This window comes from Ctenocephalides felis, unplaced genomic scaffold (assembly GCF_003426905.1).
Source record: "Ctenocephalides felis isolate EL2017-DRISC unplaced genomic scaffold, ASM342690v1 CF-g0.4_SCAFFOLD_01604, whole genome shotgun sequence".
Taxonomy (NCBI): domain Eukaryota; kingdom Metazoa; phylum Arthropoda; class Insecta; order Siphonaptera; family Pulicidae; genus Ctenocephalides; species Ctenocephalides felis.
The window spans coordinates 58,906,231-58,962,428 of record NW_020537758.1 but is presented as its reverse complement, the minus strand read 5'-3'; the positions used below and the strand labels follow the sequence as shown (position 1 = coordinate 58,962,428).

General features: G+C 31.0%; 1 protein-coding gene across 1 annotated transcript; it reads left to right on the top strand.

Annotated features, from left to right (window-relative positions):
- The first annotated feature begins 45,020 nt into the window (after window positions 1–45,020).
- Window positions 45,021–48,347, top strand: LOC113373994 (protein FAM102A-like). Its single transcript, XM_026614253.1, has 3 exons — window positions 45,021–45,277; window positions 48,062–48,219; window positions 48,310–48,347. Exons 1-3 carry the CDS (start codon window positions 45,021–45,023, stop codon window positions 48,345–48,347), a joined length of 453 nt encoding a protein of 150 aa, XP_026470038.1.
- Window positions 48,348–56,198: the final 7,851 nt, after the last annotated feature.

The following is a 56,198-nucleotide window of genomic DNA, read 5'->3' as shown; positions in this document are numbered from 1 at the left end:
TATTGTTTCTGTTTTACCAGAAACTATTTTATTGATTTTGCTTCATTGTCGAGCATACAACATTAATGTCTTGACCGAAATAGTCTTATCATAGGGATATTGTTAATAATTCAATAGTATTAGTGAATGTTTTTATTATTCTTTACCTTGAATGTCAAGTGCTTTGTTGGAATAATTGTTAAAAATGTTGTAATTGAAAATTTTGAGATACTAGTCTGAATATTAGATGTCATTTAATTGCCATATATAATATAATTTAGTAAAATCAATTGTAACAGTTAACGCGTCCCGTAACATTTCGGTAAAATTATTTTCATAAGTTTTAAATTATAATTATTATTTTTAATATTTTTCGAGTTTTCGTGATATTTAATCAAAATGGCAGAATTAAAAAGGTTAATATCTAAACGCCAAAATATTAAAATTAAATTTGAAAAAACCTTGAGTAGGGATCTTCAAGGAGAGCCTACAAATTTATTAAACGTTTTAAAAACGCGGCATGAAAAAGATTATTTTAATTTTGAAAATATACAAGATTTAATTAATGAATTATCTGATGAGCACACTTCAGAAGCGCAAGTGATCGATGATTTATATATAGAGGTAATCTTTAAATTAGAACGTTTGTTAAGCACAATTTCAGTGCCCGTTAATAAGAAAAATGTAGATAGCGAACCGCAAATAAAGTTGCCCGACATTTCGATACCAAAATTTGACGGATCGTACAAAAATTGGGTAGGGTTTAAAGAATTATTATGCAACTATTCACAATAATAATAGTTTGTCTAACGTACAGAAATTTTATTATTTAAAAGGACATTTGATCGGAGAAGCCGCAGAAGCAATTAATAATTTGCAGTTGAGTGACAGTAATTACCAGATAGCGTTAGATTTATTATGCGCGAAATTTGAGAATGTTTGCCTAATTACTTATTCTTATTTACAAGCATTAACTGATTTACCTTCATTGTCTAAACTAAATTCATCAAACATAAAATCTTTTTCTAATAACGCTCAGCAAATTATTAATTCGCTTAAGGCTATTAACACTAATGTAGATAATTGGAATCAGTTATTAGCCTTTTTATTATTGAATAAATTTGACATAAATAAGGGTTAAATTTAATAGTTGCAGATGCCAAAAACAGTTACCGACGGTGTTGGAAATTTTCACGTTTTTAGACCAACAAAGAACGGCATTGGAAATATCACAAGGAATAAATTTAAATACCTTAAATAATACAACTCTACAGAGAGGAAATCCTTATTGTCCCGATCAATAATGTTGACAATGCATGCGTTTTATGCAATAATAATCATTATTTAGTAAATTGCTCCAAATTTCTTTCTATGGCATTATCTGATCGAGAGAATTTTATTAGCGGCAACGGATTATGTTCTAATTGTTTGCAAAGAGGACATTTACGATATAAATGCTTTAAAAGGTATAGATGTGGGATATGTTCTCAGAAACATCATAGTTTGCTCCATAAAGATAAGCAAATAATATTAATCGGCCAGGTATAGACGAACCCGACAATGCTAGCAATACGTCTAATATTGTTATGAATACAAATCTCGCGACGGGGGGTGCGCTTTTACCTACAGTAAATTTGTTTGCGAAAAGTAATGAAGGAAGCCGTGTTAAAATTCGAGCAATATTGGATTCAGGTTCGGAAATTAATATAATATCAAAATCGCTATTTAAAAATTGGGCGTAAAATCTCAATCAACGAGCCTTAAACTGCACGGTGTTGATGGGATTTCAACGCAATCAAATAATTTTATAAACTTAGAAATATTGAATGAAGATAACACATTTGTAAAAAAAATAAATGCATTTGTGCTCGAGAAAATATCGAGTCCACTACCTGCGCAGCAAATTCAAATTTCTAAACTAAATCTGCCAATTGGATTAATTCTTTCGGATCCAAAACTTCGATATACCTCGCGAAATAGATATGCTGATAGGTGTTGATACGTTTTTCGAAATTCTCGGTAACGAAAGAATTATTCTAGGTCCCGCTAAGCCTATTTTACAAAACACGGTATTCGGTTGGACACTAACGGGTAGATATGAGTCAAATATAATCAATAGCAAGGCAAATAATAATCATATATCCGTCACAGAATCTCTCACTAAACATGGTAAAGTTACACGCGTTGAAAAGTTACATAAATTATCGACACACAAAGAAACGTGTGAACCATTCTTTTCAAAAAAACTTTCGCGAAACAAGAATTGGCGGTGCAGGAGCCCCGATAAAAAATTAAAATATTTTGAATCCTGTAATTATGGAACTGTTTGTGCACCATTTCTTGCACATACACGTATAAACATTTAACTTTTGACAAGGATCTTAACTTTCGTTTGGCGGCAGATGCATTGCGCAATTGGGCTATGCCAATTTAGTTTTAAAGAAGTAAGTTGTAGTCTCAGTAGAGTAATTACATTGTACGTAATATTTATTAATGATTGCAACATTGTTCGCGACATGAGACAAACGGATAGAAGTCGGAATATTAAATTCGGTTTTACTAGCTTTTATACAACAAACCGATCACTGGCGTTTACGATGATGCATCAGAACCATCCTTTTTATCACCAGGTCATTTCTTAATTGGCGACGCGTTAACTGCTTTTCCTGAGCCAAGCCTCAAAGAAATAAATATTAATAGAATGTCAATATGGCAAAACTTAACTTACATAAGAAATTTATTTTGGCAAAGATGGTCAGTAGATTATTTAAATCAATTGCAAAGACGTTATAAATGGCTAATAGAAACACCTAATTTAAAAACTAATGATGTAGTTTTATTAAGAGAGGACAATTTGCCTCCATTAAGTTGGGCCTTAGGGCGTATTATTAAAATTATTTATGGAAGTGATAACAAAGTACGTGTCGTACATGTAAAAACAAAAACGGGTGAATATGTACGCCCTGCATCAAAAATATGTCCTTTACCAAAAGGAGATTTTTAATATTGTTTATTAATATATCATGTAATGGTTATACAACTGATGTATTTACTGATATTCCTATGCATATGTTTGGATAATTTAGGTAAAATATTACCTTTTTATAATTCAGAGTTAATGTTAATCGTATTCTTTGATATACTTACACATGTATGTTTAGATGATCTGACTAAAATGTATTATTTGTAATTTTTATTGTTCAATTTTAATGTTAATTTTACTTTTGATATATGTTCTACTAATTACTAATTTGGAAATATATAATAAAATGATAGATAATAAGTTACAGGGTAAAAGATATTAGATAATAAGAATTCATATTTTTGTAATATTTAATCAATTGTTCAGCATTAATTATAATGCAGGGCCGGCAGTATGGTCAAGATTTGACCAGGGCTTTTATTTAACCGGGACCCTTCGGGGTAGGGGGTACAATTATATGAGTATAAATACCTGTAACATATAATAATAAGCGAGTCTAGCAAATGTAGTAAGAGAAGAAGGTTGTAGAGTATCAATATATGTCATAAATTAAATAGTGGTTTTATTCACATTTTCTTATGGTGATGAAATATTTATAATTTACAGTCCACTCAATATCAAATTAATCGAAGTGATCCTCACCACCGGTTTTAAAATGAAAAATTACCGAAATACCGGTATTGAAATTTTCCATCGGTATTGCATTCCCTAGTGGGTTGTGACCCAAAAAAACTAACAACGAAAGAAAATACTTTTGTTATGGATTTTCAAACAGTTCCGTTTACCTCCCAATAGTCACGTCGTAAGAATCAAGGTGACGGCTGGTAATACATCTTTTTCCCTCTACTTTCAAATATTGTTGTTAAAAAATTATTAATATCACTTGTTTTTTAGATATCGGTGATGGACCTTTATAGTCGCGGACCTTTAAGCTCTGCTCTACTCTATATACATATAATTAATATTATTCTTATAGAATTTGACCATAATACGTGAAATTATAGAAATTTGCTAAGGCGCAATGACGTACTCACTAGTTCTTTTACTTTTATGAGAAATTGATCATTTGATTCAAATCCATTGATTCTGTAATTTACCTGTATGAATATATAAACATCACTATATAAGAGTTTGGAAATGTATTCGATGAAAATTCACCAAATTTCCTGCACGGATGAAGGTTAATACCGGCATAAAATTCGACCGTTAAACTTTATCGTTATTATTATAATAATAAAGGATAACAGAGATAACAGAGTCGACTCATAACAAAGGCGTGTATGATATTTTCCGTGTCTTTGACATTTCTGAAATTCGAGACCAGTTGCACCTGCCAAACATAGAGATAAAATTACAATATGAATACAATGAAATGTGGCGCTTTTGTTCGTGCGCGAGTAAAGTTACACGTATGCTATTAGCAATGTGAGTTATGAGCACGCATAAAATTCTTAAACAAGATAAATGCTATATGTTAAAAATGTTGATTTATTATTTAGTAGAGGAATATTTTAAAAGCTTGTTTTGGGGTTATTCCTACGTTTTGTGTTTTTGTTTAAATAGGTAAATACTTTTGGATTGATCTCTCAGACTTTCTCACAAATTTCGTGATTGATATGATTCACACTCAAATATATACTCATATACTCATTATAAAACAATTACGTATACTTAAAAATTATATTAAGATCTCGTAAACTAAGCAACAGTGCACACAACCCAAAAAAAAACTAGCAACGAAAGAAAATACTTCTGTTATGGATTTTCAAACAGTTCCGTTTACCTCCCAATAGCAACGTCGTAAGATTCAAGGTGATGGCTGGTTATACATTTTTTCCCTTTACTTTCAAATATTGTTGTTAAAAAATTCCTAACATAACTAGTTTTTGAGATATCGGTGATGGACCTTTTTAGTCGCGGACCTTTAAGCCCTGCTCTACTTTATATATATATATATATATATATATATATATATATATAATAATTAATATTATTCTTATAGAATTTGACCATAATGCTGGTGTATCTCAAGGTGTATCTCTGTACAAACTATAGGTGGTTGCTCTATATATTATTTTATATCGACGATTAAAACACTGCTTAATGTGTATAAGTATTTAATTTTACAATATATATTTGTTAACTTTGGGTAAGGTAAGTTATAGCAATTGCAAAAAAATCGAAAATGATTTTTTTGCATAATGTAAAGGTTTATAAACTTTTTTGCTTGCATTGAAAAAAATGGATGTATATGTATGTGCCTAAAGATTTATGTAATTACAAGAACACGGATCAACCGATTTGAATGATTCGAAAAACATTCGATTCCTATTGATGCAGAGACGCTCTGATTAGTTTTTTGCCAGAACAGGCCTAGCCGTTTTGAAGATACGGAGCAAAAAGTGTCGAAAGTGGTTATTTAGTTTTTGAGAGAACGCAATATCCGATTTCAATGTTTTAAAAAACATTTTACTTGTATTGACGAAATTAAGAACTGATTGAATTATTAAAGGCGGATTTCGAAGTTCCAATGAAAAGAAACAAAAAATTATGGCATTTGGCGGTCAAAAATGATCTCTAGACATATATGCGAATCAAATTATTAACATTTTATAGATTTTAATAATAAATACAAATTTTGTTTACATTTCTATGGTTTCCGTATCGAGATTAATAATGCTTTTTAACCGTTAGACTCCAACTCGGCGCTTACGCGCTTCGATATCTCGCCTCTAAAACAGCTACGCAGTGCGACTATTTCAATAAAAATTTACAATTTTCCAAAACTTTTGAAATACTAAAAAATCTAATATTCCCCAAAAAACAATTTTTTTAGTTTTCAGAAAATTTAACAAATTTTAAAAGTTTGAATTATTGTACGGAATTTGTCTCGAGACACGATGCCATGCACCACTAGTTTGGAAACAAGTACTTATGTGACATATGACATATTATGCTAAATTTATTTTAAGAAGAAGTAAGAAGAGGTTAGAAGGTGAAATGAGTAGATAGTAATAAAGAAAAAAAAGAATGAAGATAAGTTTAGAAGTATATTCGATAAGAAGAATATGATTTAAATGAAGAAGATGTTGATGTTGTAAGTGGCTAATTTTTTTTTTAAATGACAGGTAAAAAAATTATCAATTTCACTTTTTGCTTAAAACCGATTGGATTCAAAGCGAGCTCGTGTCTGAAGAAACTACATGCTACCGAACTTTGTTAAAAAATTAATTCACTCGATCGTTGTTTATGTTGCTGTAGAATGATCAGATGTAAAAGCTGTTTTATTAGACCGTAAAAAAGAATTGTGTTTGATTAATTTATTGATACTAATATATAGGCTAGATAATATATTGATACATTAGTTCACTATGATTATCTCGAGCTATTGAAAATTGAATCTGTATAGATCTATATAAATATTATTTAAATTAATATTTAATGCTCTGACTGAAACATAGATATATAAGTCCGCGGGTAAAAAGGTCCACCAACATTATCTCAAAAACAAGTAAAGCATGATATTTTAAAAATAATATTTTAAATAGACGGCACAAAGGTAATCAGCCATCGTCTTATCAAATAGACCTATATCGCTATCAATAGCCATTAATAAATATTTATAACATTTTCCGTTGTTAGTTTATAGTTCTTTTACTCACTTAGTTCTAGCATATACCATAGCGACATCAATAATGATCTTTCTTTTATTTCGGATCACTAGGATGGTTGCAATCGTGGGCATGGTCATCTGTCAACTTTTTGAGACCCCTCACATCAACCACTTCTGATATTATTAACTTTTTTGTTTTAATTAACTTCCCGAAGAAGAAGTTTATGTTTTCATCAAAAAATCCGATTCGCTAATTTTATGTTTTCTCGACGTTTCAAGCCATTCTGAATCGAACGAGACCAAATTAGGGAAAAGTATGTGTGTGTATGTATGTGTATGTGTTTGTGTGTGTGTGTGAACAGATTTTTTGTCGTAAATCGACGTTTTTTCAAAAACGTCTGGATCGATTTAAAAAATTTAAAAGCCGTTCGATGTATCTTGATGAAGACTATCATTTCTCAGTTTTGTGCGACTACCAGCCGAGCGGTTTCTTTATAAATAGCAGAAAAGTGAAAAATTTTTCGTCCACGTTTTAGCTCGCAATTCTAAATCGATTTTCAAAATTCAAAAACCGTTCGAACGATATTGGTTGGGAATCACGCTGATTAGTTTTTGGTAAGGATCGGCCGGGTCGTTTTCTTGTAATAAAGTGTTAAAAAAAATTGTTTCGACGATTTTGATTATTTTTTTTTTGACGGTAGATAGTCTTATAGATCATACTAAAATATTGCAGCCCTACGACAACTCGTTTAACTTTAAAAATTCGTCAAAGTTTGCAAAAATTGGTATCGGTTTTTTGACATTTGTCAAAATTAGACGTTTGAACGACGTTTTCTCAAAAAAGCCTGAACCGATTTCAGAAATTTAAAAGCCATTTGTTGTATCTCAATGAGGACTATCATTTGTCAGTTTTGTGCGACGATCTGCCAAACCATTTCGTTGTAATTTGAAATAAAGTGTTAAACTTTTCGTCCACATTTAAGCTCATACTATCGAACCGATTTTGAAAAATCATAAACTGTTCGAAAGATATTAGCTGGGAATGAGATATTAGTTGGGAAAGTCTTACGGCAACTGGTTCAATTATAAAAATCATTGATTTTTGAAAATTTGCCCTTAGAAAATACTCCGAGCTAAGGTGTTTGTTCGTTTTCAATTATGCGTGATATTGTAAATCCACTCGAAATACTTTAATTACTCAGAAATGAATTTATTTTTTGAAGTAAAACTTCTTTAGGCGCGATATGGGTGTAAAAATTTCTTTAGGTTACACGGGTGTAAATCCGTACAAATGCAACGAAAACGCCAACGCGAAGTTGAACACTACGACGCCGTAAGCGCTGATGTCGCGAGTATCCACTCCCGTCATGTCATGCGTAAGTCGAGCGCTAAACCCTATATGAACTTGCATTAATTGAATCACGTTTTTTTACAAAAGAAGAGGTTGCTGTATTATGTCCTCATGGAATAAGACTTTTCTTAGAGAATAAATGTATCATGGAATATAATAAATTTATACTGAATCTCGTTGAAGACAAAATAATATCTACTGCCACGGATATTTATGTAGGTTGCCATGCGACAGATCAACAATCATACATTCGTCAGCAGTTTCACAAAAATCGGTTATTGGTACCGGGGGTTTGCCGTATGAAATAATTTTAGTTCTGAATAAATTTTACATAATAACAACTAATATTGATGTAAGTGATGGCTTAGCTAATGGTTGTGTAGGAAAATTAGTGTACATAGAACGTGGCGATAATGATGAACTTCTACGTTTATGGTTTGAATTTCCTGGTAAGATAGGTAACAAAATAAGAAGAAAGTTGCACATCATATTCAAACTCTTAATATCAGTAGCACAGCTGTGCCGATTCTCAGGAGATCTTCATCTATTCCAATGAATAGAAATAAAATCATATTTGTCAAAAGAAATCATTTTCCTTTAGTGTCTGCTTGTGCACTCACAATACACAAATCACAAGGTGGTACTTTTGATAAAATTGTATATGAATACAATAAAACACACAATCAGCAGCTTCTATATGTTGCATTATCACGAGTTACCAGCATTAATGGATTGTTCATCATTTCTAAAACAACGACAAAAAATTTTATAATGGAAGAAAACGGCCAGCAGGATTAATGGACTTAAAAACTGAATTCCAAAGACTTTCAACTTGTAGATTAATAACACAAGAAGAAAAATTGAGTGAGATAATAAGTTTGAACGACATTTCATTGTTTTCCTTTAACTGCCAAAGTTTACGAGCTCATTTGCCTGATCTGCAAGATAAAGTGCTACAACGTTGTACGTTTTTGTTATTTTCGGAAACTTGGATTAATAATGAAGAACGAATTAATATTCAGAACTATTACTGCGTTACTCAATACAAACGATCAAACTCAAGAGCAGGTGGTGTAGCTGTCTAATGTCTATCATTCATGTTCAGATACTGTTCATAATGCCACTCCTATGCAGTTTCTTGCGCCAACGATATTACTGGATATTCCTAATGAAATTACACAAGTAGGTGATATTACACACACAGAATCAAACATTAATTATAGTCGTCCTTTAAATTTCTCCCAATAAAAACATATCAAATATTATTGAATTTCTTCATCAGCAGTTACTTCATTTTTCTAATGAGGGTGCAAAACTTTTAAACACTAATCACAACGAGATACCATTAATTCTTGCTGGAGATTTCAATGTCAATTTTCGTTCAGAAGAATCTCAACCATTAATTGATTTTTTAAATAATAAATTCAATTTAACAATGAATAATTCTCCATTTGATTCAACCACAAGATATGGCTCGACTATTGATGCAGTTTTCTCCAGAAATGTACATAGTTTACAAAGCAAAATTTATGTCTCTCATTTTAGTTATCACAAACCTATTATATCATATATGAAATATGATAGCAATTAATCTATCGTTGTTGTTTTAACCTGTGTTATTGATGTTATGTGATTATTAATAAATGATTTTTAAAATTCAAATATGATGTTTTTTTATTTTTATCTTAATTGCCTACTCATACAATATTAAAAGTTTTACTTCAATCGCGTGTGATCCTTACGCGCACTCTTTTTTTTATTGATTACGTCGATTATTTACACATATCGGGAAGTTCCTGTAACTTGCCTCAAGGCAAAATACCAATACCAACTAGTTTTTTTCGTACGTATCTCTTGTAGCGTTGATAAAGAAAATATAAAATTGATGATAGTATAAAACTTGATTGCATTTTTTTACGATGATTTAACCCTTTCCACTCGGATGCTGAAAATTTATATAAATCTATTTATTTATGCCTCTGCACTAGAACGCCTCCTTAATACACATTAAAACGCTATTTGAAATTCAACTAAATTATTTAAGTTCAATATACCAATATCAATAAGTTTATCAGATTAAACAAACGCATCTTGTAGATTTCACAATTCCAAGATACTCAACCATGTCCAATTGACAGTAATTAATCTGATCTCATTGACAAACAGTTTCACTTTGTTGCTCCGCACTCAATTGCGTTTTAATTGAAATTACATTTTTTGTGGTACTTCTCTTTGTTCATCGATGCATCTTAAAGATGTCGACTAAAAATTTCAACAGGCCCCCGTCAATTAATTTTAAAAGCAACTTGATTAATCTCTCGTGAGCGCACATGCTGCTTACAGCTCCGCGGATCGCAAAGTATTCAGGTCACAGACATGATCAAACGAAAATGAAAAAATAATGAAGAGTAACAAAATATGCATTGCCATTCACTGAACTGGATACAATTTTAATAACAAATGAAAAAAAATCAGATCGACATCATAGCAATTTAGTTGTTTGCTTTCTAGATTATTGTAATATGTGACATGTGATAATTTACGTAAGTAAGATGCGAGTTTTAACTGCGATTTGCATTATTAACCTACTTCAGGAATGTTTGTTCAGCTTTTGTATGATCACTAGATGGCACTTATAAATTTGTTTCTTTGTTTTTAACTTCCCGTAGGGTAAGTTATAGTAATCGCAAAAAAATCGAAAATGAAATTTTTTATATATCTTTACGTTTCAGAGGTTTCTGAACATTTTGGCATACCTTAGAAAAAATGGATGTATGTGTGTGTGTGTGTGTGTATGTATGTATGTATGTATGTATGTGCGTGTGTGTATGTATGTGCGGATACAAATTTTCGTCGACGATTTCGGGAACACGGATCAACCGATTTGAATAATTCAAAAAACATTCGATTCGTATTGATGAGGAGACGTGCTGATTAGTTTTTGGCGAAGGCAGGTCTAGCCGTTCCAAGGATACGGGGCAAAAAGTGCCGAAAACGGTAACTCAGTTTTTAAGAGAACGGAGCGTCCGATTTGAATAATTCAAAAAACATTTCACTTGTATTAACAAGATGAATAACTGATAACATTTTTATGAAGGCAGGTCTAGCGGTTTTGGAGATATGGAGGAAAAAGTAAAAAAATGAGCCATTTGGCGGTCAAAAATGATCATTAGATATATGCACATCAAATTATCAGATATTTTATAGAGATTTTAACAATAAGTATACATTTTGTTAATATTCCTATGGGTTCCGTACCAATGCTTATGCGTTAGACAGCGACGTGACGCTTACGCGTTATATTTTCCCTATGCAGTTAAAGCAGTACGATTGCTTCAAAAAAAAAGTTCAGATCTTCCACAATATGTCAAAATAAAGAAAAAAAAAATTTTTTCAAAAAAAAAATTAAAAAAAAAAAAATTAATTTTTTTTTTTTTTTTAATTTTTTTTTTTCAAAAAAAAGTAATTTTTTGTCGAATTTATAGTTTCTCAAAAATATTATTTTTTCAAAGTAAATTTTTTTTCAAAAATGTTAATTGTTCTTAAAAAAATAATAATTTTTGGTACGGGAAGTTCCAGCAATTTGCCTTAAGGCACGATGCCTTAATTGCCTTAAGATAGAATTCCACTTACAGCTATTAATTTATTTTTGTTAATCAAGACCTAATGTCTTAGAAATTATAATGAAGTATGAGACATTAATTTGGCACAAAATGTGATTCATTAAAACTTTATATGTAATTTCACATTACAATCTATTTTCTAAAAGGTATTATTAACAGTACGAGTTGATAAATAACACATCACTTAATAAGTCAGTAGAAGAACTAAGGAAAACATATTTTTTGGCAAAATTTGATTTTATTAACTTCCCGTAGGGCAAGTTATAGTAATCGCATAAAAATCGAAAATGAAAATTTTTCAATTTCTCGACGTTTCAAAGGTTTCTGAATATTTTGGCATACCTTAGAAAAAATGGATGTATGTGTGTGTGTGTGTGTGTGTGTGTGCGTGTGCGTGTGTGTATGTATGTGCGGATACAAATTTTCGTCGACGATTTCGGGAACACCGATCAACCGATTTGAATAATTCAAAAAACATTCGATTCGTATTGATGAGGAGACGTGCTGATTAGTTTTTGGCGAAGTCAGGTCTAGCCGTTCAGAAGATACGGGGCAAAAAGTGCCGAAAACGGTAACTCAGTTTTTAAGAGAACGGAGCGTCCGATTTTAATAATTCAAAAAACATTTTACTTGTATTGACAGAATCGATCAAATTTTCATAAAGGCAGGTCTAGCGGTTTCGGAGATCTAATGAAAAAAGTAAAAAAAAATGCCATTTGGCGGTCAAAAATGATCATTAGACATATGCACATCAAATTATCAGATATTTTATAGAGATTTTAACAATAAGTACAATTTTGGTTTACATTCCTATGGGTTCCGTACCAATGTTTACGCGTTAGACGTCGACGCGGCGCTTACGCAGTTTGATATTTCGTCTTTATGCAGTTAAAGCAGTACGATCGCTTTGAAAAAAGGTTTAGATCTTTCAAAATATGTCAAAATAAAGAAAACATTTTTTTCAAAAAAAAAAAATATAAAAAATTTTTTTTTCAAAAAAAGTAATTTTTTGTCTAATTGTTTGTCAAAAATCTTATTTTTCCGAAGTAATTTTTTTTCAAATATGTTAATCGTTTTTAAAATAATAATAATTTTTGGTACGGGAAGTTCCAGCAATTTGCCTTAAGGCACGATGCCTTAATTGCCTTAAGACAGAATTCCACTTACAGCTAGTTCATACATACATTTCTTCAAGAGTGATACAATCAGTTCAACAACTCCCTAGCGTTTCGACGCCCTTTCTGTAAATGATTCATTTCAACATTTGGCCTGAAAATAACCTTCAGTTTTAGTGATCACGCCTTTATTCGAGCCAATTCTTTGTCCTGCGAGCATTTTTTTCAGGCCTGTTTTGCCCTCAGCAATTCGAAGTCCAATTCGAGCAATTTGGTCATAGTTGCTTCGGCTTGGTAAAGAAGAATTCTTTGCTCCTTTTTTTCTGGCCGTTTTTGGCGATTTCTTCCCTCAAACGCAGTAATAATGTCATGTAGTATTTGCTGTTGATTCTTGTTTCTAGATTATTATATGATATACATTTTAATCAATTTTTATCGATTGTTTAATATTTTCATTTCTCGAATACTTAAATGCGGTTCTGGAAGTTCTAGCAATTTGCTTCAAGGCACAATGCCCTAAACCACTACTCAATAATATATTTTATCTTATTTTATGTATTTCCAGAATATATTATGATAATATTCGTTTAGCTATTTTCAATAACTTATTTATCAGAGATTTTATTTCTTTTAGTATTTAGATTTATTTCCCAAGTATATGATCAAAATAAATTCAATTAATTGAAAGTTTTATATATTAGTCATGCTGGTTGAATTCGCATACGATATACATTTGCTATGTAGATCGCGTTGAAGAATTTCATTTCGTATGAGAGCAAATATGTTCAGAGATAAAAGTAAGAGAGGTAGCAAACATGTGAATTATTGTAACAAATTATTAACTTTATTAACTTCCCGAAGGAGAAGTTTATGTTTTCATCAAAAAATCCGATTCGCTAATTTTATGTTTTCTCGACGTTTCAAGCCATTCTGAATCGAATGAGACCAAATTTGGAAAAAGTATGTGTGTGTGTGTGTGTGTGTGTGTGTGTGTGTATGTGTGTGTGTGCGTGTGCACCAACAGATTTTTTGCCGTAAATCGCCGTTTTCTCAAAAACGGCTGGACCGATTTCAAAAATTTAAAAGCCATTCGATGTATCTCGATGAGGACTATTGTTTGTCAGTTTTGTGCGACGATCGACCACGCCGTTTCTTCATAAATGGCAGAAAAGTGAAAAATTTTTCGTCTACGTTTTAGCCCGCAGTTATGAATCGATTTTGAAAATTCAAAAACCGTTCGAAAGATATTGGTTGGGAATCGTGCTGATTAGTTTTTGGTAGAGATCGGCCGGGCCGTTTTCTTGTAATAAAGTTTTTAAAAAAAAATTTCGTTTTCTCATGATTATTTTTGACGGTAGATACCATAGTTTTCTAGGTATACTAAAATATTACGGCCCTACGACAACTCGTTAGCTTTTAAAATTCGTCAAAGTTTGCAAAAATTGGTATTGTTTTTTTGGCATTTGTCAAAGTTAAACCTTTGATCGACGTTTTCTCAAAATGCCTGAGCCGATTTTAAAAAATTTAAAAACTGTTCGATGTATTTTGGTGAGGACTATCTGTTTGTCATTTTTGTGTGACGATCTGCCAAGCCGTTTCTTTCTAATTGAAAAAAAGTGTTAAATTTTCGTCGACATTTAAGCTCATCCTACCGAACCGATTTTAAAAATCAAAAACTGTTCGAAAAATATTAGTTGGGAATGGTACTGATTAATTTTAGGTGAAAATCTACCGAGCCGTTTTTTGTAATTAACTGTTGAAAAAAAGTGTTAAATTTTCGTCGACATTTAAGCTCATCCTACCGAACCGATTTTAAAATATCAAAAACTGTTCGAAAGATATTAGTTGGGAATGATACTGATTAATTTTAGGTGAAAATCTACCGAGCCGTTTTTTTGTAATTAACTGTTGAAAAAAAGTGTTAAATTTTCGTCGACATTTAAGCTCATCCTACCGAACCGATTTTAAAATATCAAAAACTGTTCGAAAGATATTAGTTGGGAATGGTACTGATTAATTTTAGGTGAAAATCTACCGAGCCGTTTTCTTGTAATTAACTGTTGAAAAAAAGTGTTAAATTTTCGTCGACATTTAGCTCATCCTACCGAACCGATTTTAAAATATCAAAAACTGTTCGAAAGATATTAGTTGGGAATGGTACTGATTAATTTTAGGTGAAAATCTACCGAGCCGTTTTCTTGTAATTAACTGTTGAAAAAAAAATTTAAGCCGATTTTCATGGAATTTTTTTTGGCGATATACATCATGGTCTTATAGAACTTACTGTAATATTACGGCCTAACGACAAGTAGTTTAATTTTAAAAATTCGTCAAAGTTTGCTAAAATTATTATCGTTTTTTTTTAAAGTAGGATTAATGAAGTATATTATTTACACATTTTTTTTATTAAGTCGATTATTTACGCATTTCGGGAAGTTCATGTAACTTGCCTCAAGGCTAAATACCAAACCAACTAGTTTGTAATTAACTGTTGAGAAAAAGTGTTAAATTTTCGTCGACATTTAAGCTCATCCTACCGAACCGATTTTAAAATATCAAAAACTGTTCGAAAGATATCAGTTGGGAATGGTACTGATTAATTTTAGGTGAAAATCTACCGAGCCGTTTTCTTGTAATTAACTGTTGAAAAAAAGTGTTAAATTTTCGTCGACATTTAAGCTCATCTTACCGAACCGATTTTAAAATATCAAAAACTGTTCGAAAGATATTAGTTGGGAATGGTACTGATTAATTTTAGGTGAAAATCTACCGAGCCGTTTTCTTGTAATTAACTGTTGAAAAAAAAATTTAAGCCGATTTTCATGGAATTTTTTTTGGCGATATACATCATGGTCTTATAGAACTTACTGTAATATTACGGCCTAACGACAAGTAGTTTAATTTTAAAAATTCGTCAAAGTTTGCTAAAATTATTATCGTTTTTTTTTAAAGTAGGATTAATGAAGTATATTATTTACACATTTTTTTTATTAAGTCGATTATTTACGCATTTCGGGAAGTTCATGTAACTTGCCTCAAGGCTAAATACCAAACCAACTAGTTTTTATTTACTAACTTCCCGTAGGATAAGTTATTGTAATCGTCCAAAAAATCGAAATTGAAAATTTTTACATTTCTCGACGTTTTGAAGGTTTCTGAACATTTTGGCATACCTCAGAAAAAATGGATGTGTGTATGTATGTATGGATACAATTTTTCGTTTTCGGGCGCACGGATCAACCGATTTGAATGGTTCAAAAAAACATTCGATTCCTATTGATAGTGAGATGTGCTGATTAGTTTTTGACAAAGGCAAAGAGTGCAGAAAATAAAAATCGAGTTTTTGAGAGATCGGAGCATCCGATTTGAATGATCCAAAAAACATTCAATTCTAATGACGGGATGATTAGTTTTTGGCAAAGGCTGGTCTAGCGGTTTCGGAGATACAGAGCTAGATATGCAAAAATGGCAGTTTTTGAGAGAACTAAGCGTCCGATTTGAATGATTCAAAGAACTTTCTGCTTGTTTAACAAAATAATTGCTTTTGGAAAAAAAATTTTTTGTTTAATTTTTTTTTAAAAAGTTTTTTTTTCAAAAAATATTTTTTTTGTATATTGAAAATAATTCAGATTTTAATTGTAATTCTGATTAAAGTTCTAATATACTTTAAACAAATGATTTCAACTTTGCAATTCAGTTTATATAATTTTTATAAGTATTAGACAATGTTACAGTATTTATTTATAATAATCTATTTGAAAACATTCAATATTCTCGAACACTTCGTTACGGTACTGGAAGTTCCAGCAATTTGCCTTAAGGCACTATGCCATACACACCACTAGTTATACATTTGCGTTAACTTTGTGAAACATGTGCCCAAGAAATTTAAATTTTGCATTGGTTGAATAATGTAGCTATCCTTTGGTGAAATTCCTTTAAACTTCAAACTAAAACATTCGATCTATTTGCCACTTGACTGTCTCTTCATGATGTCAAGTTATAGAAAAACACAGCTCGATAGTTGCTTGTTTGATACACGTTATATTTTGTGAAAGAGTTCATTGACTGTCTATTGTTTAGGTTTAGACAGTATAATTACTTAAAGTCAAATTGGACCTTTGTGGTCACCTCTGCTATATATACACACCTATATGTGTAAATATGTATATATATATATATACATATTTGTATATATATATTTATATATTGTGTGTATACGATATGATTTATTTTAAGATTTTTGCAGAGCACTTCACGTTACGTGTTTTCTCGTAAAATCTCACTTGCTCTGCACTACATGCGGTAATGTAATTTACTTTCACCAGATGGTGCGATAATAGGAAATTACATATTTGATTTGTTTTTCTCTCTTGCCTCGTACACAATTTATTTATATTGAATTTGCACTCTTACGTTAATAAGTTGTTTTGCTGTTAGCGGAATTGTTCCTTGCTAATCGTTTATTACTGGAACAAAACTTGTACCGCTTTTCATCATTGTATCGGAAGTGGTTGTCTTTATTGAATGTACTTATGAGCTAATATGAATTGTCGATATAATTATTATGTGGCAAACATATACTTATAAACTTCGTTAAGGGGCACATCTAGTGTGACATCCTAAAAAAGGTCATTTATGGGAATTTAGAAATAATAAAAACTAGTGAATCGATCTATTTAAAATTTTGAGGGTATATTTATACATGTCTTGAGAATACAGAGTAAAATTTTTGAAATAAAATATTAAATATTTTTGAAATGACATGCAATCTCCGGCAGCGCAAAAAAGGTCGTCCACTGCTGCAGTGATTGCAGCCTTCTCCATTGATAGAACATAATAAAAAAAAAATTAGATAATATTGTCTGTACAATTACCTACGATAAAAATAAAAGAATAAAAAATTGACAATATGGCGGCGTTTTAAAAAAGATAGTCGATGTTTTCCCAAAATTTTGATAGTTTTTGGCCTGTCAAAATTCGATTTTTGATCAGATCAAAAAATCGATAAGTCATTGTACAGAGAACTATAAATAGAACATGTAAAAAAAATCGATAGTGATCGGATCATTTGTTTTTGAGTTATCGCTGCAGCAAATTCGGAAAATGCTGTTTCGAGAAAAACGCGTTTAAAGGTATAATGATTGTTATACTATATACTATATATATACTCTTTAAATGGCTGCGACTCAAAAACTATTTAAGATATCGATTTAAAATTTTGGTGTGTTATTTTTGAAGGTATAACATAACCTATTCAAATATGGAAACATTGAAAATTTGATTTTTTGAAAATTTCACACTAGGTGTGCCCCTTAAACCTAAAACCTTGTTTGTAACTCATGCTTGTTGCTGTACTGACTGGCATTTTATTTTGTTAATACTAATCGTTAAAATTGAAATCTTGACTATTTGTGGACAAAATTTCATGAAGTTTGTGACGAAAGTTCCTCTGTTGTGATTTATTCTTTGAATATAATAATTAAAGTTAATTGCGCGGTCGAATTGTTTTAATTTTTTATTGCATGTTTGATTTGGCAATAATATAATATATATTTTTGTGAGTTATTTATGTTTTTAGTAAATATTAAATTTTGTATATATTTAGTATTTTATTCAAAAATGTCAATTAAAATCATGCTTGGACTTTATTTTAATGCTTCAAATCATACTTGACAGATAGCACATTTTTTGTCGGTGTAACAGGCAACATATGCAGAAGTTACATGTATACTGACAACACACGAAGATCCTGAAATTCCATCGAACATGCCGCAAAACTTGATCTAAAATAATAAAAATGGACCGTGATAAGTCAAAACACATCACATTTACTTTCTGCAAAGGGACATGTTCTGCAGGCAGATTGGTTTGAAAATAATCTAAAAGGGTATGGGCGTGTTTCCATACAGAATTGGCCCCACCCTGGTATTTAAATAATTTTGATGTCATTTTATAGGTCTTTCCAAAAAAATACGATATGCCAAATTTCAAATCCGTAGCTCATCATTTGGCCGAGATATCATTGAAAACATGTGAAAGTGGCCCCTTTTTTCAAAGTCGTTTTTTGTCAAAAGTATAAAAGATATCGACAAACAAATAATGCGAATCTATTTACATCGGTGTTGACTATATTATCATCAACAAATAATGTTAAAAAATTATTTATAATTGCATAAAAAAGCTAAAATAAGTTTTTGTTTCGCATTTTCGGGTAGTGCGTTTGTTTGGACTAATTTTTAATTAGCATCATTCGAAAGCCCATACTTTTGTCTATTACTGACGTAAATTCTGTTAAATTCTATATGGTAGAACACATTCGAAAATTGAAAAAACCGAAGCTAGTACCAGCGCGCTTCGGGCATGGACACCTCGTATATCGCAACTAAATTGCAACTCGCATTCATTGCGCTGGACAATGAACACTCTGCTTTAACAAAACCTCTGCATAGAAATATACATTAAAGATCTAGATAATATCATTTGTATATTTACATACGTATAAAATGATTGAAACATTCTTAAAAATCAATAGAACTAAGAACACAATCTCTTTTCGAATAATAATTGAACATTCAGATAAAAATATGTCCCTTATTGTATCCTATTTTATAAATTCTACAATGCAGTAAAGATATAATATTTAGTAATCCAAAATTCTAGACTTTTTTATTTAACGAATACACATCATTTGATGTTGTGTATGCCTCAAATACAGTCACTTGGAATTCAAATAATAAAGTTAGAAAAGCAATTATCTAGTTTTCGAAAACGCATTCGTTTTTGGATTTGATCAACAATATTTCGTGCCGTTTTTATTTTGCTTTCTTGTGTTTTATGTGATGCTTTGTGAACGCTATTTTTGTGTCAGTTTTTCAATATTTTGATGACAATTATATTTGCTCAGTGTATATTTCAGTGTTAATTTGTTAAAATAATAACAATAATAATGTCGCAAAATTGCAAAAACTGCAATAAATGTTTGATCAAAATGAGTGGGCAAAAAAAGGTCGTTTTAACTGAGGCTGATGCGCAATTGTACAGTAGTTTTACAGAGAAATCTGTTATCATTAGTGATGTTTTGTGTGCTACGTGTAGACTAATACCTTATAGAAACTCTAGTAGCAAAACGAGCATATCCAATGTAAATAATTTAGTGCTTAGTAGTAGTGATAACAGCTCTGTTAGTGAATTTTGTAGTGAATACGACTGTAATATTTTTGAAAAAACTGAATTAGTTGTTGAACTTAGTCTTAATCGAATTGCATCGACCCATAGACATTGTTCTATTTGCAGCAATAGATCTAGTCTCGTTACTATTCCTTTTGAGGCCAGAATTCACGTATTTTCAAAGGTCAGAATATATATTCCGACAGGTAATCGTACCTGCAATAAGCATTTGTTCGGTAAAATTTTTTATGAAGAAGACATACATCAGTTGCGTATTTATTCAAATACAAGCTATGTTCCTCAGAAAGAAGTGCCCATTTTTTTAAACGCTTTAGCAAACTCAAACCAATCATTATTTAAGCAGATGAAAAATTTTGCAATGCCACCGGAGAAAATAAAAATATTAACTGGGTTTTATCCGGAAGTTAAGTAAATTGTTTAGATCAATGAAAGATAATAAAAAACGTAGCATTATGCAGGCACTAGTTATTTTTTTATTTAAATTAAGAACCGGAAACTCTAACGATGTCATCGCCGCTATTTTTAATATTTCTAAAAGGCAAGTCTCTCACTATTATTCTCAAATTTTAAATGGTTTTGAAAAGGATGTATTAGTTCAAAATTTTGGATTGGAGTCTTTCACTAGAGAGCAATTAATTTCGGAGACTTCATACAATGCGAAAAAAATCCTTAATTTGTCTGAAGATCGGTTAGTTTTGATTTGTGACGGAACATATATACGGCATGAAAAAAGCACAAATAATGAGTACCAAAGGAAGTCGTTCTCAGGTCAGAAACGGGTTCCACTGTGTAAGCCATTCACAATTTGCACAACGAATGGTTTCATTGTTGATTTTTTTGGACCCTTTCTGGCAACACAAAATGATGCAAACATTATGAAAATTGTATTAAAAGATTCGCATGGAATCAAGTCTTTTTTGAATCCTGATGATATTTTTTTAGTAGATCGTGGATTTCGTGATGCTATTTCTGATATGAAATCTGCAGGTTATGTTCCTCTTATGCCATGTTGCAAAGGCAAGAAAAAACAACTCACGACTGAAGAAACGAATGAATCTCGAAGAATAACTAAGCTCCGATGGGTTGTTGAAGCAGTGCATGGCAATATTGCACAAAAATATCGATTACTACACCATACATTGAACAACAAATTATTGCCTAAAGTACAAACATTATGTAGAATTGTAGGTTTTCTTCATAATAGATATGAAAAGCGTCTATCGTCGGATGGAGATTTGGCGGATGAAGTTATCGATTATATGAATAAACGTAATATACCAAATACTTTATCAAATGAAATCATTAAAAAAAGATGGAGCAGGCGGGCAACAACACTGGAACTTTTTCATCCGGATCGTCTATTAGACTTCCCACACTTAAATGAACGGGAACTTAAAATTTTATTCACTGGATCCTACCAGTTATCCCAAGCGGTATCATACCTGGCAGAAATGTTAAATAACGATAGTCAACCAAAGCTATATTTTGTAAAAGAAAATAGTAATATTATAAGAATGGATGTTCAGTCACGACATATAAACAGGAAAAAGTATAATGTCTATATAGAATATATACCACACGGGACCGATTATGAAAGTATTTTGAGGTACTGCTGCAGTTGTCCTAATGGATTAAGGACTGTTGGTTGCTGCTCTCACACTTCGGCTATTGTATATTACCTGTCATATATGCAAGATATTTAGCACGAATCATACGCCCGTCTGAAATATTATCTAAAATATTTATAACAGAAAAAACTACAGTTTCAATTAACAATGATAGCGATTATGATTAAATGTATTTTAATTCACTTCCATATTAGTATCGTAGGTATATCAACTTTATATTTATATATTGTGTAACATTTTTATCGTTCTGTTAATTATGTCAACTGTAAAAATGCTAATAATTTTTTAAACATTATATCGTAAACATATATAAATATACACTCATATAAAATTATAAACTTAAATATATAAATATAAAAGAATATGATATACATAGTTTTTTTTTAATAATTACTTCCATACAGAGAACTTATTAAGATATGCGACAAACGCAACGCGCACTACTTGCAATTTATATGCGATATACGAGGTGTTCATGCCCGAAGCGCGCTGGTACTAGCTTCGGTTTTTTCAATTTTCGAATGTGTTCTACCATATAGAATTTAACAGAATTTTCGTCAGTAATAGACAAAAGTATGGGCTTTCGAATGATGCTAATTAAAAATTAGTCCAAACAAACGCACTACCCAAAAAATGCGAAACAAAAACTTATTTTAGCTTTTTTATGCAATTATAAATAATTTTTTAACATTATTTGTTGATGATAATATAGTCAACACCGATGTAAATAGATTCGCATTATTTGTTTGTCGATATCTTTTATACTTTTGACAAAAAACGACTTTGAAAAAAGGGGCCACTTTCACATATTTTCAATGATATCTCGGCCAAATGATGAGCTACGGATTTGAAATTTGGCATATCGTATTTTTTTGGAAAGACCTATAAAATGACATCAAAATTATTTAAATACCAGGGTGGGGCCAATTCTGTATGGAAACACGCCCATACCCTTTCGGAAAATTTTAAAATACAAAAAAACTAGTGGCGCATGGCATCGTGCCTTAAGGCAAATTGCCGTAACTTCAGGTACCAAAAATTATTATTTCTTTAAAAACGATTAACATTTTTGAAAAATTTTACTTCGAAAAAATTAAATTTTTGAGAAACTATAAATTTGACAAAAAATAACTTTTTTTTGAAAAAAAAATATTGAAAAAATATTTTCTTTCTGATTTTCTGAAATTCTGAACTTTTTTCAAAGCAATCGTACTGCTTTAACTGCATGGAGACGAAATGTCAAAGCGCGTAAGCGCCGCGTCTCTGTCTAACGGATAAACATTGGTACGGAACCCATAGGAATGTAAACAAAATTTATATTTATTGTTAAAATCTCTATAAAATATCTGGTAATTTGATTTGCATAATATGTCTAATGACCATTTTTGACCGCCAAATGGCTTTTTTTTTTACTTTATTCATTAGATCTCCGAACCCGCTAAATCTGCCTTCATGAAAATTTGATCAGTTTTTCATCTTATCAATACAAGTAAAATGTTTTTTGACTTATTAACATCGGACGCTCCGTTCTCTTAAAAAATGAATTACCATTTTTGGCACTTTTTGCCCGTATCTTCGGAACTGCTAGACCTGCCTTCGCCAAAAAGTAATCAGCACGTCTTCTTATCAATACGAATCGAATATTTTTTGAATTAGCCAAATCGGTTGATCGATGTTCCCGAAATCGTCGACAAAAATTGGTATCCGCACACACACACAAACGCACACACATACACACACAAGCACACACATACACACACAAGCACACACATACAGACACACATACATCCATTATTTTAAGGTACGCCAAAATATTCAGAAACCTTTGAAAGAAGTAAAGATATATAAAAAAAATTATTTTCGATTTTTTTGCCATTACTATAACTTACCCTACGGGAAGTTAATAACTAGTGGTGTGTATGGCATCATGTCTTAAGGCAAATTGCTGGAATTTCCCGTACAGTAACGAAATGTTCGAGGAATATTAAATGTTTTCAAATAGTTTATTACAAAAAAATATTGTAACATTGTCTAATATATATATAAGAATTATATAAACTGAATTGCAAAGTTTGTTTAAAGTATATTAGAACTAAACTCCGACAATTAAAATCTGAATTATTTTCGATATCCAAAAAAATAATTGAAAATAATTGAAACAATTGAAAGTTCTTTGAATCATTCAAATCGTACGCTTAGTTCTCTCAAAAACTGTCATATTTTGCACATTTAGCCCTGTATCTCCGAAACCGCTGGACCCGCCTTTGCTAAAAACTATTCACTACTTCTCCCCGTCATTACGAATTCAATGTTTTTTTAGATCATTCAAATCAGATGCTCCGATATCTCAAAAACTCAATTTCTATTTTTTGCATTCTTTGATCCGTACCTCCGAAACGGCTGCACCTGCCTTTGTCACAAAATAATCAGCACATCTCCCTATCAATAGGAATCGAATGTTTTGTGAACCATTCAATTCGGTTCATCCGTGCGCCCGAAATCGTGAACGAAAAATTGTATCCATACGTATATACACACACACAAATCCATTTTTTCTGAGGTATGCCAAAATGTTCAGAAACCTTCAAAACGCGAAGAAATGAAAAAACGTCCAATTTCGATTTTTGGACGATTACAATAACTTATCCTACGGGAAGTTAAAAAGTCCATAAATTTTACAAATTTCAAAAATCTCAAAAATCAATTTTTTTCAAAGTTTTCAAAACAAATTAAAGCTTTTAAAAAAATTATATTACGGCACGGAAAGTTTGAGCATTTCTCCTTAAAACACGATGTCATGCACCACTAGTTACCTTCAAATATTGTCAAAAAATGGCAATAATCTTTTTCATATACTTCTATAGGAAGTGATTTTACCATTGTCCACATGAGACGTGGCGGTGTGCGTTGTCTGTGCGGGCGGAAGCGCGAACTGGCGCTAAAAGGAATCGTGATTTCCTCTTCCTGCTTCGTGCGGATATGAGCTTACGTTATTCGAAAGAAATATAAATATTAGTACATTTGTCTGTACGGGCGTGTCCGTCCGCGTTTTCAACATAGAATACAGAAGAAACGGTAGATAAATATATTGCTGGTCGTGCAATAAATGTCAAAAAAGTTTTTTAATAAACTTTAAGGGTTGAGCAACGGCAAAGGCACGCGTCAGACGTGTCGACAGAATTTTAAAATTTCATTTTCAATATTGTGAACGTTTTCGAGATACTACACGTACTTCGTACACCACTTATTGTGTTTTGAGTAAGACCATACCGATGCAGCGATTTCTATAGAGTATATGTTGATTGATATTTTTACAACAAAATATTTATAAGAGAATTTTGTATTAATTTATATTTTAGTGCGTTGTTAATGCTATTGTAATTAACCAACAGAAATCATAAAAATATTAGGTTGGCAACAATATAAAATATAACTTTATTCTGTAATGTATTTTCCATTCTGATCGATGATTTCTTATCATCTTTTATTTTTTACTAGCTGTTCCCGTTCACGCTTTGCCGTGATTTAGTTTAAATTAAAAATTTGAACAAATATGTGTATTTGTCACATTTAGTTACAATAAAATACTATCTGTTCAACAATTTACCTATTCAACAATTTGTCTATAAATCAACTAATCGGTTTGTCTACTAATCAATCTACCATTTTACCGGCTTACCAATTTAACTGTCAACTTATTTACCTTTCGACCTGTTTATCAATACACCATTTTACCTGTTAACCAATTTACCTTCTTCCCAATTGACCTGTCATCCCGTTCTAAATGTCTACCAAATATTTTCAATAATTTACCTGTTTAACAGTTTGTCTAAATTAACCTGTCAACCTGTTTATTTGTCTACATATTCGTCTATCTACCAGTTCTCTCTACCTTTTTACATATCCTCCAATTTACCTGTCCACCAGTTTATCTTTATAAATTCTCTAATTCTTTTTTTATATATATTTTTTTATTTAACAGCAATCAGAATTTACAAAATTCTATGAGCTATTGTGCTTATGTTTGAACTCACTCACAGAGCAAACATACTCACACTCAGTGATACACACACACAGCAACACACACACACATAAATAATTTGGCTGAATTTTAAAAATTACAATAGGTGCCACTCCATTGAATGGTCAACTAATCTGACTGAGGTAAATATCAAGGGTTGTGCCTGGTCTTTATTGATCAATCTTCAAATCAATTGGAACTTTTCTTTTGAGCCTCCTAGATCGGGGTTCTTGAAGAAGATGTTTAACTATTTCATTGGGATGGGATTCCAATTTCTCAAAATGGCGATGACTGGTACTGGTAATTACATCTTTCACAAATGGTATGTTCAAGTCGTCATAAATAATTTTGTTACTGACATACCATGGAGCGTTTACGATCTGCCTCAGAATTTTTGATTGAGCTCGTAGAATTGAATCAATGTGAGATTTTCTTGCACATCCCCATAATTCCACACCGTAGGTCCATATCGGCTTTATTATTGTTTTATATATTAGTAGCTTGCTTTCAATAGGTAATTTGGATTTGTTACCTATGAGCCAGTAGAGTTCCTTTGCTCTATTTTTTACTAGAGCTATTTTTGAAAGTATGTGTTGCTTCCAGGTTAGTTTGCTATCTAATCTCATCCCGAGATATTTTGTTGAGTGTTTAACTGGAATTGTCTTATCACGAAATTGAACTGCTGGGCAAGAAGATTTGTTGAGTGTGAATATTACATGAGTTGATTTATTATCATTAATTTTTATGCGCCATTTGCTAGTCCATTCTTCAATGACTGAATTCTCTAATTCACCTTATTCATTTACGCATTATAAAAAAAATAAAGCTCAAATTGTTACTATGTTTTAGTTAGAAAACGTTTGTATGTGAAGAAGAAAGGTCTGTTTATAGGGTTTTCCCGGCAATTATTCGATTTTTTCTCTCCGTAAGAACCATCCTTGAACTTCAACGAACATTTTAAAAAAAGAATTGGCGAAATTGATCCAGGCGTTGTTGAGTTATGCGCTTACCAACACATTTTGCAATTCATTTTTATATTATAGATTTAAATTTTTTATGTAAAAATTTTTTATGCCCTACTAGTCGGTAACTCAGCTAAAATGCAACGGAAGTGCGTTACGCCACAAATACCGATTTTCAATTGGCTATCGATGTGGTCATTCGAAAAAAGTTGATATGATTGGTCGAGAAGATGTTGTCGCTTGATATCTTTGACTCGCGATCCTCTCGATAAACATGTTCGTAGGTGGTTATAAAACTACATCGAAAATTATAAATTGTACTCATTAGCAATTACTCAATATTTCTAATGATAGTTTCATCTCTTTAAAATAATAATTGCAATGAGATTGTACTATATCTTGCTAGAGATTCCAATGTCAAGTTTTATTTGGAAAAATCTTGAACATTGATTGGTTTTTCAGATGATAAACTAAACCCAATAATTCTCCAATTACGACATATGGCACTTTCTTAAGGCAACTACGATTCAAGCAACTTTCTTAAGAAATTTGTACAATTTGCTGACTGAATTTCTCTTGTTTCAGTTTTCTCAAACCAATCATATCATATTTAAAGTATGATAATAATTAATTTATTGTTATAAAATATCAGTACAGTGACTGGCATTAATAAATATCGGTATTACTAGTGTTACCAATAAACGATATTTAAAATTCTTATGTGATGAATGAAAAACTTTGAAATATAATACTTAGCACAAATGTGTTCTCTAGTGTGTTGTTAACATATCCAAGGATTTATTAAGACTTTAGAAAAAGTTTACAAATCATTCAAACATTTTTGTTCATTTTATTATAATAATTACTATTTTATGTATTTCAATATGCATACAAATCTCAAATTGATAAAAAAACTAGGGAATCAAAATCAATTTTTTGATTAGTTTTGAAGAGAAAATATAGAATTCTTTTAATATGTTTATTTTTATATGAAAATAATGCAGTCAACCTTATATATGAAATATACATAGTCTTTATTACAAGATTTTGATAAATCACTTGTACCTCTGGGATGTATTTTAAGCACCATATTTATCTAAATTTGCACATGTTTCGAATAATTACTTTTATGTAATATTATAAAACATTATTATAAATTCACGTTTTTTAAAATAACGGCTAAAAAGGTATGAACCATAAAAGTTTCGTACGGCTGTGTACTAATTTTTAAAATCGACTATGATCAAAATACTACTTTTTTCTAGAGTATTTGATCAAAACTTACATTAGATAGTTTTTATATCAAAATTTGTATAAAATTAATGCAATATGTATTTGTTTCGAGAGAAAAAATAGCTTTGGATTTTTTGTTTTGAGCAACAATCGTGTTCTCTGTTATTATTTTTTTTTAATAAAAACTACTTTGTAGTGAGGAATGCCTTCATTATTTGAGCGTGTTCTGATATTTGATTTTACAAATTTAGTTCGTGTGAATGGAATTTATTGAGGCTAGTGATAATGCAATGAGTCAATAGTATGATAGATTATTGAGAAATTTACGGTGGTATAAGTCATTGTAATTTCATTCATTTCTTATATAATTATCATAAATGAGTACATATTTAGTTTTGAATAAAATTGAACTCTGATCATGAAATTATATTTTCCGTTGATTTTTCTGTTTCTACATAAGTTTTGAATATTCTGTATTCTTTCGAAAACGATTATTTTAATTGTAGTGTAGTTCGAGCGTTTTTGATCCATTATTTTACTTGTAACGTTTATAGTTTAAACTCAATTTCAAAAATGATTTGAACTGTGCGCCCACCCTGAGGAAGGTTGCCACGCATCCTTTGTATTAACTTCCCATAGGGCAAGTTATTATAATCGTTCCAAAATCGAAATTGAATATTTTTACATTTCTTCACGTTTTGAAGGTTTAGGAACATTTTGGAATACCTCAGAAAAAATGGACGTGTGTGTGTATGTATGGATACAATTTTTCGTCCACGTTTTCGGGCGCACGGATTAACCGACTTGAATGGTTCAAAAAACATTTGATTTCTATTGCTAGGGAGATTGATTCCTATTGCTAGGGGTACGGGTAGTCTCAGCAATTTGCATTAAGGCATTATGCCATACACACTACTAGTTTAATTGTATTTTTGAATCTTCTTGTATATATTTCAAAATTATACAAATGTCGATGTATAATAATCTTGTATCAGAAATTGTTTACAAACTACGTTTTATGTAGAGGTGCTCTCACTAGAGACACAATATATTTTAACTGCTTATAAATATAAATATGCTCTTTATAATAATATATGTGAATTTAAATAGCATCAATTTTTCAGGAAACTTTTTTTAAACAACTTCCGATTCTAGTTGTAAGTAAATGGGCTATATAACAATAAATTACAAACTCAAAAAATATATTGAATTCTCACCACGAAATAATGGAGGACTGCGCTCGACCATATCCCTGTGGTGAGACCAAAATCAAATAAATAATAGCCCAAACCGTTACCGAGTTTATCTTCCTACATGTGTTGTAACATTTAATTGGCTTGATGATATTAATGTCATTTATTATCGTGAAATATTACATGTAAGTAGAAGATGATTGCAAATGCCGTTGACATAGAAATTTCCACAAAGCTAGGTCGCACATCTTATCTACCCTTGTAATTAAAAGGGGTTGACCCTCATTAGGTGGGTTGCGTGTGTGCCTTCGTGCGCTATTCTGTACGTCCTTTTGGGATCGTAAAAAATATATTTTTGGGAGATAGCAGTAAATAATATATCTGCTCAGCATATTATATTATAGTTAGAAAATACGTGAACAGTTGACTGAAGGTAAGTCAATCAGGGGTTGTTTTTATCCGGCATCTTTTTGAATAAACGCTTTAATCCTATTAATTTACCTATCTGTGAATCACAAAAGTTTCGTTTCGGCAAGATTTTATGCAAAATTGATCTACATATTTTTTATTTCAAGTACCATTACTTTTTTAGTTTTGATTTATTGAGTTTGTAAACGAGTACATTAACCATTTATAAAGTACCATTTATAAAATTGTTTAAAATATATAGTAATATTCTACCATTTTAGGGATAACAGTCAAGTACTACTTTTATTTTTGAATGCCACTAAAATATAAATGCAAAAATACACTAGAATTTCTTCTATTGATATTTATTCGACGCTGTGTTTTTGCACCTAAAACAACAAAGGGTTGCTCTCGCCGTGGCCGTGTGCGTCACAGGTGAGTCTTGTCGCGTAATCCTGCACCCGTGTGCCCCCGCGCTCTTTTCACTTGTATTTTAAAATAAAAAGATTTATACTCGCTTAAATAATGCGTGTTAAATAGTGTGTCCGGCTTTAGGTGCCGTCCGGCGTCACGGGACTTCCCCCTACTTATTTTGCTATTATCTATTACTAAAATAATATTTTGATCAGAATCTAGCTGAAAGTACAATTATTCTATGGATCAATGTAAAATCACTATATGAAAATTTATCTTACAGTCGCTTAAAATTGTCATAACTTTATCAAAGCATGTTTAACCAAAAAAAAACAATGTCATTTCGTTTTATCCTTCCATATAGGAAAAGTTTTCCTTTGATGCCTTTATAGCTTTAGGCAATTTAATATATTTTCTTCAAACATAAGCATGAAGATTTAGCAAACAAGAAACTTTAACATCACTTAAAATTTATGAAGTATCACAAACAGGTAGGTTTTTATATTGCAATTATATTGTAGTCGGTTGCGCGTAATAGATTTATTTATTTTTGATGATTATAATAAATGATTGAAATCAATCGAAATTGTATAAATACATTTTATATTACAATTAGCTTTATTTTTCTCAATTATTTATTTATTATTCTTCATAGACTTAATAAAACTCCTCGACAGATCCTTTTCAATTTCGTTATAAGACGCAGGTGACTCAGTCCTTTAAGTTTTCCTATAGAATTGGTGTTATCTCGCTGAAATTGATCAGGGTCTTAAAACATTTTGATGCTTGAAAAATAAATTCATTACAGTTATACTTTATTTTTAACTTGAGTGAGATCAATATGATCACACGGTGAACTTTGATTTTTAATCAGCTTTCAATTGGCACTATGGTTTGAGATGCAATTAAATCAGCCTCGCACAAAACTTCTTTGGAATTATGTTAGAATTCGCATAAGTTAGTTATTATAATCGTAAAAATTGTTCTATTATGACATAACCCTTGATCATTTTGGCATAATTTACATTTAGTAAAAGCAGATTTATGTGTTTGTAGTATGGATGTACGTATGCTTGTACACAAATCTTCTATCACGTTTTGCTATTGGTAAAGTCAGTTACATATTTTTTGGAAGTACTAAGAAAATAGTCATTTGGTTGCAAAAAATGATCGCCAATTTTGTTTTTTTTTCATGTTTCAGAATTCATTTATATATATTATTTATATTTTCACTTAGAATTTTTTTTGAAATGTTGGAAATCCGCTTCAATTCGGTCTTATTAGAGCCTCGGTCTTATTAAACGGTACGATCGGGCGGAAAACTAGGGTAGGTAAGATCAAATGATGAAACCTTCATCAAAGGTTCGGCTCGTAATGGCGAAAGGTTACGGTCGGGTTGTACCCGGTACAAATTCTCTTCGCCTAAATGCAGAGATGCTGAAATTTATAAGCTCACTTGAAACAGATATAAAACTGGGCAGATGATTTACAGATAGATTGCTTCCACGTGAAAGGTATTTCGTATATTTTAATGATTAACTTTGTATAAGGGATAGATTGCGTTACTGGCATCTGATATTTACTTCTTAGGGGTTCTACAAATACATCAATTTGCTATCGAGTTTCTTTGAAATGTTATATTTAATGGTTTATTTTCCGTAACATATGTTTCTTAAAATAATATCTATATTATTCGTTTATCCACTCCCCATAGGGCAAGTTATAGTAATCGCAAAAAAAACGAAAATGAGAATTTTTATTCTATATCTTTACGTTTCAGAGGTTTCTGAACATTTTGGCATACCTTAGAAAAAATGGATGTGTGTGTGCGTGTGTGTGTGTGCGAATACAATTTTTTGTCGATGATTTTTTGTCGACGATTTAGCTGATTAGTTTCGAAGATACGGGGCAAAAAGTGCCGAAAACGGTAACTCAGTTTTTAAGAGAACGTAGCGTCCGATTTTAATAATTCAAAAAACATTCTACTTGTATTGACAAGATGAAGAATTGATCAAATTTTCATGAAGGCAGGTCTAGCGGTTTCGGATATCTAATGATAAAAGTAAAAAAAAATGCCATTTTGAGGTAAAAAATGATCATTAAACATACGCACATCAAATTATCAGATATTTTATGAAGATTTTAATATTGTGTATCAATTTTGTTTACATTTCTATGGGTTTCGTTACATCGTTTGCCCGTTAGACGGCGACGCGGCGTTCACGCGCTTCGATATTGCTTCTCTATGCAGCTAAGGCAGTGCGATTGCTTTGAAAAAAAGTTCATAATTTCCAAGATATTTCAAAATAAAAAAACACATTTTTTCCAAAAGTTTTTATCCAAAAAAGTCATTTGTTTGAAAAATTAAAAATTTCTAAAAAAAATAATTTTTAGAACGGGAAGTACCAGCAATTTGCCTTAAGGCTTCACTGGTTGAACTTTCAAATTAATAACTCATATTTTTTATATATTTATTTAATGCAAATCGGCCATATGCTTCGTTAGAAGGTAATGTACATTATTTGCTCATATGTAAACTCACAAACTATTGCAAAGGTATAAAGGTAAAAGTATAAAGGTATTTCAACCGATTTATATATTATTTTATTGCTAAATATATTCTATAAACATAGTTTTTTGCTAAGTATATTCTGTAAACATAATTGAGGTTAATTATGAATTAATTTTTAATTATTAATGATGTTTAAAGTTATTGATGAGGAAAGTTATTGCTTTTGAATGAATATTATTATTTTTAGAAACATAATTTTCTGTATGATTTCCAATACGAATCTATATTATTCTATGTCACCGAATACATTTATCTTTCTAGTACTTTATTTAGTTTCTAAAACAAAATATAAGTGGTAAACAAGTGACCGGCATTACATAGGATCAAGCTTGTTTGCGACGACCGCAAATCCGATTTGCAGCGCGCAAACTTTTCCCGAACTTCTATCGGTCGTCCTTCTTTATAAACATCATTAAAGCGGCAAGTTTTTCTTCTTTCTGAAAATCCTACAACAAGTAACAATTTTTATGCCTTAGTGGGAAGAGGAGGCAGAAAGATCTTTAGATGAATCATAAGAAACTCAACCAAAAGAATCAACATATACAGCTGATATCTTCAAGTAGGTGTACACGAACAAAGCCTAAAGCTTCGAAGAAGAATCAACGGCTAGATGTAGAAAATATTGGCTTATTTTTAACTGCAGTTAAAAATAAGCCAACATTTCGTTATATCGGTTATAAAAGTCATTTTTCTAATAAAACACACAGTCGCTGACGATGAGGAATTTGAAGAACCAATGTTTCAGACAACATCACCCTTGGCATAGCTTCTAGATCGAAATATGGATTAAAGCTTTATGAGTTACTTTTGAAAATTAAATTATCGGGTTTGGTATAAGAGAAGTAGTAACAGAATGTAATGGTGTTTTGTTTTTTAATGATATTTATTAACTTCCCGTAGGGTAAGTTATTGTAATGGGCCGAAAAATCGAAATTGAAAATTTTTACATTTCTCGACGTTTTGAAGGTTTCTGAACATTTTGGCATACCTCAGAAAAAATGGATGTGTGTGTGTGTGTATGTATGTATGGATACAAACTTCCAGTCACGTTTTCGGGCGCACGGATCAACCGATTTGAATGGTTCAAAAAACATTCGATTCCTATTGGTAGGGAGAAGAGCTGATTTGTTTTTGGCAAAGGCAAGTCCAGCCGTTTCGGAGATACGGAGCAAAGAGTGCAGAAAATAGAAATCGAGTTTTTGAGAGAACGGAGTATCCGATTTGAATGATCTGAAAAACATTCAATTAGTAATGATTGGGAGAAGTGTTTATGAGAGAACTAAGCGACCGATTTAAATGATTCAAAGAACTTTCTGCTTGTCTCAACAATATAATTGATTTTGGAAAAAAAATTGTTTCAACTTTTTTTTTCAAAAAAAAAATTTTTTGTATATCGAAAATAATTCAGATTTCATTTTTAATTCTGACTATAGTTCTAATATACGAGTACTTTAAATAAATAATTTCAACTTTGCAATTTAGTTTATATATTTCTTATAAATATTAGACAATGTTACAATATTAATAATAATCTATTTGAAAACATTGAGTAATCCTCGGACATTTCGTTACGGTACGGGAAGTTCTAGCAATTTTCCTTAAGGCGTGAAGTCATACACCCCACTAGTTTATTTAATGATATTATGACCAATCTCAATCGTTTCTACTCATCTTTGGTTTATTGACTATCCGTAACATAGTATTTGAACTAAGTTCGAACTATAATGACATATTTTTTTAAGGAAAAAAGTAACCTATCTATTACCAAACATTTTGGTCATAAAGCACGGACAAAATGACAGATAGAGTAAATAATACTGAGCAAATTTTTAAAAAAGCAGTTTACAAAGGAACCATCTCGTCCTCTTTTGCACATGAAGCATGAATCCAAAGGGTACAGGTCATACATCGTAACCAAACGGAAATATACAGTTGCAACAAATGCAAGACTTTTCTTTTCACCGATGGATCTTTTGGTCTGCCATTAGTAATTATTTTATGCAAACTTAGAGTAGAAGTTAAAAGCCATTTACTTTTACAGTTCTTAATTAACTCCCCGAAGGAGAAGTTTAAGTTTTCATCCAAAAATCCGATTCGCTGATTTTATGTTTTCTCGACGTTTCAAGTCATTCTGAATCTCCTAGAAAATTCTCCGAGTTATCGTGTTCATTCGTTTTCTATTATGTCTAATAAATCCACTCGGAATACTTCTAATCACTCATAAATTAATCTGATCGATTATTTGCACATATCGGGAAGTTTATGTAACTTGACTCAAGGCAAAATACCAATACCACCTAGTTTTTTGTTTTACCCTGAAAATCTTGCGTATTAGAGCTAACATTTTGTACATTGTATAAAAATTCCATTTTATCCGAAATGGAACAGAAATGAATAATTAACTAGTGGGATGGGTGGCATCGTGCCTTAAGGCAAATTGCTGGAACTTCCCGTACCGTAACGAAATGTTCGAGGAATATTGAATGTTTTCAAATAGATTATTATAAATATTGTAACATTGTCTAATATTTATAAGAATTATATAAACTGAATTGCAGAGTTGAAATTATTTGTTTAAAGTATATTAGAACTATAGTCAGAATTAAAAATAAAATCTGAATTATTTTAGATATACAAAAAATTAAAAAAAAAAAAATAAAAAAAAGGTACAAAATTTTTTTTTTCCAAAATCAATTATTTTGTTAAGACAAGCAGAAAGTTCTTTGAATCAATTGAATCGGACGCTTAGTTCTCTTAAAAACTGCCATTTTTTGTATATTTAGCTCTGTATCTCCGTAATGCCTGGGCCTGCCTTTGCGAAAAACTAATAACCCCTTCTCCCAATCATTACTAATTGAATGTTTTTTAGATCATTCAAATCGGATGCTCCGTTCTCTCAAAAACTCGATTTCTATTTTCTGCACTCTTTGCTCCTTATCTCCGTAACTGCTGGACCTGTCTTTGCCAAAAACTAATCAGCTCTTCTCCTTATTAATAGGAATCGAATGTTTTTTAAACCATTCAAATCGGTTGATCCATACGCCCGAAAACGTGGGCGAAAATTTGTATCCATACATACATACATACACACACACACACACACACACATTCATTTTTTCTGAGGTATGCCAAAACGTTCAGAAACCTTCAAAACGTCGAGAAATGTAAAATTTTTCAATTCCGATTTTCGGCCCATTACAATAACTTACCCTACGGGAAGTTAATAAAAATGTTACTAAACATCTGATTATTGCAATAAAATTGTTTGGAATCAGTAGTAGCTTTTTTATGTTATACAATCGCGGAAACGTTAGTATAACTAACTTTAAAGAAGGTCACTGTGTCATTATGTCTATATATACCATTTTGTCCGTGTTTTCCCTATCTTGATAACATGAAATTTTCATCATTTTTTAATGTCGATATTTTCTTTAATTGCATATATCGTACACTTTATAATAATATTATTGTATCAATGATCCATTAGATCAATTACTACTAATGCTTCATAGTTCAGAGTATGTCAAATATTATTATACCATCAGTATTGTTGCATGATGTAGCAATATCGCACTAATTGATAATTTCAATGGCAATCTCAGAATGAGAAACCTTATCGAATTAGGTTCAATCTAGTGAAACGTCGATGGTACCCGTGCCCGTATTGTAAGATGCGCTGATTAGATTCTAGGGTAAGTAAATGTAACAGGGCAAACATTGAGCGCACATATATGTATGCAGGTGTTACAATGAGATAACTATATTGCTAATTAAAATTAGGTCACATTTATTTAAACCATAGATATTGCGGATTTTACTCAAGAAATCAATTTTTGGCCAGTCCACATATTTGATAATTTATTTTTTTGAATAATATTACTGAAAGGTGTTGTAGTTCATGGCCATTGCTTGTTATTATTTTAAACACTATTTGGATAAAAATAATTAATAATTAATTGAAGGTAGATAAATAATATTTAAGAAACATAGACTGATAGACCCTCAACCATGACACCTGAATCTATATTTTTCATCAAATTAAACAAACTTTATAGATGAACACATGCAAAGCAAAAAATGACCGCATAAGGTGAAAAGTTTATAGTTTAATGCTTTCCCTGAAAATATACTATCCATTTATCTCACAAAATAAATACAAACTTTAATTTACAGTCTTCCAATCTTATTGTTGAATCAATCATTGTTAAACGACTATCTGAAAAAATAACGACTAAAATTTTAAAATTGCATATCTTATATATAAAAATGGAGCTCTGGATCAAATGATCCGCTAAAACTCGAAAACGGCTAAACCGATTTAGCAAGGTCTTAGCCTTGAAAAATTCGTGCTAATCTGTAGGTTGTCGGAAAGGTGATATATTATTTCAAAATCGCGTGAAAACTTTACACTTTTGATTTGAAATTTTTTGTAGAAGCGTAATTTGAATAAAACAATGGAAGGTGGCTAATACGTCAAATGTCAAACGTTTTTGACATATGATGTTCAATTACGTTTAATAGGATGCTTTACGTGAATATTATTTAATTATGATTAAATTGTATTAAGTAGTTTTGTTTGTTGTTTTATTTATATACAAATAAATAAGGCCTCATGTGTTAGTAGAAACTCAAAATATCAACTTTTTTGAAATGTTAATATTAAAATTGTACTTTATGGCATTGTAGCACTCTTTTTTTTCAAATCATATTGTTCCTAAACACGGTGCTCTGAAAAATCTCATTTGTACAATTATATACTTATTGGTATTTATAAAACATTTTCTAGGTTATATTATTTTTTATTCATGTTATTTAAATTCAGAACCTAAATTTGGTATCGATCAAAGGGATATGTTTGCATTTTTTGCTTTGTATGCCTTTGCAAAAAACTAATCAGCACATCTTTCCGTCGTTGTTTGTTCCTTTTTCTCAAAAACTGCTAGTTTTTGTACCATATCTCTAAAACGGCTCGACTTGTCGTTACAAAAAACTAATCAGCAAATCTCTCCGTCAATACGAAGTCAATAATTGTCAATAATTCTAATTGGATGCTCCGTTCTCGCAAAAAACAAGTTGCTGTTTTTGTGCTTTTTGCGCCATATCTACGAAACGACTGGACTTATCTTTGCCGAAAACTAATCAGCACGTTTTCCTATCAATAGGAAACACATGCTTTTTGCATCATTTAAATCACTGATTCCTGCCGCCGACATCGTGAACATAAATTGTATCCAACATACATACATACACACATACACACGAACACACCTATTCATTTTTAACGTATGCCAAATGTTCAGAAACCTTTGAAAATGGTAAAAATCATTTTCGATTTTTTGACGATTGCTTATTGCTTTAACTTACCCTATAGGAAGATAATAATATTACCAATAATATAAACATCAAAACAACATCAACTATTATGCTAATAGATTAATCCAGATAATTAATTGCTACATAATGATAAAATTGTCATGGGTGACCATAAGTTTCCAAGTTCCGGAACAGATTGCTCAGTATCTGCCCAATGCCTGACCTTTCTCCGAGACGACCGCAACCGTTCACTACACTCAAAAGCGTATCAAAGTTGTACGGAAACTCGCTTTGATCATACTGGCAAAATCACTTGCGGTCATGTCCGGCAGTGCTCTTCAATTAGTTACATTCAGCAAACTATCTTAGGAAGGTTTAAATGGATAAATTTGTGTCGAGAGCACGGAAACATGGTTATTATAATAATTGATATTGTTTCCATTGATTGTAATCATGAATACTAATTGTGCATGATATCTTAAAACTAAGACGTAATATCACACTTATAAGCAACAAGTGAATAGATATTATGCATACGTTTATATACATATATGGTTACAAAAAAAATTTTTTTTTTTAATTTTAATTATTTTCAAAAGTAAAACTAGTTGTAAGTGGCCTTTTGTCGTGGCAAGTTTTTTTTATATATTTTAACAGCAATCAGAACCTTACGTCCTACTAGCTGTTGGGCTGAAACTTCTCCTTTCTTCGTATTTTTTAGATGGTAACCCAATGGTTAATCCATCCATCTTTGATGATTTTTTGTTATTAGATTTAATCTAATAGGGCTGACTTTTTATTGGTGCAGCAATGCCGGGCAAGGGCTATTTTCACTTGGAAATATATTGCTATCTATATTTTCAAGTGAAAATCGTTGTCACTGCTGCCTGACAACAGGCTGCTCGAAGTGAGTATCGAACCCGGAACCTCTGATTCAGGTCCCGTCGCTCTTAACCGCTTAGTCGTGCCAAGTTGCATGAATTTCCCGACGTGTGTAAATAATTAAAGTTGATCTTTATCGAACTACATCCAATTGCTTTTAAATTTTTTCAATCAGTTTTGTCTTTGTATAATAGAAAATGATACTAATACATGCATACATATTAGGGCGGGTCGATTTAAAAGTCACTTAGGCACATATGATTTTCGAATACTAGGATCAAAATAAGATACTTTGCTGAAGAAACCATACCTCTGAAAAAAGAATTCTGATGTCCCCTGCGTTGACCCAAAAATAAGGGTTGAATGTTGAAAAACCGCTCAGGGGCGGTCCTAGGGGATGAATCACATGTGTGAATCGGCTTTTCAAAGTTAGTGGGAGTCGGTCATACATTTGGACGCGATTGGGGCACTCTAAATGGGTCAAAATGCAATTTTTTAAATTTCTACCCTTATTTTTGGGTTATTGCACGGGACATCAGAACTCATTCATGAGGTATGGTTTTTTTCAGCGAAGTATCTTATTTTGATTCCTAGTATCCGAAAATCATGTGTGTCTAAGCGACTTTTTTGACACATACAAATCGACCCGCTCTAATTCATATACATACATTTTTTTAATTTGATCTTATTCGATTCAAAATGACATCGAGAAAACTAAAGTTACCGTTTTTGGCACTTTTTGCCACGTATCTTTGGAACGGCTGGACCTGCCTTCGTCAAAATCTAATCAGCACGTCCCCTTATCAATACGAATCGAATGTTTTTTGAAATATTCAAATCGGTTGATCCGTGTTTTCGAAATCGTCGTTAAAAATTTGTATCCGCACACTCACACATACATATATTTTTTGTAAGGTATGCCAAAATGTTCAGAAACCTTTGAAACGTAAAAATGTATAAAAAAATAATTTTCTATGTTTTTTTGCGATAGCTATAACTTGCCCTACGGGAAGTTAATAAAAAATCTTCTTAATTTTTTGTGAACACTCGATTTCATGATTCAATCATTTGTTGCATATTCATACTCAATTTTGCAACCGCAATAGACCCTTTCTTCGTAATGTCATAGTTTTCCGAAAGCTCGTTATTAAGTAAAATATGCAAGAGTCAAAATGCGGTTTTTATATTGAAGCGTATATGGAGTGGTCTTCTTTGAATTTTCCCATAGCGCGCTTTAAAAGCTCTGCATGTTGCGGTCTTTGCATTCGGTATGGCTATTAATCTGCATAAAGCTCTCACGATTTTATAACCATATGAAGTTTAATTTGAGTTTCTATGTTTCTGTCTCACCCAGGCATATGCAGCAGAACTTACTTCGACAACGATGGTTTATATTATTTTTGTAATTAAACTGACTCGTTGATTGAAATTTAGCGATACTCTCGAATCAGGCTGAATGTATTACTTATATGAAGTTTGAAATTCCAACACCCTGCTTCTAAATTTTATATGTCGATTTTACAAATCTATGAACGTTGTTGCAATTTTTGTCATCGGTATCATATTAAAGCTGTAAAGGTGTTTTTTGCGAAAACTGCATTTTTTTATAAAGTTACACATTCGTTAATTAAGCTCCTTAGAATAAAATGTATGCATTCATATTATGGAATTGAGTAATTGATTCATTATGTAACATTATGTAACGTTGTAATCTTTAAAATTTTCCATAACTTAAAAAACTAAATAAAAAGTTAAATACACTTTAAAGTCACACTTCTACATCATTAAGATTTGGATGTTGTAGTTTTGATGCAATAGTAATGGTATTAATCTGTCTAAAACTGTTATAGTCTTTATTATCGATATGCAGTTCAATTTCTGCTGGGTATTTCTCGTATTTTTTTTTTTTTTGAGTTTTTTGGAGTTGAATTACTACTATATTAAAATACAATAATTCCTGCGTTATTCACAAAGCATGAACCTAATAAAAGTTATAACAGAATTAATTATATGATGCACGGTAGCTTTGAAAACATGTTGCTTTATATTGCATGTTCTATATTTGAACTATTTTCTGAAACCATTGTATAGAAGGAAGGTAACCGATTTTTTTATCATTAATTTAAAATGTTAAATTCTTCTCAAAGGCAAATATGTTAAAAATCCGAATACATAATTATTAACCTCCCGAAGAAGAATTTTGTTTTCTTCAAAAAATCTGATTTATGTTTTATTGTTTATTTTTTACGCTAATTTTGTTTTCTCGCCGTTTCAAGCCATTCTGAATCGAATGAGATCAAGTTTGGAAAAAGTATGTGTGTGTGTGAACATATTTTTTACCGTAAATCGACGCTTTCTCAAAAACGTCTGGACCGATTTCAAAAATTTAAATTTTTTTTGATGTATCTCGATGAGGACTATCGTTTGTCAGTTTTGCGCTACGATCGGCCGAACCGTTTCTTTGTAAATCGCAGAAAAGTGAGGAAAATTTCGTCCATGTTTTAGCCCGCAATTCTGAATCGATTTTAAAATTTTTAAAACCGTTCGAAAGATATTTAGACCAAGAGCCCGTGGGCGGATGACAGTATGTATTTTACGACACCTGAGATTTTGTGCATCGATTCCTCTATAACTATCATACATGAGATGGGGACTGACTAAGCCCAAACTGGCGGACACAGCTACTGCGCAGCTGGTAAAGGTACCTTTTTTTCGACCATATCCGAACCATTTTACGACGGTTGCCGTTTCGAAAATTTGAAAATATAATATTATTACTATCATAAAATAACAATGGCAGACGATTATCGCGCGGTCAACATGGTGGCAGACGATTTTGAAATGCAGAAAAAAAATTTTTTGAATGTATTTTATGATGTCTGCCATTTACATTTTTATTCCTTATAGTATCAAAACCTTATATTTATTACGGCAGACGTGTACCGCGTACTAAACATCAGCAGAGTTACAAAACTCAGCTACCATCTGGCCTGATAGTATGCATAAATCTCCACGTTTTTAAACGGATAAAAAGCAATTTTTTCATAATGATAATAGAAATAATATTTTTTAGTCTATATGTGACATTCAATAATGTTGATGAGCAGAAAAAACATTTTTTACGCTAAATTCATAAAGATTAAAGTATACAAACGATAACAACAATTATTGTAATCATTATTCAATTTTTTTATTTATTTTAGTCTAATTTCTATATAAAAATAAAGTTATACATTATTATATATATATACGTATATATATATATATGGATATGTATATATATATATATATATATATATATATATATAATATATATACTTTATTTGTCATCATCTCGGAGCCATATCTCTCTTTTGATGATTCCTCATCATCCGCTGAATCAGATTCTATAAAATAATAAGTCAATTGTAAAATAAAAATTATTTCAAAATCCAACTAAAGAAAGATGTTTGATAAAGACGAAATTCTCCGACCATACTTAAAAAAATTAAAAAATAATAATAATATAAAAGCTGAAAAGTATTAAAAAGATCTTGTATGGGGGTTCTTTGTTAAATTTTCTTCACCAAGTGTAGCAAACGTTTGTTGAAAATCGATTTTTTTTAGAGAATTGTAAGGTCTTTTTTTTCTTTGTTAAAGAAGGCTGGATTGAAATCACAACCAGTAAAAGCGTAACAACAAATTGAACTTTTGGCAAACAACTTCGTAATGTTAATATATCTCTGGTTAATTTCAACCCCATTTAGCATCCAAATTTTTGAATCACTATATTTCTTAGTTATCTCATATTACCAAATCATATTACCAATATTATACTGATATTTTGCAGTATCGAAGGTCCTAAAATATTGGAACGATATGCTCAGCGATGTTACGCGCGTTTGTGTCAGGTTCTTCATGTGAAGACCAGCAAAAATCTTCAACAACACGCGGTTGGACATTTTTGATTATCAACCTTGTACAATTGGCAGTCTCAAAAATTCAAATAAATTAAAAAAAATTAAATAAAAAATATCGATCTTCAACAAGGGTTTGCTACACACGGTTTAGCAAAGAAGAAAATTTAATAGAAAACCATCTAAATTATTTGCCAAATATATAATGCAAAAAGACCTAATGACGTGGTTGTTGGAAGGTACAAACTATTCATTAATAACTATAAAGCTTACAACGTCAATAAAGAATTCAGCAGAAAAATTCTAAATTTTGGTGCAAGTTCAATCCCGTAGTTTATCAACAATTATTAAGAGCCACTATAACTATATTAGGAATAATGTCTATAACAAGCAACCAACATTGTAGGGCGCATTAAAGTATGGTCGGAGAATCTCGTCTTTATCAAACATCTTTAGTTGGATTTTGAAATAATTTTTATTTTACAATTGACTTATTATTTTATAGAATCTGATTCAGCGGATGATGAGGAATCATCAAAAGAGAGATATGGCTCCGAGATGATGACAAATAAAGTATATATATATATATATATATATATATATATACATATATATATATATATATATATATATAATAATGTATAACTTTATTTTTATATAGAAATTAGACTAAAATAAATAATTGAATAATGATTACAATAATTGTTGTTATCGTTTGTATACTTTAATCTTTATGAATTTAGCGTAAAAAAATGTTTTTTTTCGCTCATCAACATTATTGAATGTCACATAAAGACTAAAAAATATTAATTTCTATTATCATTATGAAAAAATTGCTTTATCCGTTTAAAACGTGGAGATTTATGCATACTATCAGGCCAGATGGTAGCTGAGTTTTTAACTCTGCTGATGTTAGTACGCCAGGTACACGTCTGCCGTGATAAATATAAGGTTTTGATACTATAAGGAATAAAATATGTAAATGGCAGACATCATAAAATACATTCAAAAAAAATTTTTTTCTGCATTTTCAAAATCGTCTGCCACCATGTTGACCGCGCGATAATCGTCTGCCATTGTTATTTTTGATAGTAATAATATTATATTTTCAAATTTTCGAAACGGCAACCGTCGTAAAATGGTTCGGATATGGTCGAAAAAAAGGTACCTTTACCAGCTGCGCAGTAGCTGTGTCCGCCAGTTTGGGCTTAGTCAGTCCCCATCTCATGTATGATAGTTATAGAGGAATCGATGCACAAAATCTCAGGTGTCGTAAAATACATACTGTCATCCGCCCACGGGCTCTTGGTCTAATTGGTTGGGAATCGAGGTGATTAGTTTTTGGTAAAGATCGGACGGGCCGTTTTCTTGTAATAAAGTGTTAAACTAATTTTTTTCGACGATTTTTATGATTTCTTTTTGACGGTAGATACCATGGCCTTATAGATTATAGTAAAATATTACGGCTCTACGACAACTCGTTCAACTACAAAAATTCGTCAAAGTTTGCAACAATTAGTACTAATTTTACGATAAGTGTCGTCGTACCAATTTTAGATACATATCGTTTTTTTTTTTTGGCATTTGCCAAAATTAGACCTTTGATCGACGTTTTCTCAAAAACGCCTGAATCGATTTCAGAAATTTAAAAGCCATTTGATGTATCTCAATGAGGACTATCGTTTGTCAGTTGTGTGCGACGATCTGCCGTGTCGTTTCTTTGCAATTTGAAAAAAAAGTGTTAAACTTTTCGTCTACATTTAAGCTCATACTACCGAACCGATTTTAAAAAATCAAAAACTATTCGAAAGGTATTAGTTGTGAATGATACTGATTAGTTTTAGGTGAAAATATACAAAGACGTTTTCTTGTAATTAACTGTTGTAAAAAGTATTTAAGTCGATTTTTATGGAACTTTTTTGGCGATATATATTATATTCCTATAGAATTTACTAAAATATTACGGCATTACGATAAATAGTTTAATTTTAAAAGGTCATCAAAGTTTAAGAAAATGAGTAAAAATGGACGACTTACTTGGTAAATCGGTTTTAATGAACTTACTAAACCATAAAAATGATTGATTTTTGAAAATTTGCTTTTAAAAAATACTCCGAGTAAGAAACGTTTTTGTTCGTTTTCAATTATGTCATCACTCATAAATTAATTTCTTTTTCATTGATAAGTCGATTATTTACACATATCGGGAAGTTCAAGTAACTTGCCTCAAGGCAAAATAGTAATAACAACTAGTTATTGTATGATACATCAAGGCTCAGTTCATCAGCTGATGAATATTGATAAAGTCAAAATCTTTGAATTATACTAATACGGAAAAGCTCTATATCGCAGGTCTAAAAAAGTACTATGACAATATATAAATTTTCTTCCGATAATTAAGTATTTGCTAAGAATTTGAAGGGGGAGATCAATCTTGGATTTCAATTTTTCATCAAATCAAAACATATTATGTACAGTATACAAATTTTTGCACAGCTTTCATTTTCCAATTAAAAATGCATATTAAAAAATGTATTTTGTGCTTTTTTCTTTGCTGAAACTAATTATCTCCATTATTTCAACAGAGAAGAAGTCCGGGAGCACAGTGTTCGATGGGGTACCAGTTTCCAATTCGTCTGCAAAATGTCAGCGCCCGCGTCAACTGGTGTCCTTGATCCTTGTGTTCTACGGGTTTCAGTTCGAAAAGAATTGAAAGGAGGTAGAAGCTACAGGAAGCTCGGCTTCTGTGATCTCAATTTGGCAGAGTTTGCCGCTGCCGGCGTCGCCACCGCAAGGAGGTGTCTGCTGGAAGGATATGACCAAAGGCATAGGCAAGATAATAGCATGTTAAGAGTCGCCATCAAGATGTCGATGCTCAGTGGCGATATTTTATTCAAAGTGTAAGTTGGTTAGAATTTTAATTGTTATCTCGTTTCAAATTGCATTCTATTTCTTAAGAGGGTTGTTCGTTTTTTTCAAATTAATTTTGTTTTAATTTTTCTATTAAAGTTTTTAATATAATATACTAAATACACTATTTAATTTAATGTACTAAATACACTATGGTGTTCAAAGATGCTGACACATTAAAAAGGTCATGTGCATGAGCTATTATAATGAAAAAGAGAGCAGCTGGCATACAATAGCTAACGGAGCGATAAAAAAAACGGTTTCAGAGGATAATACATATAGATATATATATATATATATATATATATATATATATATCAATAACTTAGTCAAAAAACTAAATATTGTGACGATTTTTTTTAAATAATTCTAAGGTTTTTAGCTTTCATAATATCAAAAAATCTCAAATTCGAAAAAAAATAAATAAAAACAGAACCACCCCCTTAATCTAAAATTAATATGAAATACACCAACTGTTAAAATCGGATAGTAGGGTAGACTGGATACGATTGTGACACTTTTTATTGATTAGCAATAATTTTGTTAATACACCTTTGAGTAACGTAATAAAATTAAATAATGAATTGAACATTCGTCTACGAAGAAATACTAAAATATTTTTCTTAAATGCGATGAATTAGTCATAAAAACAAATCATACAAGAAAACTCTTCAATGCGAGTGTCACAACCGTATATGCCCGAGGGACGGTTGTGACAGGCATAAAAATGGGGTAAAAAGCAATAGCTATAAACAAAAAAATGGTCTATAAAGACTTTTATTGCAAGAAAAAACAACACAATCATTTAAACAAAGCTTATGAATATAATATAACAATATATATAACATAAAGATGTCGCATAGAACAGAAATAATTGCTGGTAATTAACTACTAAAGTCCAACTTACAACAAAATAACAAACAAAGTGATCTATATGTGTATATAAGTAACAATATTGTTACAATATTATTAAAGGAAATTGAACAAAACTAACTATTGGCTCTTTAAAAGCAATTCGCTGGCTCAATGCTCTGTTCGAACATTCATATTTCATATTTCTTGCTTTGGACCCTGTCTCAAAATCAATATAGTTCAGATGTTATGACGACTGTGACTACCGTAAACTGGCACAACCGTACCCATGTCTCCCCTATATAATTATTAACGTGCTCCGATTTTTAGTGAAGCATTTTCAACTATAAAGAGCTTTGTTTACTTTGTCATCAAAGATAACTGATATTAATTCTTATACCAAAGTTATTTTATGCTTTTTTGCTTAATTGTTTGTTGAAATTGCTGGTGAATTGATCATCGTTGTTTCACATTTGACCTAATACCTATCAAAATGAAGAAACAATTTTTATTAATAAACATGCTTTCATTGCTCTCCAACATTTTGGCCGGTTTCAATGAGGTTTTAATCGAAGTGACTGAATTCCTTGAGTTCGCCAAAATATTATAATTTTTTTTTATCAAATTAGTTACCTTATTATATGCGATGAGTGCATATATTTTTGACTTTTACGTTTAAAATTGTAAAATATTTGTTTCTAATTTTTTAAAATTTATTAGTATCTATTAAAGTTTGGGTTCTAAATTTTGGCAACAACCAACTATAACATTTTATATATTAGTTTATGGTTATTAGTTAAATTAGAAACTAGTGGAGCATGGAATTGTGCTTTAAAGCAAATTGCTGACAATTTCCGTACCGTGCATACCGTTGAATAAAAATAATTCATGATCAATAAAAATTGATTAATAATCAATAACAATTGTTTTGAATATGTCTAAATAGATTAAAATTTGTCGTAAATTTTATCATTCGTATTTTATAGACGAAGTATAAGAGCTTATAAATTATGTGTAATTTGCCTATAAAATACTAATGATTCACAGCATTCCATTTCTATTTTTGTCACAATTGCTACCAATTTTCGGAACCGCTGGATATTTGTCAAAAACTAATTACCACATCTTCTCATCAATATAAATCGAATGTTTTTTGAATCATTCAAATCGGTTGACCATGCTCTTCAAACCATGGGCGAAAAATTGTATCCGAACCTGCAAACATACATCCTTACCAAAAAATTTAAGCCGATTTTTATGGAACTTTTTTTGGCGAGATAAATCATGGCCTTATAGAACTTCCTGAAATATTGCGACTTTACGACAAGTAGTTTAATTTTAAAAATTCATCAAAGTTTGAGAAAATGGGTATTTTTTTTGACGTTTGTTGAAATTAAAATTAGACGATTTACTTGGTATAACATTAGAGTACTTGGTCTTAATGAACATACTAAATCATTAAAGTCCTACGGAAACTTGTTCAATTATAAAAATTATTGATTTTTGAAAATTTACTTTTAGAAAATACTCCGAATTAACTTGATCGTTCGTTCTCAATTGTGTACTTTTAATCACTCATAAATTAATTTATTTTTTTATTGATTAAGTCGATTATTTACACATATCGAAAAGTTCATGTAACTTGCCTCAAGGCAAAATACCAATACCAAATACTTTTTATTTCTTTTTGAATCAGATATTTAATACGTAGTTGGTTGATTAAAATTTTGGAGTAATTATTGTATTCAAAAGCGGTATTATATATACGAAAATAATTCTAAAAATAATAAACATCTTCTAATAGTGAATGTGTACGTAAAATGTGTAAAAATAATGGAAAATATTTTCATTGGTATAGGTTGATTCTATTTTTGCATCGTATTTCGTTTTGCATGGTGTTTGATTATTAATGTAAATTTCAGGCCAACGCCTTCATTAAAGCACAGCAGGCCGCCTTCACAAGACGACATAAGTGTTTCCAGTGAATTAGAATCCAGGGCGCGCGACGATTGTAGCAACGCTTCCGGATCATCCGGATTCGGGTCTTTGCCAAAGAAAAGGCCGGCGCTACTCGGATCAGGTGAGATAATTCAATTGGGTTTTGTTTGCATATTCAACACTCTCAGCTATTAATATTAAGTGTATTTTAATCACTAATTGTCATATACAGGGTGTGCCAGAACTCAACGTCAATTCGAAATGGAGTGATGGTATTGATCGTAACTGGCAAAAAAATTACAAAAAAAAAATTCTCACGTTGTATGGAAATTATCTGCTTTTAAGTGCAACTTAGGGCTTTGGTAAAATTGTGACTATTGTTCGGTTATTGTGGTTAATTTTTATTATTTCTGTTCATTAAAATTCTAGAACCGTAATCGTGAATAACATTATAGGACCACAGTCGAAAACAATGATACAATTGCCTGTTTCAAAAATTAATACTTTTTGTTGAACTATGAATTATAAAATTTTAAAATTGGTCTACCTTGAGTGGCCTTCCTTTGAAATAATGTACTAAATTGTACTGGCAAGTTTCATAAAAAGTTAGTACATTTTATCAGAATTGTAAAATGGTAAAACACTTGTGATAATTTTATAATAATAAAAAAATTAGTTAAAAAAGCCGAAGAAGTCCCATAAATTCTGACCCACTTAAATGTTTTGGTTTGCATAAGCTTCCAGTAGTTTCCTAATTTTACTGTAAAATTGTGATAAATATTAAGTGAATATGTTTTCTACGACTAAACGAAGCAGATACTGACGTCGCTTACCAAAATTATCACAAATAAGTAAAATTAACTAGCTGTAAGTGGAATTCTGTCTGAAGGCAATTAGGGCATCGTGCCTTAAGGCAAATTGCAGGAACTTCCCGTACCAAAAATTATTATTTTTTAAAAAACGATTAACATTTTTGAAAAAATTTTACTTCACAAAAATAAGATTTTTGAGAAACTATAAATTGGACAAAGAATTACTTTCTCTTGAAAAAAAAATTTTTTTAGAAAAAATAATTCTAAAAAAATGTTTTCTTTATTTTGACATATTTTGGAAGATCTGAACTTTTTTTCAAAGCATCGTACTGCTTGAACTGCATAGAGACAAAATATAAAGCGTAAAGCGCCGCGTCGCTGTCTAACGGATAAACATTGGTACGGAACCCATAGGCATGTAAACAAAATTTATACTTATTGTTAAAATCTCTATAAAATATCTGATAATTTGATGTGCATATGTCTAATGATCATTTTTGACCGCCAAATGGCATTTTTTTTCACTTTTTTCGTTAAATCTCCGAAACCGCTAGACCTGCCCTCATGAAAATTTGATCACTTCTTCATCTTGTCAATACAAGTAAAATGTTTTTTGAATTATTAAAATCGGACGCTTCGTTCTCTTAAAAACTGAGTTACCGTTTTCGGCACTTTTTGCCCGGTATCTTCGGAACGGCTAGACCTGCCTTCGCCAAAAACTAATCAGCACGTCTCCTTATCAATAGGAATCGAATGCTTTTTGAATTATTCAAATCGGTTGATCCGTGTTCCCGAAATCGTCGACGAAAATTTGTATCCGCACATACATACACACACATACATACACACACACACACACACACACACATACATCCATTTTTTCTAAGGTATGCCAAAATGTTCAGAAACCTCTGAAACGTAAAGATATATAAAAATTTTCATTTTCGATTTTTTTGCGATTACTATAACTTACCCTACGGGAAGTTAATATAATAATGAATAATCTTGTACCACTTTAGTTTAGATAGTTCGGAACAAAAGTCAAAAAGGGAATACCATTTTTAACTTCCCGAAGGAGAAGTTTATGTTTTCATCAAATAATCCGATTCGCTAATTTTATGTTTTCTCGACGTTTCAAGCCGTTCTGAATCGGATGAGGCGAAACTTTGAAAAAGTATGTGTGTCTGTGTGTATGTGAACAGATTTTTAGCCGTAAATCGGCGTTTTCTCAAAAATTTCATAAATTTAAAAGATGTTCTCGATTCGATGTATCTCGATGAGGACTGGTGTTTATCAATTTTGCGCGACGATCAGCCAAGCCGTTTCTTTGTAAATCGCAGAAAAGTGAAAGATTTTTTGTCCACGTTTTAGCACGCAATTCTGAATCGAGATTGAAAACTCAAAAACTGTTCGAAAGGTATTGGTTGGGCCGATTTCTTGTAATAAAGTGCTAAAAAATTTTTTTGACGATTTTTGTGATTTTTTTTTGACGGTAGATATCATAGTCTTATACATCACACTAAAATATTACGGCCCTACAGCAAGCCGCTAAATTTTGAAAATTGTTCAAAGTTTGCCAAAAGTATTATCGTTTTTTCTAGCATTTGCCAAAATTAAACCTTTCATTAACGTTTGCTCAAAAACGCCTAAACCGATATCAGAATTTTAAAAGTCATTTGCTGTATCTCAACGAGGACTATTGTTTGTCTGTTTTGTGCGACGATCTGCCGAGCCGTTTCTTTGTAATATGGAAAACTTTTCATTCACATTTAAGCTTATACTACCGAATCGATTTTAAAAAATCAAAATCTGTTCGAAAGATATTAGTTGGAAATGATACTGATTAGCTTTAGGTGTGAATCTACCGAGCCTGAAATTTAAGCCGCTTTTTATGGAACTATTTTTGGCGATATATATATTATGGTCTTATAGAACTTACTGAAATATTACGGCCTTACTATAAGTAGTTTTTTTTTTTAATTCATCAAAGATTGAGAAAATGAGTAGTTTTTTGACGTTTGTTAAAATTAAGATTAGACGAATTACTTGGTATAACGATAGAGTACTTGGTCTTAAAGTCCTACGGAAACTGGTTCAATTGTTGTTTTGTGAAAATTTGCTTTTAGAAAAGACTCCGAGTTAACGCGTTCAATTATGTCTAATAAATCCACTCGAAAAACTATGAGTGATTAAAACTCATAAATTAATTTATTTTTTATTGATTAAGTCGATTATTCAAACATATCGGGAAGTTCATGTAACTTGCCTCGAGGTAAAATATTAGTACCAACTAGTTATTATAATAAATGTTCAAATCTATCTGCATCAAAACATATCCCGTCCGAGTTTGCTATCTATTTATACTTGATTATCTATGGTCTTAATAGTTGCTGGAGCGCATTCGATAAATAACTAAAGTATTTTTAAATAAAAATCAATACTAGGCAATTTTACGATGATTTATTAGACTTCGATCTACAATAATATTTTTATATATTATTTTGTTTTCTATTTTGCAAATATCATGGCATACTAAAATTAACTTGGAGCAAATTTGCCTCAGTTGCATTAAGAATTTATTGAACTAACCATTAATAATCCTAACGTCATCTTAATGTATTTTAGTGAATTTATTTAATAATTTTTTTAACACATATTTTTCTACCCTTGGGTACTTTATACAACATGATTGATATTAATATATACGAGATGTGTGACAAATTGTGTGGTAAAAAAGAGGAAAGAAAACTTTTCCTTACAAAAAAAAAACACATAGCAATATTTATTATAATAGTTAATTACAAAAATAAAAAAGAAAAGCAAAATAAAAGATTTATTCATTCTGTAGGAAAATCTGTGTCGAGCCAAGTATGATTTGCCGCTATGGGTCGATCAGTATATAGTTTGTCAAGGCGTGATTGCCATACCAAATTATGTCCCTCGTAAACTGCCCGAGACCCGTGATGTTGGTATTAGGATGATCTCCACATTTTAGATAAAAAAAATATTTATTAAACTAAAATTGAATATAGAATGTATTCAAATTATATTCTATTACAAATGTCGAGTTGTCATGATTTTAGTTTTATCTTATTGTTAGCACCAGTGGTTATAGTCATGGAGCGATTTGATGTCTGTTTTTGTGCCTTCTATTTTTGACAGGTTTTGATTCTGATAACATGTATAAAACGTCCGCGTTTTCTTTGTTCTTTAATTAAGTAAATTTATTTATTAAAACGTAACTATTGTATAAATGTATAAAATATATCCTAATTATAGATGGACCATATTATAGGTGGTCTAATATATGTCTATTTTTTCAGAACTTTTAAATCACAACCACCACCACTCATCATCCCAACAAGATCACGACGCGATATCGGACGTGACGTTGTCGGATTTAACGTCAAGTTGCTGTGCGTCTGAATCTGATGGTCCTCCTCACCATGCAGCAGGAACAACTTTACTTAGTCAGTCCAATGGTAGTTTACAGAATCAGCAGCAGCAGCAGAACAACTGTCACGTTCAAAGTCATAGTAGGAATTCATCTAATACCAGCCAATTGTCGAAAGGATCGGGGTGAGTTGATAATAGAAAAATTGAATTATCAAAGATTCACGACTTAATGAGCTACTAATTTTTTAATTTTTCAAAAATATTTGGCAACTATTTGGTGAATTTATTTGAAACTATTTTTGTTCTATTAAAAGGGTAATTGCAAGATAATCTTACATTATAAGACTGCATAATAAAATAAGTTAAGTAGCGGTAACCCTTGACTTATTTTGTTTTCCCGCGGTAAGAGTCTTTAGGTAAAATAGCAAGCTATTAGTCCCATTAGAGCATTACAGTATTTTATTTGTAACAAATATTCGATAAAAAAATGAACTGATAAAATCATACGCACTATTATTCAAACGTTCGAAATCGCTTGAAATCACAATTAGACACGTTCGGATTTATACTATAGAATAAAAGTTTACGATTTCAAACGGTAATGGCCAATTAAACGATTTACTTCCTGTATTACTATAAGTTATAATTTCAATTCTTAAGCACGTATTTTGATATGAACAGTTTGAGACGTGCTATCTTTATAATTTATGGTTTTAGTTAATAAAATAATAATCTTTAAATGTAATAACAGACTGTGATTTCTCAATGTTATATTAATGTTATCAATGCTATATTAAAGTTTGATTATTGGGGTTGAGATACTGCGCTTAAATTTTTAGTTTAAATGCTATATTTTTATTAAAAATCGTGGCAAACATGCTTGAAGAATAATAGGAAGCGATAAAGTAGGCATTTATATCATTCAAATATATATATCATTTCAAATAATTAGTTGTTGGTCGCAATGTTCCTTCGAAACTTTTGGATTAAATTGATATTAAAATTTGAATGCTATAGCATTCATGTCGTTCTGCATCACAGTGAAAATGAATGCTATAGCATTCATAGTATTCGTGCGAACGTGTTAAGATTTTTTTTTAATTTTTTGGACACTTTTAATTTATTTTTTATAGTTCATACATAGAGGCCTAATTTTTCACCTTCTTATTACAAGCCCCTATTTCGTAATAGTTCATTTTAGTAATTGAATAATATTTCACCCTTTTTTTAATCAATTAATGTTTTTCACCGAATTTCGATTAAGATTTTCTTGAACTAAAAAGATTAAATTTAACTTTAGAAATCTTATTTTAAGTCAAAGTTTGTTCATCCCTAACTATTTTTTTAAATTATGGAGCTAATTTTTTTTATTGTAAATTTTTATAATGTTGAATTGAAAATACAGACAACTCTAAATTTTAACCCTCCAACTACAAACTTCTATTTCATAAAGATGATTCAGTAATCGAATTATTTTTCCCATACCATTAGACAATGGAAGTTTTTCAATGAAGTTTATTAAGAATCTCTTGAACTTATGGACAAGCTTAATTAAGCAAAACAAGCAATATCAGTTTATTCGAAATATTTTGATATATTTGACAATTTTTATACTTATATTGTTTGTTCCAGGTATAGTAGTTTTTCACAAAGCCAACACAGCCGACAAAGCAGTGAAGGCGATTCAGGACACACCAGGTATTTATTATTATTTTTGATAAACAATTGTTCAAAATATAATATACATAATAATTAACTAACTAATGACAAATATAAAACTTAAAAAATAAATCTATCGGAATTCTCTACGTCCTCAACTGTATATAAAGACATTTTATAATTATAGAATATATCCGAAACTTACAACAAATATAAACGAGATATTTGTATATACTTTGGGGGCTTCATATGGTATGGTGAATAACATAATTCAGAAATCGGTGAATGATTTGGTATGCTTGTGGATTTGTACTACAGATTTATTTCTTTACCTTCTATTTTTAGTTAAAGGTATATTTTCCAAATGCTTAGGTTTTGGTATAATACGAATTTTGACTACATTTTGTTAAAATATATTTGAATTAAAAATTATGTGTGTTTTAAATATACAAATATAATTTAATCTCCTCAGTTTAGAGTGCATAGTGAACTATAGTTTATCATTAGCATTAAAATCATAATGATAGATTCAGTATAATCGATTTTTTATTTATCTCATATAAAGTATGTTGAATAATTATTTACACATGCATCCATATAAATATGCAGAAAACAGAAACGAACGAGATTATTGATTCGTACTGTTTTCATTCGTAGATAGAATTTTTCATTAGTTGCAAAAGCCATGAATTTAAATGTTTGAAATGAATACATTTAAAATAAATAAACAAAATAATTTATAAGTGATAAATTTATTCGCAAGCGTTAAGTGCTTAGCAGTTTTGGCGCATGAAGCGTTATAAATGTAGCATATTGATGTTTTGCACCTGTGTTTTCTCTTAAAACTGTCACTATATTTTTTTCTGAATGCAGCATACTAGAGTAATATTGATATTATTTGTTTAAAATTAAGTTAATTCAAATTATTGCAAAACGGCATGTTTGTATTGTAAATGTTAGTTATTAATTTTTTGTTTACAACTTGTTTTTACAAAAATATTTATTTTTATGAAGGGATTTAAAAATAGCGAAAATATCATCCAATTATTTAAGGTCCAAGTTTCCAGCGGCTGTGCCGCTTGTGAAATCTTCGCAGAATAAAATCTACGGAATACCATTTCCAACAACAAACAATCCAAATAACTATCACACGCGCCCTTCCGCGCTAAACAATAGTGTTTGTTCAAATACAAGCGACGTGACTATCTACGGAACTCCTAACGCATCGGTCCAAAGTGAAGATTTAGACACATCATCCAACGATGAGGTGTTTGCGACCCCTGAAATTCGAGATCCAGGTGATCAAGATTCCAAAATTGACGGTTACGGTTTTGATAGCTACAGGCCAATAGGACCGAGACAAAGTTCAATGAGCTCGATTCCTGACAGAGTGTACAAATTAAACGGCCATCCTTTCCTAACCCCTTTGGCTAGTAGGAAAACTGTCAGTGTAAAATTAGGAGAAAATAGAAGCACAGCATTTTCGAGAGATATTCTGGACGGCGAAGAAATCTTCAAAGCTCCCGAAGTACCTCTGCCTCAGCGAAGTAGTAAAGCTAGGCGGTCAGTGAGGCACGAACCTCTTATGCCCAGACCTGTGGATCAGCAAAGGGCAAATTCTATGGTTTCGCTCCAACCGGGGCATGTACACAGGTATATTAACGACAAAAATGGATTGAGAATTCGAAACATTAGTACTGAAAAAAATGTTTGTGCATCTTACAAAAAGCGGTGGATTTTCTGCTTGGATTGTGTATTTGGGGGTTAATAGTAACTGCTCGTTAATGTATTTTGGTGTTTTGCATTGATATTTGGCTTTCGCACGTGCTTCGCTTTATTATATAAAACAATTTTAACAATGACTATACTCAAAACATCAAATTTCAAAATCCTTAAGATATTGATAAATCTAATCTTGATTTATTTCTACAGTTTCATATGCTTTATATAAATTTGATTTATATTTGAATCAGCAAGGAAATGTATATGCTCCTGATATTCATATGAATTTAGATTGAATATTTCTTTGAGTTTCATAGTCTAGATTCTGAATCATATTACTGTTGCCACCGTCTTGTCTATGATTTTGTAAATTTGATGGTTGTCAGTATAGTCGTTCTGGAGAATCACCATTTTGCATTATTTAGTGAATTGTTTATGTCAGGATCAAATCTAAATTTTTTGAGCACTTACTGCTAGGCAGCGAATTTTTTATTATGTTCTATGAATTTGAGTCTGAACGTAGGGTATTTTT

What these genes read in the sequence shown, in the direction of transcription:
- LOC113373994 (XM_026614253.1), top strand. Translation starts at nt 45,021, where the DNA reads ATGTCAGCGCCCGCGTCAACTGGTGTCCTTGATCCTTGTGTTCTACGG. An exon ending in GGCGATATTTTATTCAAAGT is followed by an intron (nt 45,278 to 48,061) that starts GTAAGTTGGTTA and finishes TGTAAATTTCAG; the next exon opens with GCCAACGCCTTCATTAAAGC. An exon ending in GCCGGCGCTACTCGGATCAG is followed by an intron (nt 48,220 to 48,309) that starts GTGAGATAATTC and finishes TGTCATATACAG; the next exon opens with GGTGTGCCAGAACTCAACGT.